Source organism: Vigna radiata, chromosome 3 (assembly GCF_000741045.1).
Source record: "Vigna radiata var. radiata cultivar VC1973A chromosome 3, Vradiata_ver6, whole genome shotgun sequence".
Taxonomy (NCBI): Eukaryota; Viridiplantae; Streptophyta; class Magnoliopsida; order Fabales; family Fabaceae; genus Vigna; species Vigna radiata.
Genome location: NC_028353.1, coordinates 2,782,622 through 2,854,216, shown reverse-complemented (window position 1 = coordinate 2,854,216; position 71,595 = coordinate 2,782,622). Strand labels below are relative to the sequence as shown.

Below are 71,595 nucleotides of genomic sequence, written 5' to 3'. Positions count from 1 at the left end.
TATTCCTCTAATTCTTCTTAAGTTCTTCTGGTTCTACGATCACAATCTTTTTGATGTGTGATATTTTGGGCCAAAACTCTCCAACATTGGGTTCATATTTTTTATGTAAGTTAGCACAACCTTCAATCCTCAAACTTTCAAGTGCAGTATGGTGATGAATGTTATCTGCCAGAGATACCAGATTTGGACAATTTATTAAACCAAGTGCTTTGAGATCAGTCAGAGTTGTTAACCAATCCGGAAGTGTTTCAATATTGTCACAATTTAAAACATACAAGCGCTGCAAGGATTTGACAGCTTCCTGAAGCCAGTTAGGCAAGGCCACCATCTGTGATAAACCGAAAAATAATACAAGTTTTAGCTTCAGCTTAGGGCTTTCTTCTTCATGGTGGCCCTTACACAGTTCCAAGTCCAAATTACCGCAGTCCTTAACAAGCAATGTTTCTAATTCGGGAAAATTTTGACCATCCAGAGACAATGACTTTAGTCTCTGACAATCCCCAACGCATAATGTTTTAAGAGAAGGGAATTTCACCCCTCCAAAGATGGACTCCACATTATGGCACGATTCAATGTACAAGTATTCAAGCGACCCCAATTGGGCGATCTCATTCACAGGCAAAATAGTTTGCTTTGTGCTAAACTCCAAAGAACGGAGACTGATTAGTTTTCTTAATCCTTTGGGCAATATTTCCAGCTTCTTGCATGTCTTAAGTGACAACACTTGCAAACTTTGGAGCTTGCAAATAGAGTCCGGGAGTCTCTTAATGTTGAGATTTTCGCTAATGTCCAAATATCTCAAATGTTTCATCTTAGTAATGGCACGGGGCAAAGTCTTGCATGTCGAACCACGTAAATCCAAAACTCGCAAGTATTTGAACTTTGACAGGAACATATTTAGTAAAGCTTCATCGATGGCAGCTGCTGCACCGTTTGGAAACAGTACGGATCTCACAACTGTTGATTTTTTGGTTACTAAATTTCCGAACAAACTGCTTTCAGTAAAAGACAGATGTCGAACATTATCTGGAATATTTTGAATTTTGAAACTCACATGCAGACACTCATCGGTCGCAACAAATAGGGCGAGATCATGCACCAAATCATGTATTCTAAACCTAAACTTATTGCCAAAGTTTTCAAAATCTTGGAGAAAGGATCTTGACAGGAGTTCATGCAAATATTGATTGGCCACATCTTCAAGTGTCCTATTTGTTTTTGGTAGTGCAATGAGTCCAAGTGATCCCCAAATCGCAGCTATTTCAAAACTAGGGAATAAATAATCCTTTGGGTAAAGGGAAAACAATGCAAAACATTGCTTCAAGTAGGATGGCAAGAGATCATAACTCAGTTTAAGGGCAGGTAAAATGTCATCTTTTTTTTGAGGCAAATTCCAGATTTCACTGTCCCTCACATATTCCCATTCACTGTCCTCAAATTTGGAGAATAGTAAACTACCTAATGTTCTCACTGCCAATGGAACCCCTCTGCATTTTTTCACAATTTCTCTGCCAATATTTACTAAGTGAGGATGTTTTTCCTCCTCTCCTTCTTTAAATGCCCACTTCACAAACAGAGACAAAGAATCATGTTCAGAAAGACCTTCTAAAATGTGAGAGGGAACTGTGCCCATCATGGAAGCAATTGAATGACTACGTGTAGTCACTACAACTTTACTTCCTGCTGCACTTACTTGGATTAAATTCCTCAACTCAACCCATTTAACACGGTCTTCGTTCCATACATCGTCCAATACGAGTAAGAACTTTTGACCGAAAAGTTTTCTTTTCAATTGCTTTTGCAGTTGTTCCAGATCCAACATGTTCAAATTCTGTTGGTGAGGAGAAACATCTTCATCATTGGCAGAATTGATGATTTTGATAATCAATTGCTTAATGTCAAAGTCATCAGAAACACACACCCACATCTTCAATGGGAAGCATTCTTGGATCCTGTTGTCATTGAACACAAACTTTGCAAGTGTAGTCTTTCCCAAGCCTCCAATCCCTACAATGGGGATAACAAATAGACTTGTATCATCATCATTAGGATTCTGCTGCATCAAAAGCTCTATGATCTTTTCTTTGTCGTTTTTTCTTCCTATCACATCTAAATCACTGACACGGGAGTGTGTCATATCTCTCCGATAAACAACACGTGTGTCAACATCAATTATTTGAAGACTAAACTTATGCCTATGCGCTGCAACCTTGTCTAGTCTGTTGTTGATATATTTAATTTGTTGTGTCATCTTGTAGCGAAAAAGAAGTGGATTAGAATTGGAGAAGAAGCGACTTACCTTATCTTTGGTGTTACCATGAGCTTTGACCACTTTGTTTTGCAGTGTTTGACACTCAAATTCATCCAAAAGATCTTCGGCTTCGGAGAAGACAGTTTTAAGGTGAGTGAGCCATTCGCGGAGTTGATGGTTGTGATCTTGCTTTTGCTGAGCATCTAACAGAACAGCCTTGATGAAAGAGAGAGTCTTTCCAAGGTCTCGAAGATCGTCGTATAAACCCACCACTCGAGAAGCTTCTTGAAAAGCATGAGAAGCAAGCTTTGTTATGAGTGACTCTGCAATGCTGAAGAGAAATAATTCGGCCATAGTTGTTTGAAATAGAAATGGCAGAGATGAGATTCCAGAACGACTCGACAACTAATGCCATTTGTTGCATTATTTTCAGCAGCGGTTAAAAAGAAATAAGAGGGCAAATGATAAATATCTTGATATTAGTCTGTGCTTTGTGCAGTTGTGTCCACAAATTTTTATAATATACACTAGTACAAAAAGAATAATTAAATCACAATTAGAATCACCATTATTGAGAAGTTCATATTCAATATCTAAATAAAAACAATATATATTAAAGTATGAGAGGTGAGAAATGTTTTTTCGTATTGTGTTTTCGGAGAAATAATGTATAAATTCATAAAATTAATTTTGTAATAAAATTGATGAGTGTGTTTTCCGGAAATGATATTCTGAAAATATGTTCCAAAATGTTTAATTGTGGAAAATATTTCGAAAAGTTTTATCTAATATTATTTTCTATTTCCAATTCCGGAATATGAATTTTATGCCTACACGTCTTCCATTCCTGATTTTCATTCGGTGGTTTTCTTGTAACTCATTTAGAAAGGAAAAAAGGAAAAAGTCTTACCTACGTGTTGTCAACACAATGCACTGCTGCAAGTCACAGTGAAGAAAAGACAACTGTGCATAGAGGGTGGAATTGGTGCAGCTCCAAAGTGAAGAAGAATGGAGATAAAAAATTAGGCATAAATTAAATAACCCATAAGATTAACTTTAATAACTCACATAATTGATGGTGAAGGAAGACATTTGAGGGGTGCAAGAAGTAACTGATCTTCTTCCATAATTCAAACAAGCCCAAATAAATAGTCCATTAACCAAGACATTGGGCTGATGTAATGTACCAAAACACCAATTAAATAATAGAACATTAAATATAGGAACAAAATTTTTTCCAACTTGTAAGAATGTGTACAAGAAGTTTTTTTCTTTCTTTTTTTTTTAAAAAAACCAACAAAAACAAAGGTACAAAGATTTTTAATTATTTATTTATATATACTCTTTTTTTTTAATTTTGATTTCTATATTTTTTTATTCATATTGTCCCTCTTCTTTTAAAGAAATTAAATTGAGTCTTTATTAAAAAAAAATCAATATGACAGCACAGATAAAGCAGGACGCACCCTCCCGGGAAGGGGAAAAGGATTAGGACGGTGGCATTGGCGGGGGATTCCGAGATGGAACCGAAGAGGCAGTTATCATCGGTGACCACTGTAGCTAAACTCGCCTCATTGAGAAGGCATGGCAGCAAAGATGAAGCAGGTTGAGGAAGTCCAGATTGCAGAACTTTGGAACGATGAAGTGATTCTTAGGGTTTAGCGTTTTGATTTGGGGCAAAAGTTTTTTAAGTTTTGATTTGTGAGTAGTTTTAAAGAGTGTGAAATCATGGAGGGAAACGAAAAATATTGAAAAAAAAAAGATAAAGGTAAAAAGAATAAATAATTATAGTTTATGTAAAATATAAACTTCTTTTAAAAAGAATTTAAACCCTCTCTATTGTTGGCACTTAAACAATTCAATAAAATCCTTTCAAATCATGTTAGATTGTGGGAGTTTTTTAAAACATAACCTCCATTATATAATAGTTTTTTTTAAGTGTGATCATTGACATTAACTTTATTTAAATTCATTATGTATCAAAATGTAAATTTATTATGTGTCAAAAACTTAATTACATTTTATTTAAAAAATATTACATGTGAAAATCAAAATAATTTCAAAATAAAAAATAATTTAAATTTTGACATATTATGTTACGATATTTTTAAATTGTAATAAAGTCAATTTAATAAAATAAATGATATTTAAATTTTTACAAAATTAGGATACAAAGACAGCTGCATATGACGAAATTATTAATTATGCATGTACATGATATGATATGGGCGAGAAAAACGTAACAAAGCAAGGTGGAGCATGTCTTGACTTTATTTAGTATCCACATGGTTTCACAGCCGCAGCCCATGCTGCTTTTATAGCTCTTATGCTCATGTTATCCTGCCAATAAAACACAAATAATCAAATCGCAAATAAGAAAAAGAAAATTTTAAAATAATTTTTCTGGTAAATAGATAGTTAAATACTTTTGTTTCGGAGTTTTGTGATATTGTCATATACATGAGAAGGTTGGGTTGAAAACTGAACGAGTTCAGCTATTTTTCGGATTTTTTTTGTTTTGCTGTTCGATTTCTACATCGTTTAAAGTATGTTTGGATAGTATATATAGAAGATATTGTAATGTTAAAGTTTGTAAATGACTCTTTAGTTAGTAATCACTATTATGATACATATTATGTGCATGTTATGTTAAAATCAAATCTTAAAATTTTATATTTAGTAGTTGTGATTGACTTTTACTTTTTTATCAACCTAAAGTCAAACCTAATAATACTTTAATTTGTAATAAGAGGTTGATTCATCATTACTATTGTTAATCTGACCATGTTGTAATCGGTCGTTCATGTTGTTTGGTCAAGATGATCGGTTACTCGTCATTACCATTATTAATCTAACCATGTCGTAATCAATTAGGGGCATGTTGTTTGGTTAGGGTGGTTGATCACTCGTTGTTACCATTGTTAACAACCATTTTATAACCGATCGGTCCAAAGTGGATGACTCATATGAGTTAGCCAAAGGAGCTCTGTGTGGGAGTTCGACCTAGAGGAGCTCGGTCTTGAAGCTCGGTTTGGAGGAACTCGGTTAGGAGGAGCTTGGCCTAGAGGAGCTCAATTTTGAGGAGCTTAACCTAGAGGAGCTCGGCCTAGAGTGGCCGGTCCAAAGGAGCTCGGCCAAACAGACATACAATACATAGGTCCCCAAGCCCAAGCATTAAATAATGTACAAAGGGGTTTGGATTAGACCGTTCCATACATTACATTCATGTTTGGATTATTGTAGCCAAAATTAGGCTAAGATATTGACATCGAATAAGGCTAAGATACATTGACCAAGACCGTGCAGGAGAGGCCGATGGTCAATCATGTTGAAGCCGAAAGAGACTGAGAAGAAGCCAAAAGAGGCTATGATATTGAGGTTGACCAAGACCTTGTAGGAGATGTCAAATGGCCAACATGTTGAAGCCGAAAGAAGTTGAGAACAAGAAGACAAAAGAGGTTATGATATTGAGGTTAACCGATACCTTGTAAGAAAAGTCGAGTAGTCCATCACGTTGAAGTCGAAGATGGTCGAACTGTTGAGATCGAACAAAGCCAAGAGCTTAAGGCCTGAGGTAGTTTTGCAGTTTAGGCTGAACAAAGCCAAGAGGTTAGTGCTAAACGATTGGGTGGTTGACTTCTTCCACTATACCCCTTATTTGTGCTACAATGAGAGTAATGAGAGATGCTTGTTCGGTCGCAGGCGCCAAAATTTTTTGGTAGGTCCTTGATCGGGCTTGTGGTTGTCGTAGACCATACTAATTGTGTTGTAGAGTGAATAAGTGGAGCCACTCCTTGGGTTGCTTTTGTTCCGCTGCTCGGTTTCCATGTCATCCAAAGTCCACTCAGATGATACCTGAAGAAGGTACTCTAATGCTAAAGTTAGTAAATGATTGTTCGATTAGCTATCAATATTATGATGTATATTATGTGCATGTTATGTTAATGTCATACCTTAGACCTTTATATATAGTAGTTGTGGTGGACTTTTACCTTTTTGTCGGCCTAATCACAACCCAATCATACCTAAATCTCTATTGAGAGGTTGATTCGCCATTACCATTATTAATCTAGCCACACTATAACTGGTCAACCATGTTGTTTGGTTAAGTTGATCGGCCACTCTTCATTACCCTTGTTAGTCTGATCATGCTGTAATCGGTCAATCATGTTGTTTGGTCAAGATGGTCTGCCACTCGTTCTTACTATTGTTAACGGCCATTTTGCCACTGCTCATTACCATTGTTAACAACCATTCTATAATCGGTCTAGAGTGGATGGTCAGGATGGCCAAAAAAACTATGTCTAGGAATGATTGGTCTTGGAATTTAATCTGAAGAAGTTGAATTTAAAAAAGCTTTGTTTGGAGAAACTCAAACTATAAAAACTCAACCATTGAAGCTCAAGCCGAAGGAGCTCGACCTAATAAAACTCGATCCATAAAGAACTCCACGTTGAAGAATTCAATATGAAAAAACTTGACGAAACTTTATTTTTTACTCATTAAAGAGGAAATAGTGTACAGAGGTACTATTATACATGTGATAATTTAGTGTTTTATTTTATACATTGTTTTACGTTAAAACCTTGGACAAAACCATTCATTCATAAAAACTGCTTGGTCTGAATAGACTTAGTCTGTTCAAAGCAAGCTCTAAGTTTAAATTTTACAAATAAAAAATATATAATTAAGAAGAAATGTTCCATTAAAAGTAATCAATAAAACTTTTCAGTCTTTAATTATAAGCAAAGTTAATAAATGTTTTTCACCAATATAATTATCAAATTATGATGTTTAGTAACATAACTTAGGTTTATGGATAGTCAGGAGGCGGTAAGGATAAAGTAAAAATTTATGTTAATTGCTTCTTATTTTTAAGACTTACTCCTTTGATGTTTTGCTTGAAAAGTTTTTGTTTATTTTTGTTTTAGAGTTTTAATTTTTGAAAAATTGACTTAATTAGATATTTTTGTTAGTATTTTATAGACGATATGTTAAAAATATATTATGTATTAATTTGTGTTCTTTTTTAATTTTTTAATTTTTAATTTTTTTTTACGTATTAGGTCTCGTGACACACGATACAGTGAGAAGATAGTGTCATGTTATTAGTTTGTATTCTATTCAATTCTCACATATATCTTTTTGACTAAATTCAATCAAATTTTATTTTTTAAATTGAACAATGTTATTCCTTTTTACTTTTCATTAAATTAATTTTGTTTATAACAATATTAATAATGATTAAAATTTAATTAATAGATATTAATTATTTAAATTGTTATATATTTTTTTATTTTTTAATTATATAGTATTAATTTTTTTAAATTTTAAAAATTTTAAGATAAATATATTTTATTTTATTTTAAGTCAAACATTATTTATCATATAAACATTATTATATTTATTAAATAAATTAAAGTTTTATTTAAAAATGATTAAGTATTTAAAACTATAACATTATTAATTTATATTTTTATAAAATTAAAAGTAATTAATTTAAATAAAATTTAATACAAAAATGTTACTTTGACGTGTTTAAGTGAATAAATTATTCTTATAAATTGTCTGAAATTTTACAAATCGAATATTTAGTTCGTATTATTTTGTATCTTCAAACATTTTGATAAGTACAAATTATAAAACTATAAATTAACATGACAGTACATTAGTATATATATATATATCTCTTAGTTTTAGGAATATCATGTATTTGCAATGAAATTTATATTATGTTTCCCTTTCTAACTATATATTTTTTTACTTTAACTAGAACTCAAAACTTATCCAGTACTTTGCATGTTTATTTTTAAGTATTGGATTATTTTAGAAATTCTGTTTGTATTTATTTACGATTATAAAATGGAAATCTTAATTACATTCTTATATATTTTATAATTTTTAAATAATTCAATTTTGTAGGTGAAGAGAGAAAAATAATATGTAATTATTTTATTATAATTAACAAAAAAATAAAATTTATTATATATTTAACTTCCAAGAAAAGCAATCTAAAAAAAACAGATTAAATAGAACAATGAGTATATATAACTTTAGTTTCAGTTAAATAAGTAACGTATAAAATATCTCATTTATAATTTCTTATGAAGGCGATATTCTAGTAGAGTTGGTTAATGAAATGCTACAAATGCTGCAGTTTGTGCAACAAAACATTTAACATGTGTAAGAATTACTTAGGGAGCATAACCAACCACGTCAAGCAACATTCTAAAATTTAAAGAGTAGATACAATTATAGTAATTAATTAAATCGAAAATGTTATAAGTTTAATTTTTAAAAACTAAACCATAAAATAATATACTTAACTTTTAGTAAAAATGGATCAGTTTTTTAGTATAATATAGTATAATTAACTATAGTACAATATATATCAATTATTTTTACTCAACCCTAGTAATACGAGTTCGTTGAGAGCTAGAACACAATATTTGAAGTTTGTTATTTGGGAGAAGGTACTAGTGTAAAAAAATTTTAACCATAGTTACGTTGTAAGTAATAAATTTTAACGTTAAAAATGTTCAATGACATTTTTTGTAAATATTTTAATAAAATTGAAATCAGTTCTACTCATAACAAACATCGATTTCGTTTTTAACATTGGTCTTAGGATCAACATTAAAAACCAAATTGACGTCTCTTGTGAATAGATCCAACTTCAATTTTTTTTTTTTAAATTTCATAAACAGCGTGCAAAACCTTTCATCAAAGTATAGCGACAACGCTAAACTCGTAAGAACAAGCTCTTTAGTCCATTTCACTTCATCTTATTATTGTGGTGCTCGTTTGGGTTGAAACTTTCATTCTTCCCGATTGCATTTCTCGTTAAAGTTGATTTTTCAATCTCTAGCGATTATTGTGTGCCTTAAAGGTTGTGGTTTTTAAATTAACCTTGAGATATTAAACTTCAAACTGTTATAACTTTTGGTATAGACTATAAATGGAGATGCTCCAAAAATAAAATTTATTGGAAATGACGTAATCAACGTTCTAATTGTAGTTTAAGATATTTTTATCTTCTTAAATGTTCTGGAACTTTTAAAAATTCATAGTTTAAGGCATTTTTTTTTTAAATTTTATTAGTATTTTTTCCCATTTTTTTCACACTTTACAATTTTATTTTAGATACCCATGTTACTTCTAAAATGCTAATAAATTTGGTGGTGTATTTTTGTATCATATATTAATTTTTCATTGTTTTAGTAGAGAAAAATATAAAAAAAATTAACAAAAAAAAAAAAAAACAAATCCACAATTTGGTTATTCATGCAAAATACATTAATTGACGTATGTTGAAATATAATAAACGTATGATGAGGTCTCTCGCTATAATGTCTGACCTTTAATTAAGGTCTAAAATCTAAAATAACACATCTTAAAAGTCTTTTTGTGTTAGTGAAGAGACATAATTTTGTTTCAAAACAAATTGGGTTAGGGTTCAAACGAGTTAGTGGTTGGGGATTTTGGAAAGAAATTTGAAGAGAAACGCTCTGCATTTGTGTCTGATGTAGTAAAGTGAGTAGGGTTCTGTTTCGTGCACAGGGAAGAAGTGGAACTGCTGTGGATTTTCAATTTGGGATTGAAATGGCGAGGGTTTGTTTCTGTACTGTGTAGAAGGATAAGCGCACTACATGTGGTGTTTGGGTCATCGATGCAATCTATATTTTTTACTTTGTTGTCTTTCCATGGGTTGAGGTTGGTGCTGTTATGTTGTTGGTGTCAACGACAAAGAATACAAACCAGAGCTTGACATTGTTTTCAACGCTATTAAGTTTATGGATTGCAAGGGATAGAAACATCTATTAAATTACATAAAAAGTAAAACATGTGAAATCTCCCCTTATTGATCTAGCTGTATTATACACAGAATAATATGATAAGATAAGACATTTTCACGTTGGCGTGTGTTAAAACCTACTAACAAGTTGTCTCTCACTCTTATATGCGCAATTATGCTGCACTGTTTTTATTCATAAATCCAGTTTATGTTGTAAAAAAACAATTTTGAATATTTGTCTTTTGGTATCTATCTGTTAACTAGAATTTTAGTTTAGAACTTTTTTTTAATAATTGTGCAAATCCAGTAATAATGCTTGTTTTCTAAATTTATATATCACTGTTATATACGTCAACATTTTTATTTAGTTATTAAGTTTGAGTATAAGCTAATGATTTCTAAAAATTTGAATTTAAATAAGGAACAATCGATTTTTTTTTTTTAAATATGAAAGACCTTGTTTGCAACATATAAAAATGCATGAATAGAATAACTTAGTTTCGGGAAACTTGTCTGCTTTACAAAAATCAATAAACTCCATCATTTTGTTGTTAATATATGTTTTATGGGGATGTAGAAAAAACAAATACTTGTAATCAAATTGCATTGTTAGTCGTCTTTGGTATATATTACTTGAAAGAGGTTCAAATTGAAATTACGATTTTTTTTTATTCACTAAATTTCATTTGTTAAAGTTACTTATTTGAGATGTTAAATTGTTTACCAAAGTCAACTTGGGCATTCGTGTAAGGCAAAGTATTTGGCATGTAGAATAGACCTATTAATGGATGGATAAAAGTTATGTATAGAATTAATTTCTTTTGTATGACTATTATTCATTTATGTGAAAGTTAAAATGAATAAGACACTATTATGGGAATTGTGCAGTAGGTGGTTAGAGAGGGGAGGAAGATTTCAAATTAGGTTTGTTTTTATTTCATTTACAAAGTTATATGTTTGCTTAGGTTTGAGGGTTAGGATTGATGGAGAAATGTTTGAGTTGTTTATAGAAGATGTCGATTGTTATATTAGGAGATTATTTGATAAAACCGATGTTAGTATAAAGAATGTTTATAAAAAAACTTGAAAAGTGTTTGAAAGATACTAAAGTGGTTTATGTTTGTAGATTATACATACGGTTAGGATTGAGTTAGTTTTTGTTGCCAAATAGATTTGGAAAAGTTCATGTTATGTTATTTGAACTATTAGTGATTTATCATGTATTATGAATATTTGGTTTCTAGTTTGTTTAATATTGCATTGTGTCTAAGGAAGAAACAAAATAGATTACATTGTCATGTAGGTTGTGTGTTTTTATACTCCAGGTAAATTTGTATGTTTTTTAGAAAATTGAATATGGTATAATTTTGTTTGTGTTAGTTATTTTACATTTTTTTTATTGTATGTAAAATAGATTTAGACAATGAAACATGTTTTATTTGGTCACGAGAAGTTGTCAAAAAGAAAAATTAGTTTTCCTACAATTCCTTATTAGATTGATGTTAAAATTGGTGAAGTAGGAGTTGAAAAATCTTTTCTTGTTAATGAAGTAAGATAATTGTTCTTCTGATTAATACCTTTTATGGATTGTTTGTTGATTTGAAAATGATGTTTGTGTTTATTTTGTATTGATATGTTTGTATTAAATGAAGAGATGTATGTCTACTGAGATTGTTAAAAAAACCTTCCATGACACTTTCAGTACAACTCATAAATTTTCCAATTCACTTAACTTAGGTTCCTTTGTACTCATAAATTTTCCAATTCACTTAACTTAGGTTCTTTTTATCCCTCATAATAAATGTTATTTTTATTATAAAAATGTAACCTATCAATTTATTATGACAATTGGAGTCATCCATTATAATAAATCTTCCTTTATTTATCTTTTTTTTATCACTAAAGAAAGCAAAATGATGTCTTGACATTATTTGACATTTACATTAATCAATATTTATATATCATACTTATTATTATACTACTAAGTAAAATATATAATATATAATTTAATACAGTTATTGATTATAATCTATTTATTAATTTTATCAATTTCTTAGAAAAAAAACTTATAGCATATAATAAAATAGTATGTAATACATTATGATAAAGTCTCAAACACAATATAAGAAACATGCCATCTAACCAAAAATGTGAAAATATTACATTAATTCTAATAAAAATCACACTAAAGTTTTTTTTATAATATATATATATATATATATATATATATATATATATTATTAATGAAAAATAAATAATTGGTAGAATTTAAATATAAATTTAAGTCATACATTAAAAAAAATAAACAACATATAATAAAAAAATCCATAAACTTATTATTCATAAATTGATTATTTAAAACTTTTAAATATTTAGTTGTCTTATTTAATCTCCATTCATATTTAGATAAGTTTTTTTTCTAACAAAATTAAATGATTATCTTATTTATTTTTAAAATATGTTTAGGTAGTCAATGATTTCAACATGCTACATTGCTATGTAATTTTCATATATATAAGCAATCAAATTTATTAAAATGTATTACAAAATTTATGTTAATCTGATTAAAATGTTTGTGTATAATTATTCGATAAATTAAAAACACTTATATCTATGATAGATTGGAAATTAATTTATTTTTTTTATTCAAAAATGAATATTTATTTTTCTAAAAAAAAAAAGACTCGTGAACTAATTTTGACTCATAATACTTTTGTGAATATTTTGATTTTATGAACTTTTTTAATGAAAAAACTTTTTGGTCTTGTAAGTTATTTTAATTTTGATCCGTGTAAATTAAAACAAAAATAATTGAGGGGGTTAAATTGATAAGTCTAATTATATTTATAGCTAATTAATATAGAAAATTTGGATGAAAATAAGTACAAGTGCATACAATAGTGAAATGAATGGGTTAATTTGTGAACGGCGGCCATCCCGTTGAGTTCTGTAAAAGAAATTGGACAAGAAAGTGCAGCTAATATTTAATGGGAGTTTGTTGGAAAAACGTGTTTGTGTTTTGGAAGGTTTTTGTGAATTAGCATGTAACGTTTTCCTTGTCTTTTGGGAGAGGTGAATGATGATAGCTACTTTGAAAGCGATTTTAGGTTTAGCCAAAACCAAAACTCATGTCATGTTTCATCATTAATTATCCACCCACTTTCTCACCACTTTATGCGCTCTTCCACTACACTCTACAGACATGCTTCAACACTTTGACTAAACAATCTTTCTTAAGGAATCTTTCAAATCAACTATTAAACAAAATCTCTAATTTCTTATAATTCAAAATATCTTATTTCACATTATTTCAATTTTTTATTTTATTCATTGGTTGATAGTGCATTGACATTCTTCATAAAATGTTTTGGATCATTCAAAATGCTAAAGACATAATAAAGTTGCACAATTTGTAAAATATATGTTGAGTTATTGTTATATAATGAGAAAACAATAAAAAGTTGAGATATTTTGCCTTTGCTCCACCTCCACCAATCTTTGGTTATTTAAATTTAAGTGCCCTATTGACTATCAGCAAAATCCTGGAATCAAAAGCGTATATATCCACCTGAAATAGTGTTTTTACAACTTCTAAAAAGTAATAAACTATTATTAAGCAGTCAACATCATTGAAATGTTTTCGCAAAATTAAAGTGAATAAAGTAAAAAGAGCCCTACACTCCAAATGAAAAGTGGAAAGTTTATTAGAATAATACCACTGAAAGTAAATTTATGTGTATCTTTGGATCATTTGGGTGGCTTTAAGACCAACTATTATGATTTATTATATAAACATGTAATGCTATAATTGTCGTTTTTCTTATCAACGAATAACAATTGGAATTATTTATTAATTTTATCCTCCAAAATACGCTGCTCATTTTAGATGATTTGGATTCAGCCAGCATAATAGTGAATTTCAGCTATTTTTTTAGATAAACCAGTGACGGAGTCACTTGATCCCAAAACAGAGAAATGTTAATTTCAGCTAATGTTTAATTTTACAGTGACTAAACTATATGAAATTGAACTTGGAATCTGCTACGATTTATGGAATAAAATACATGGTTAGCTTATGGTTTCGTATTTCTCAGTACTTATCTTTTGGGATAAATATTCCCATATTCCAAATAATATTCTTATATGCCTAACTCTAATTGCAAAGTTAACAGAGTTTGGCTGCTATGCTAGCACAAAATCTAACCTGCGTATAATACAAGGCACTGTAATTCTGGACTGTAGTGAAATGTTAACTATAAATATATAACATGACTGTCATGAGACAATAGTTATATGGTAGAAAAATGGTAGCACCATATCTCGAAAACTCTCTTTTGAATACACTTTTTTATGTGATATGACATTTTTGAGTAACAAGAGGTGAGAGAATAATGGTGGAATAAAAGTGTCTTTCGGAAAGAGATGAATCAATCTACAGAAGTGAAAGAGCAAATGAGTTTGGGTTGCTTTCTTTGTGGGTCAACTGATATAAAAGATGAAAGAAATTGGTCACGCATGCTCACACTGATCGAGAATTTGTTCATTTGACTCATTCTGCCGACTTAATTCAAGAAGAAATTGAATTGTTCTCTGTCTGTGCTTTCAGACAAAGAAAAAAAGGACTAATTAAACTTTGGTCAAGTGAAGGGAAATTAATTAAAGGAATTCCTCTCCCTGTCATATAATATGCACCAGCGTCTAATAACAACAAAGCAAGATAAAGTTTCTTTACAAAACCTTAAAGTGTACAAGGAGGCTTTAGTTGTTACCAATACTTATACACACCACAGCTTTTCCACTATCAGAAATTTGTGGATAATATGTTTATAGAAAACGTTTTGTGGAAAAGTGACAGCTCTCCGTTACAAAATATGATATAACAGTTAACATACATAACGAAGTATTTAAGCTGTAAATTTAAGTTATTTATAAAACCAATAATAATTTTTTTTATTACTGATAGATTATTATTGATGACAACGAATTAGTTGATAAACTTAAATTTATTGACAAATTTTTCTCACGAATTTTACAATTTAATTTATCTATAGTATTAGTATTAGTCCTATCAATAAAATCTATTAGAAAGGTACATCAATAAATTACGATTTGTACTATTAATAAATATTTTCGTCAATAATTTATTTTTATAATAATCGACGGTGTCTTTTTCATTAAATCCATCAAAACTTGGGTGACAAAATTTTTTCTAGAATGATTAAGTATTTTGTATTTAAGAGAAGATAAGTGAAAAGAAGAAGAGAATGAGAAGAAGAGAGAAGGAGGAGTATGAGGTGGAGAAGGAGGAAAAAGGGGTGGCATGACGGTGGCTCGATAGTGACACGGAGGCACGCTGGTGACGTAAGAAACATTGATGATGTGAAAGAACGTTGGTGACAAGAAGGTAGATAGCGATTGCAAGAGTTAGAAAAGGTAGAGAAAGAGGATGAGAATGAATTGGAGGTGACGATGGTGGCGTCAACAACGATGGCTTTACGAGGAGGATAGGAGGAAGAAGATAAAAAAAGAAAAGAAAAAAGATGAAGAGGAGGAAGAAGGAGATTCAATCACATTTTTTACAATGAACGTTATTGACGATCAGAATCTATCGATAATTACTAACGGATGCACTAATAAATAAATAGTTTTTTAACTCGCACATTACGCTTTAGTTTCAAAAAAACCGAAACGTGTTAAAATACGGTGGTAATTTCGTAGTTTTTGTGAAACTATATGCCTCGGTTCAATTAGAATCGATGTCTAAGGGGTATGCTGCCTCAGTTCAGTGAGCAACCAAGGCATAAAACCCTGCTTCTCCTATGCAAATCAGACTTTTCACTTGACAACTTTTTCGAAATAGTCATACTGCCTTAGTTCTCTGACCAACTGAGCCAAAAAAACCTGACAGCTTTTTCGAAATAGGGCTACTGTCGTGGTTCTCTAACCAACTGAGGTAAAAAACCCTGACATTTTTTTCGAAATAGGCTCACTATCTCGGTTCTGACTAACCGAGGCAAAATGTTCTGCAGAAGCTGACAACATTTGTATCTAAACGTTCCAAATCCATTTTGTCAACCTCTACTGCCTCGGTTCCTTTATGCCTTGGTTTAACCGCGAACCAATGCCTATAGTTAAAAATATATTCAAACTTTCCATTTAAAATTTTATTTTGATTTTTTTCTAAAAGGTTTATGCAGCGATTGTCTTTAGAACCGAGGTAATAGCCTCTTCGATAGTTAAAATTCAGAAACATAAAATAGTTACCACTCTTCCATAGTTAGAAAGTAAGAAAGTTTGAGGAAGAATAGAATGAGAGAATTGACGAATGGGACGACAAGCGCCGCAAGGCGCAAGATCAGCTCTACAAGCTCCTTTGGGATACCGCCTTGCTCTAGGGGGGCGATGTTTGACTTACGGTGGTCGTGCGGGACGGCCTGAGGGTGTTGATGGAGGTTCAAAAGAGCATTTTGGCCGAGAAGAGTCGGTTCTTCGCAAATAAGCTTTGCTGCGACGGTGCGGTGTCGCACTCGATGGAGATCAGGGACTACGACAATGTGGAAGTGTATGTGGAAGTTGTGGTTTTGATGTATTGCGAGGATCTCAAGGCCAAGTTGCATTCCATGGGCGATGGGGTTCGTAAAGTTTTGAGCTTGCTCAAGGTTCCTAAAGTTTTGAGCTTGCTCGGGTTGACGTTTATTGTTTTGTACATTTTTTTTGTTCTTGTTTCTTGACTGCAATTGGTTTCTTATGTTCTTACTTTTACTTGCGTTATTTTGTAGGTATCGGAAACAATCATGTTTGATCTTGGGGTTGTGTCATGCCTAGAATATTTGGAATCTATTCCATGAGGTGAGGATGAACATGAGGAAGTGATATCCTAGCTAGAAAATCTTCAGATTCATTCTGCAGCTGAAGTTCTTCTAAGATTATCATCGGATTCATGTATTGCTGATAAGGTTGATGACATCTTCTTGAACCTAATAAAAAAAATTATATTAAATACCTTCTATCGCCTCAGATGCATTTGAGCAAATGTAAAAGCCTACCATTTTTTGCCTCTCCTGTATATACCTCTGTTTGTCAACCACTCCATATAAGCGAAAATAACTGATGTCGTTTCCCTTTACTACACCAGTGATGTTAATTGATCGGTAGTTACCGACAAATTTGAAATCATCAGTAATTATTGTTAAATTTGTAATTGTCAGTAATTACCGACAAATTTCTCTATCCGTTAGTAAAATTTATTGACTACCAATTTACCGATAAATTTTTTGTTGTCAATAATTTACCAGTAAACAAGATTTACTAACAAATGTTTGTTAATACCAACAAATTGTACTTATTAGTAATATGTGATTTTCTTGTAATTTGACATTCATATTATATCCGGACAATTAATTCTAGGTCTTTGGCATGATTAAGATTTTTGGTTTGCTTTATATAAAATATGACATGTATGAAATGTTAATATATATATATATATATATATATATATATATATATATATTATTGGTTTTGTATCACTAGCTTAGCATGTTTGTTTGTTCTTGGTTTGGGTATTTTTGTGCTTTGTTTTCTTAACGATGATTATCTGGTGGATTTGAGTAGGGGTGATAATATTTCTATAGATCAAGCTTTGGATGGAAGTGTAATAGACGTTTAGTTTCCTTTAGATCAACTACGATGCATATAGTTTTGTCTTGTTGGCTTGTATATAAAGTTAAATTGTGGTTATGTTTTGTACAACTATAATGCAACTTTTTATTCCTCGTCTTGTAAACTGTTTTATTTTATTGAATATGTGATAGCTCCTCTATGATATTTATACTATGTATTTGAGATGTTACAATTACAAAAAAAAAATATAATGTAAATTAAATAAAATATAAATTTAATTTAATCTAATAAAACGTAAATTAAATTTTAATTTAATTTTTTTTATCGATAATGGATAACTACGAATATAGGTAGTACCATACATGCACTCAACGACTTTTAAGCGGGTATTAAGTTATTCATTACTTATTACCTACAAATATTCGTTTAAAGTATCTACTTATTACTTATAGTGGATTTTATCCATGGATACTCACGATCACAAGATTTTTGTCATCCCTAATACACATGCTAGTATTTTATATTCAATTTAGTCTCCATATTTATTTATTTTAACTCAATTCAGTCCAATTTTTTAAAATGGAACAATGTTGTTCTTGCCCAAAATATAGAACTTGTTCAATTTGTTCAAGTTAGCTTGGTACTAACTTCTTTAAAAATTAGTTAACTCCAGTCTACTTACTATAAAAATAAATAAGTTACAAAACTTATTCTATTTTATGAAAATTTGTAAAAAAAAAATTTATTTTACAAAATTAATTTATATAAACAAATTAAGTTAAAAGATGTAAAATATATTAATAATTTATTTTAAATTTTATGTGAATATTAATTTTTTTATTAGAGGCATTAAATTTATAAATAAGATGATAAAGGAAAGTATTTTTTTTTTAATTTTTTTTAAATATTAAAATTTAAAATTTACAATAATAACTTTACATTTACATTTTTAATATTTTGTTTTTGTTTTCCTTTTTAAAGGGTGAGTTTGTTCTTTTAATCAATAGTCAACTTGATTGCGAGATAAGATAAATATTTTGATCAAAATTTAAAAAAAAAAAGTTTAAAATAGGTATTTTCTAAAATGTAAGTTATAAAAATAAAATTAATTTTAATATTTAGGTAAAGTGATTTGATGTATAAATTCTAAAATATTATTATAATATGGGCATATAAATTATAATTTGTTAACGGAGGGAGCTAACCTAAGTAGGAAAATATTTTTTGATCCTCCAAATATGGTTAAATTATTTTTTATTATGTTTAAATGTTCCTACTGAAATTAACTAATTTGTAAATGTGTTAAAATGCATGTATGATAGGAACTAGATTTTTAATTGGTTGTTAAATCTCTTAATATGTATGTTAGGAAAGGCTAACTTTCTATTTTAGTCAATGACGTTAATTATATAATCGATTAAAACTACTATTAATGTGTTTCTATATATAAATGAGTTTGGTTTCGTTTTCAAAGTACAAAATACATTGTTAGAGCATTCATTTGTGGAAAAAGAACATCCTTTGAACATTTTTGTAGAGCAAGAACATTAATTAGGTGAAATCATGACTACAAACATATAATAAGAAGTGGAAAGAGCTATGGAGTGATTGTTTCTAGTTTTCCATGTAAAATATGCATTAGAGGTGGATATGTTTCTTTTACTTTTTTTATAAATTCTTATTAACATTGTATCCTTACTGTGTAGGCAAGGTTCTTTGGGGGAGTGTGTGTAGTCTCACTATAAGAAGTTGCTCTTGTTTAATTGGAGATTTAGATTACATAGAAGATCTTCTAATAATGTAATATCAACTTTCTTATAGTGAATTTCCTTCCAACTCAAATTGTTTGAAAGAATACTAGATCTAAATTCCTTAGACTTGAACCAATATAAAATCTTGTGTGTCTTGATTTACTTTCTTTACGTGCTATTTGATAAAATCTTTAAAAGGTTGAAAAGTTCAATTTAAAGAGATTGAATACACCAAAAATTTTTAAGAAGGGTAAAATCAATTTTTAACCAATTCACATCTCCTTTTGGTTGAGATTTATTGGTCCTTACATTTTAGCATAATTAGGCTTAATTAATAATTTGATTTGATTTGATTTGATTTTGGACAGGGATTACATTGTTCGATCTTAAACAAAATTGAAAATATAAGAACAAAATTAATACAAAATACTAACACAGAACTCTGACACGGTCTTATAGTACTAATACTAACATGTGACACAAACATTAATATGTGATAGTGGTTTTCACATGTGACATTGACATTAATATAACGTTTCACTTGCACGTAACTAATACTAACACGTAAAAAGAATATTAAAAAAATTGAAAAAAGAATACTACAAACTAACATGTGACACTTATAAAGGTTGTATTAACATCAATTTAAAAAAAAAAGATAAAATTAACTCTATTTATAATAAAGAAAATAGAAATTCAATTAAACAAAATAAGAAAATATAATGACTCAATTAAATTATATATATATATATATATATATATATATATATATATATATATATATATTAAGCTTTATGATATTAAATATTTATGATATTTACTTATTTTGAAATTTATAATATTTAAATATATTTATGTTTTACATTATTGCAAAATTTTAACATTTTTCTCTACTTATATCACAAAACTCATCAATTATAACACCCTTATCATTAATATAATAAGACGTTTTAAAATTAATAAAACAAAATCGATTTGTCTCAAATTTATAATATTAATATAGTTATTTAAAAGAAATAATTATAATAATAAATATATTTAAAATAACTAAAGATAATCATAAGATGATCAAAAAAGACAACTTCTCTACATCATCGTCTCTTACTAGAGATGTTTCAGTATTTAACCCTTATTTACTCACACCAATAAGATGATCATTGCAAAATAAACAACACAGACACATAAACCACCAAAGAAACAACAGGTTAAACTAATGTTCAAAAGAATTTGGCTTAATAGCCTCTTTTGTCCCCATTTGTGCTTGGTTGTGTCAATTTAGTCCTTGGTTTTAAAAAAGTGTGTAATTGGTCCTTACTTAATAAATTTTGTGTCAACATTGTCCCTTCCGTTAAAAAGAAACAAACGAAGTTAATAGTATGATGATATGACAATTCCTTTTCAATTTTTTTTAATCTATAAGCCATTTATTCCCTCCTACCACATCAGCTTTCCTTCCCCAAACAGTAGAAACCCTAATTCCTCCGCCGTCAGCAAAGAACCTGTGAACACCACCTACACCGTCAATGTCGCAAAGAACCTGCAACCACCACATCGTCTTTCACCATCAATGTCGCAACCACCCACACCTTGAAACCCATCCACCACCATGAACCATGTCGCGCCGTCACTACCATGCTGGAAAACGCACAACCAAGTTTGAACCTACCCTTCATCATCAATCTCGTGCAACCCAAATCACCACCAACAACATCATCTTCTTCCTCGCGATTAAGACGCAAAAAAACCCAGAAAAATCCCAATTTTCGAACTCCAAATTTGCGCAAATCAGACAACCCTCACACCATCCCAATTCGCATTGCCACCATTGCAATACCCAGAAGCTTTTCCTAGCGCCACCATGACCTCGCAACACACCATCATGCCATAAATCCATTTAAACAAACAGATATGAATCGAGCTCAACGTTTAACCACTGGAAAAGTAACAGATCTGAAAAAAAAAAAAAAAAACAATACCTTGCTCTTAGTGACAAAGTCATTGACATTAATAGTAGGGAACATAAGAATCCCATTGGCATGCATCTGATACAACCTCTTCACACCAATGGTAGTCTCCTTAGAAACCCCAACAATACGCTCCCTCATCTTGCAGTACCTAGTAGGGTCGGTCGTCAACCCATCTCTGATGATGGTAAGCACGATCTGGAACTCAGCGTTGTCAGTGGAAGCGGGGTTAGGGAGCGGGTCAGTTTTCTCATAGAGCTCCTCAACCTTGACACCCTCATGGATGAGGAGGATGGAGTCACTATCGTCTTCGATGATAAGGCCAGGACCGTCGTTGGGCCTATTCAAGGGCGCCCTCAGTGCACCACCAGTACTCTTGGAGGGTATCTCCCTTCCAGGCGAAAGAATTTTTATAAAACAAACACAAAATATATTATCATACATCACTCATTCATAAAAACAATCATATCACATTTGACTACTATATAGATTCAATTATCTAAGTATGTGTCATTGAGTTTAGACTAGTGGAGCCATGCACTTGTGGTGATTAAATACTGCTCTACCGAGCTAACACATACAAGGTTAATCTTTGTCACAATCGTAAGAATGCTAGGGCCGTCCTTATGACATGACCTCCTACCATTCTCACATGTAATCACCATTCTAAAATTAGTGGTAGAGTTCAAGATGACTACACAAAAATGAAACAATCCTTACCTCAAGGCACACCTCAGTGAAACACACATTTCACATTATTCCCTCATTGGAAATTACTACCTCATCATTACTTCAATACTATAGTACTTGTAAACATACATAAAGTACATTGCAAATTCTATCTCAAATAGACATGGAATAAGAAATTTCAAACATGCATACTAGCACTCAGAAGTGGCACCTAGAGCTACGCTTCTTGCAAAAAGTGGAACCCAACTGCAATTTTGACGCTCAATGTCAAACCTTTCTTAAAAAGTGGCATTCGACGACATTTCTAGCTCTCAGTGCCATTCTTCTTGTAAAAAGTCACGCCCAATGACACCCTTCTGTCGTTTAGTGTCCATGAACAAAATGCTCTAGACCTACCATAAAAGATGGCGTTCAGTGATGCCCTTCTACTGCTAAATGCCAAAACATTCGCATTTTACTGCACTTAATGGTAGAAAACTAACGCTTAACGATATGGAGATAAATTGCTCCTAGACCTACACAATAAATGGCAACCTATCACCGTTCAACGCAATATCAAATGTCAAAAATAAATTTCTATGATTTGAAAAAAAAAAAACATGTTTAAATTATTAAATTGGTATTCCTTTCTTAGTACTTTAGTTAAAAATAACTTATAATGTCAAGACACATACCAACTTACTCAAATGATAGAATTCTAAGTTCCTAAATTAACACAATATCAATTAAATAATTTTTAAAAATATTATACTTTAAAATAATATTATAGTTTATAGAAAAAAACAATTTTTATTAAAATATTTTAATATTAAAATAATTGAATTTCGGTATTCTTAAATCACATCTTTGTAAAATGTATTTTTATCTTTACATTAATTATTTATCATTATTTTCTAAAAGGTGAATTATATATTATATTTTTTTAATGTTAGATCTAGTTCAAGTAACTTGTACTTTACTCCATGTGGCTGGATTTGAAATATTGTGAGTTACGGTTTCTTAATGTTGAAAATCTTGTCAGCAGAAATTTTCATAAATAATAAATCATCTATATTATACCTTTGCTATCACTTGTCAATAACGTGCCATATCCCTAAGTTTTTTTTTTGCCAGTTAAAAAATTTATTTAACTTTATTGATATTGTTTCGTACACGAATATATTTTTGTACACTAGATAGAAAATAAATACCTATTTTTAAAAATGTTAATTTTGTATTTTTTATATTTGTTACTTATTTTAAAAAAATATATTCGGTAAAATTTTATTATTATTGTTATTTTCTTTTCTTCCACTCATAAGTTTGGAATTTATTAGTTTGTTTTTATATAAGATTAAAATTTATTTTTATTTTTTTATCTCATAAGATATTAATAGTGGTATATAATAAATGATTTTCTGACATTTTTATATGTTTATTTTGACAGTCATACTGTTTTATATTATATTATTATTAGACTTTTATATTTTGATGTTAATAGATAATTCATTTTTTTTACCCATTACATAAATTATATGGTGAAAAACTACATGTTTATTTAAAAGTGCGATATATTTATTTTACTGTAAATTTGTCTAAAATATTTTAAGATTTAGTTTAAGACGAATAATATAATATAATATAAAAAATAAAATTAAAAAGATAATTTAAATAATGGATAGTTAACTAAAAGTTTAAAAAAAAGTTATAATTAATTAAAACTATTAAATACATCAAAAAAGTCTTTTTATTGATAAAAATTACATAAAACAAAGATTTTTTTTACATGTTTATTTTTATCCGTTTATATTTAACAATTATTTTCATAAATAAATTTATTAATCATTCGTAATTTAATAAGTAAGCTTAAAACTTTTTAGTTACTTAAATTAGGTTATCAATCGAATACGGAAGAAATGTAAAAATCATGCTTCTATTATAGGATTGAACTTTGAATCCTATAGAATTTAATTAGAACTAAACTAATAAAGTAAACTTAAATGCAATTAAATTGTTATATGAATGATATTGCGTATGAGATGGAGCATTTAAAAACTTGGCCATCACGATTGACCACGACTTTTTAGATAATAAAGAAATAATGAACCTATTAGAGATATGTGGCAACAGAAAAAAAAAAATGAATGAATTTTGAGATTATGAGAAATACAAATATGAACTCATTAATTATAAGCTTCTAATTAATTTTATTTTTTTAAAAAAATCACAAAATTTTGTTGTGTGTGCTATAATAACCTTTATCATACTGTTTAAAATTATGATTAAATTAATATGTTTAATGACATCTAAAATTACAAGGTTTATTTAATTGAATTTTACAATTTTTTTCTTATGGCACTTTAAGTACATCTATTCTTTCGAAACATATTTTTGACTTAAAATATCATCAAAATGTTTGAGAATGTAATATTATGTTCAACTATATTATATTTATAATAACATACAACTGCTAATTTAAGAAAATATATATAATTGTCATTACTAAAATAATATATAATAGTTATATATATATATATATATATATATATATATATATATATATATATATATATATATATATATTGTCCTACACTATAAAAAAAATATATTGTACCAAATCAAAAGAGTAAGTTAAAGTACCAAAAAAACATACATATATTTTAAAACAGTAATATCACGTTTATAATATAAATCAAACAATACATAAGTAATCCCATCAACCTTAAACTCCAACCATCCAGATATATGTATTGATGTCAGACTCAAAAGGGACTCGTCCCGCATGTGGTGAAACAATTTTCCCAAACCATAATATCATACCATCAGACTAAGGACCTCCTCCTACTTTCTGCAACATAACCATCCATCTCTACTTGAGATTGAGAGTTATTGAGAGTGTCAATCCCGGAACCCTTACTTCAATACATTACACAACAGAACAACCAAAAGGATTTCTCCACAGAATCCTTTTACCTCATACTTGAATCCATACAAAATGCTTACATCATGTTTAGTATTCATTAAACAAAACAATCCTCTAATTCAATATACATTAAGATCATTTAAACCACTTAAAATAAGTATAAATCATGTTATAAACAAATCCTACTTTCATCATTCACACAATCACAATCATTGAACACATCACAAGAGATATAGCAAAACTTAGTTAAAATTCTCACATCATCACCTAGCTACCAAATTTGCTCGCTTAACGAGAAAACCACTAGAACCTAAGTTTTAAAATCTCTCAAAAGTCACCTAGCGAGTATATTTTCGCCCAGCGACCATTAAGTCAATGAACTCTTTAATTTTTTTTTCGTCCAACAAGATTTTGTTTGCCCAACGATCACCAAATCAATAGTTCTCTGTCTTTGAATTCGCCTAGAGAGTACATGCTCGCTTAACGAGTCTACATAATCCTGCAGAAATAGGATTCAACAAATTTATCTCATATCATCCCTATAAGACCAATCTACCATTAACTTTAAATACGAGAACAAAAGTTCATTACATAAAGCACGAATCAATGACTCAATTCACATAAGATTTAATACTCATTTGTTCAAATGACCAATAATTCAATACATTTAAATCAAATCACTACCAAAAACTAATACAATAGATTTCACATATTATAAACCAGATTTTAGGGAACTAAGTAGCTAACTAAGTCCTAATTGCCTCAAAATAAACACCAAATGATAGCTTTTCTCATAAGACCCTTCCTCCAAGATTTCACCAGTTGAACCCCTATTTTTTTTTTTTTTGGCTAAAACTAATTCATATACCGTTCTATTGACAAACTAAAACTCTAAAAGGTCATATATCAAATTCTATACAATTTACATCATACTTTGTTGAACTAAAAAGCTAAAGAAGTCTTAAATGGCCTAAAAACCAACTCTAAACATTAGGTTTCTCTCCAAAACCACTCCTCAAGAAAATCACCTATTAAAACTTCAAATTAGACCAAAGACTAGCCAAAACTTTCACTTTCCACTACTTTAAGCTTAAACAACAGTTCTTAACTAATTACCACCTCGATTACAACATTCAAGTGACCAAAACAGACAAGCATTCATCGTAATCATCTCTCAATATCAAAGATCACACATAATGGTCAAGTCTAAGCAATTCCATCACAACACAACAAAATCTTTACAAGTTAAATCTCTTTAATGAAACTCTAATATCGAATTCAAATTATCAAAGCATTAACATACTAGAAAAAAAGTATTTAGCTTTCTTTCCCTGTTAAACTACCGAACTTGTTTCCTCAATTCAGAGAACTCTATCTATATCTATAAACTACGAAATTATGATCAAGGTATACAGTTAGAACCATTTATCATCAAAATGAGGGTTTAATCCATTTCACAATTATTTTTCCGACTCCTTTCTTGCTTCTGTTAGAAAAAAAAGTTTTATAAAAAAAAAGTAATATAATCTTTCATTTCAAGTTTCTTATCAATCAGGCGACACCCGAATTTGAACTGGGGAAAAAGGATTTGCAGGTTTTCAATTTTTTTTCTTTAACCGGTTCAAATTATTGTTTTCAAGTTTCTTTCATTTTTCTTTGTATTTGTTTCTCGTTTACTGAATCTTACTCGTTATTTCAATTCTTTTTCACATTTGTTTTCCATCCAATTCTTGCTTTAGCAGTTAAATCTGGTGTATAAGTCTTGAATACTATGTGCAATCTTTTCTTTTATGTGATGTTGTTTTTTATAACATCTGAATATGAATCTGAATTTCAAACTAAAATTATATATATATATATATATATATATATATAACAAAATAAAACAAAATTTGTATAGATAATTTTTATACATAAAATATGAATTTAAGAAATATACAATACTTTAAACAATGTCAAAAGTTAACTTCTAAAAAAATAAACTACATTATCAGTATACATATTATTAAAATAAATTTTCTAAAAACTGAATTTAATATTAATATATTATTTCCATAAATGTTTTAGAAACAGATTTTGATAATAACAGTAACCGATTTTGTTATATTTTATTTTTAAAATTTTTTGTTAGATTATTTATATATTTATTGCAATATACTTAATTAAACTTATCTATTATAATAAAATAAATTTTATCACATATTTAATTACTAAGATATACTTTATTTAAGTAGTAAATTCAATAAATTGTAGCTAAACATTCAACCATAATCGTATCACAAATAATATAATCTAAAATAGCCCTACAAAAATGTAAATAAGAAAAATCAATATAATCAATTAAAACTAAGGCATTAATTATGAATATAACTTACCCTTTTAAAATTCAAAAGGTGACATATGCAAGAAAAAGTCCTTCCTTATTTTAGTACTAAACAAATCTCATGCCAACTAACAAGTTGCATAGTCTAGTTCCAAGATATTTTCTATGGCGTTTCAAAATTTATCCTTTTTTTTTCAATTTTAATTTTGTTACAGCAGTTTTAATGACAACAGAAGTACTTTGGCTTGATTGTTGGTTCCAACCAACCTACAAAAATTCAATCAATAAATTAATATATTGAATTCTATATAATTTTAAAATATTAGATGCTTCCTTTTAATCTTTTAAAAGATTTCAGTTAAATACCTTCAAATTTTGTTATCACAAAAAGACATTTTTAACTAATATTTTCATTATAATATTTACGGAATTAATTTAATATATTATTTATTTATTTTTTATTTATTTTTAATGTAATACTTATTTCATTTAAAAATTTAATATGGTTCCATATTTTAAATTTGTGTTAATACTGTACAAAAGTGATCACATATCAATTTTTTTTTTGTTTTCTTTACAATTAAACTTTTCGGTTTTTAGATGGTGGTGAAAAAAAAAATGATAAAACAATGGATGAGATGTATGTGAAGAAGAGAGGTACAATAAGGTGAAGAAAGAAGAAAACAAAAATAACCAAAAATAAAACTAAAATAATAAAAGCAGCAGTAATATTTTATCATTCTCTAACTGTTATTTATATCAATTTAATCCAAGACCATTGAATGTTTTCAAATAAAATAAAAACTAAACGGAAAACAAAAAATTTAAAAAATTACATTAAATTAACTTTACAGATATTGAGATTAAAATATTAGTTAAATTTTAAAAAAAATCTATTATAAAATACATAATTTTTAATATTTGCAAATTAATACCACAAAACATTTTTGTAATTCTATAAAAATATCATGAGTGTCAATTACATAACTCCATAGATATAATTATAATCATAATCTTACTTTTGTAATGGAAGATCATTATAATGGAAGATCATTATTGCTCTATCTCTAAATTGGGTCATCTTATTTTAAGGGAGTGAAATTCAATTACTTAAAGATACATTTTTAGTTCACTGGAAATCTCAAATTAGAAAATGATGTTTTTCAGGCTTTATATATATTTGGAAAGATAGCATTTATTGAGTAATACTTTTTTGGTAAAGTTTCCTTCATTCCAATTTAAAATAATTTTTTTACTGTAAAAATCCCATACTTCTATTAAACTATTAGTGTGAAATTTTATGTAAATATTTTGTAGAAATATATTTTATCGATAAAATAAAATATAATCATTTTAAAAATCACAATTTCCAAATTTATAAAGTAAATGGGCGATTCGGTCGAATAATTACATGTTTTGTTTTTAGTATATAAAAATATTATAATATTCATATAAAAATATTAATTTCGTTAATTTTAATTAAATTCAGTGAATAGTTGAGACAGTAACTACATAACTAATAAGTACTGAATCATAGGGATTGCTAACATGATTTAAATAAAAGTAACATAATTAAATTTGTTTATATAAATAATATAATATTTTTAGTATACTAAAAGTAAAATATATTAATGCTTATTTATTAAACTGATTATACACCTTAGTTTATATTCTAAAATTACAATTTCCACCTATGAAGAGAATTGTCATATAATCTTCTGTGGTTAGGGTTACTGAACATGTTATCGACGGAAATTCCAAAACTTAAATTAAATGAATATTTGGAGTGAGATTAACTGACAAATTTGGGTAACATTATTTTCAGAAGAAATGGGATTTTTGATTTTTTTTTTCACAAAAAATAAATAAAAGAGTGAGAAATCTCCAAAATGAATAAAAAAAAAATAAGAAGGAAGGTTCTCATAAGCACACCGCAAAAGAAAACGAAAAGAGGTCTTTCTCCCTCCTTCTCTCATAATCCAAACCTGCCCCTTTTCTTTTTTGTTTTCTGCCTACAAATATGAATCCTCTCTCACATTTTCTTCCACCTCTACCTTCCTTCTTCTCTCGGTTTTGCTCCTTTCTTCCTCTGTTTCTTTTCTTTTCCTCACAACAACTCTTTTGCTCTCAGCACGCACCCTTTACAAGGTTGTTAATTGCTTCCCCTGCAACTCCTTCTTGTTCCCCTTTTCTCAGGTTTATTTAAGGTTGTCGGTGTCAAACTCTTCCAGATTTCAGATTTTGTCGCATTGCGATCTGGGTTTTGTTCTTTTTATCCTCTTTTTCTCATAGCGTGGTCTTTGCTTCATCTCCTTCTCTTGGGTCTTATAAATATCTGTTTTTTATTTGTTTGACCCTGCCGGGGTTCTTGATGGTTTTTGGCTTTAAAAAATAAATTAAAAATCGTGTTCTAGTTCTTCATGGTGCGGCATCAGACAGATAAATTGAGAAGAGAAAAGAAGTTTGGTGAATTTGTGTCACGTATTTATATAGTTTTTGTTTCTCTGGAAGAGGATGAAATCCGGGTTTTTTTTATGTATTTTTTTTTTGTTGGGGTGTTTTGGCAGTTGATTTTTTTTTTTTTTTTGTTACAACTTGTAATGGAGCTTCTGGACTGTAATTTCTTCACAATGGAAGTTTGCACATATTGTTTGATCCTTTGGTTATTTATATGGTATTAATCACTATTTATATTTTTGGTTCAGGGTTTAAGCTTAAACCAGGATTGTAGGCACAGATTTCTCTATGGTGAGGGTCCTTTTTTTTTTCCTGCTATTTCATCAAGGATTGGAATTTTTTGTTTTTTTCAAATGTGGATCGAGGTGGTTTTGCTTTAATATGTCTAATCTCTTTGGTTGTGATCGCTAGGGAGAAGCACCAGCATTGCTTGTTGATGACCTGCAGGATGGGGCTCACAATGGCTTTGAATTGAAAACCGGAATTTGCAAAGCAACTGCTACCGTTGGTGATAAGACGGTGAGTTTATGCAATATGCTAATTTGAAGATAATTTGTATGTATGTTGTTGCTCATGATTAGATTAGTGTCTAGCCAAATCTTCTTCTGCCTAAAGCAAAAAGTGGGCCTCCATTTTTTTGACAGTATGTCATTGGTGGAGCTGATGATGGAACTTTGTCCATTGAAGTTCAAATTTTTGACCGTAATCTTGGAGAATGGTCAGTTTAAGGTTTCTCCGCTTCATAACTGTTGCTCACATGCATTTGTTGCTGATATCTATTTGAAATTTCAGGGTTCGTCCAACTGTGAGGGGCACCAAACCCGTATCGTGCAAAGGCCTTTCAGCAGTGGCTTTGGAAGACAAAATACTGATTCTTAAGAAGGGTTCTAAGCCAGATGATCAAATATGGTTCCTGGAGGTTGGTGTTTCCCGTACACAATCCTTGGCATATTCGTATTTTAACAAAATATTACCGATGCATGGAAACACCAACCATAGTAGATTTCTTATTATTTCCCAATATAAGTTAAATGTCTCAATATACTATTGGCAGGTTGACACCCAATATGTTAGGCAGCAGCAAGAATATTTGGGGACTGAGGTGGTTGCATGGAGTAAAGGTGTGGTAGGAAATGCTGAGAAGCCTGTTGTAATTAGTGGTCCTTCTGGAGTAGGCAAAGGAACATTGATAGCAATGCTTATGAAGGAGTTTCCATCTATGTTTGGTTTTTCTGTGAGCCACACTACCCGTGCTCCGAGAGGTATGGAGAAGGATGGGGTCCATTATCATTTTACTGAGAAGAGTATAATGGAGAAAGAAATCAAAGAGGGAAAGTTTCTTGAGTTTGCTTCTGTCCATGGTAATCTGTATGGAACAAGTGTTGAGGCGGTGGAAGTGGTGGCAGATGCAGGGAAAGTAAGTTGCCTGTGCTTAACCATTATTATGACTCATTTATTTGGAACCTTTGTTATTGTATTATTATTATTTCAATGTTGTAAGATTGTTGTCTAGTTATTATTTTTAAATTCTCATTATCTGAGATAATGATTTTGTTTTAAATTGTTTCAGAGATGTATTCTTGATATTGATGTTCAAGGTGCAAGATCTGTGAGGGCTAGTTCTCTTGAAGCCATATTCATCTTTGTATGTCCCCCGTCAATGGAGGAGCTGGAGAAGCGCCTTCGTGACCGGTGAGTTGTTGTAACATGGTGATGATTTTTTAGTTTTCAACGAACCATGATTTTGTGCTAAATTCAATGCTTTGAAATCAGAGGGACAGAGACTGAGGAACAGATCCTGAAGCGACTAAGGAATGCCGAGGCTGAGATTGAGCAAGGCAAATCTTCTCACATATTTGATTTCATCCTGTACAATGACAAACTTGTCGAGTCTTACGACAAACTTAAGGTAATTGTTTCTAAAACGAATACCTCCTTAATCTCCGAGATGTTTTATGACCATTAATTTTCCTCACTATTCACTGGTGCAGAAACTATTGGGACTTGATGATTTTGTCACTACTACTAAATCAGGTAAGATTTATCCTAGTAAAACACGGCATGTGGTTTCTCAATTTTAAAGCCACGAAGATTATTTGATGTGTTTAATCTTGTCAATGGAGCAGGCCATGGAGAGATTGATCTACCAATTGACCATTCAGTGTCAAAAATTGATAACAAAATCATCATAAATCGCATCTCCTCAGGAGAGAAGGAATCAAAAAATTTGTAAGCCTTTTGAACAAAAGTAACTCATTTCGCACTAGAAGGTACCAAACTGACTTTTGCTGTGTTAACAGGATCATATTAGATGTTTCCTCGCTAAAAGGAGGTGCACCTGGACGGACCAGAGGCCTAAATTTCCAAGCAATTGGCTCGTTCTCCAATGGCTTGACTGAGATAGAAGGACTTAGCTAACATTCAATGGACTTGGCCAACTAACTTGGTGTTGAGAAAATGGGGCACGTGATAAGGCTTTAGATTCACGTCTTAAAACATTTTTTTTTTACCCTTTAGATTCACGTCTTAAAACATTTTTTTTTTACCCTTGTTGCGTTCTTTGATTGTTATGACTATTGAATTGATTTTAGAGTTGTGGATCACTCAATTATTATTCTCTGCATAGGCAATGAGATTATTTGTGTTTTGGCGTGTCAAAGAAAAGCAAAATGTGGTATAAATTTCTGTATCCCCCCACCCTACCTGTAGATTAGGTCTTAGACTACCCATGGATGTTCATTTCTAGCCATATTTTTTACCCCTTCAATTTGTTGGAGACACTTGTATGTCATGAATATCTTCAGTAAATTCAAACAGTTGTATTGCGCTAGTCATGCAAACATCCATTTACATTTTTGGTAACGACACATTCACTTAGTCTTCCAACCTCAAAAGGGCTTTACCCCCATTTAACTTTTAGCCCCTATATGTAGTTCGTTATTCCGAATCATCTCATATCTTTCAGCTTTTAGTGATGAAGAACTCCAGCCTTTTCAACTTCACCTACCATCCGGTGGTCCTGAATCAATTTTAAGTCTCCAACTGCTGCAGGCTATTTTCAACTGATAGAGACATGCATTGTTGGTAAATTTGGAGTAGGTTTAAATGATGATAAGAATTACTGTGATATAAAATGACTAGATATTTTTTTTTGTGAATTGAGCTCTAGGAAGAAAGTAGTCAATCAAATTGCTCCAGGAAGAAAGTAGTCGATCAAATTTTGTACAAAATAGTTAAATCATGCAGGATGGGTGAGTATTTTCAACCATGATATTACGCCAATGTGGCACGCTTATAAAGAATGATCACACGAGATTGTAATGTGGTTAACTCATGGAGTGTCTGACATATACCTTTTAAAAGAACAAGAAAAACGTTTCCTTCCTGTTACACTTTCTCCGATTACGTGGACAAAAGTTGCAAATTATATTCCAGAACTTCTGTCGATATAGCTTTGAAATTTGAACACTTGTTAAGAAGAACACGACAATGCTCCAACCAAACTATACTATAAACGTATTACACGAAACCAAGTTTCCATGGATCTTCAAAGTCTACTTGAACTACCTGTTGTCAATGACAAGTGACAGTTTGGTCCAGAGCAAAGTTTTCAAGATTATATAAAAGGTCTGTTATTGAATACAAATACAAATTGTACACGTATCACTAAAGTAACTACAAGTTACTTTTCACTCATACACGTCATTTCACTTTTCACTTAAAATAAAATCAAAAGACTATTGAGAAGGTTTAAAGTTCTAGAACATCAAAACAAGATTTAATTTCTTTACTTTTCGTCCAAAATATAGGAATTTGAAGAGAGGAGAAAAGGGGTAATTTTGATTTTAGAAGTTGGGGGACAGAGTGAAGAGAATAATTGGAAAAGGTGGTTAATGCAGTTTTCAGTTGAGAGTTGTGGAGCAACAATACAAAGTGGAGTGATACCGACATAAGAGAGAAGAGAAGATGGGTTATGTCGTACGAGGTGATGTGTCGCTTAAGTGTTTGGTTAAGATGGCTGTCACAGGTCGATCAGTTGGGCGAAGGCATTGCAAGTTGTATAGAAGTGTTTGGAATTGCAAGGTCAATATTTTTCCACATATTATTGTGATAATTATTATGGGAACAAGTGTAGGTTTTTATTTTGGGGTTGGGTTGAAGTTTGAAGGGGGAAGGTTGGTAGGGTAGAATAGAAGTAGAGGAGATGGCCCCACAGTTGTCTGGTGGTGCAAGTTGGTACCTTTTAGGATTTGTGTGGCATGGAAGGAGCTTCACGGAACCTAGTTCACACGCGTCGCAATTCTCCTTTTCTTTCTCGTACCAACAGCAAAAGCAAAAACAGAGACAAACACTTGGGCTATGGTGCAGGGTGGGGTTACTTCTTAAACAACCCCCACTTAGTGCCTTTTTCCTGCACCCCATCTTTTTGCTGTAGTTCCCATTTTATCCTTACAAAATTATATTAAATAATAAATAATTATCATATGTGTTACATGAGATGTATAAAATTTGGGACACACCTGAAATTCAGGACTACATTACAAAATTCGGATAACAAACACCAAAATTTGTATAAGGAGATTACAAAATTTGATAAATAAAAGATTGATATTTCAAAATTCAATGGGTAAAAAATTACATTTAACCGTATTTTAAAATGAATGAAAAAAAAATTGACATTTAACCTGATTTTAAAATCTGATAAAACAATTCACATATAACTAAATTTGAAAATCTAATAAAATAAAATTTACTCTTAATCAAATTTTTAAATTTAATGAAAAAAGTCGCACATAATTGAATTTTTAAATCTGATAAAAAAATATTCATTTGATCTTGTAATTAATGTTTTTTTTCTTTGATACTAGACATTTTCCGTTTTGTCTCAAGTTTATAGTTTGGTTGTTTGCATATTGAAAAGACTTAGAGAAAAGGATGATGGTATGAAAATTTAAATTCAAAATGATGTTATTATTTTAATATAATATTACAAAAGTTGTGCCATCAAAAGGAAGTTTTCTCTGGAGCTTGGACTTCCAACTGTTACTTTTTTCCAAGTGTCTTGTGGTAGTCCTAATGTCACTTACGTCGTTCATCACCCAGTACCTTGCTTCCAAGTTTAGATGAATTATGGTAAAACAGTGAACAATATTATTGCATATATATTTATCCTCTTCTTTGTATATTCATATAATACACAGAAGTTGTTTTCCCTTTCCTTTGTTTTCCATCTTCTGTATTCTGCTTATACTTGCTGCTCTCTGTTTCTTCATTATGTACAAAATACATGCATGTTTGTAGGTTTACTTGTGAATGCAATGCAACAGCCACCTCCAATGCAACTTTTCTATGAGTTATTGTCATAAAATAAATAGTAATTGAAAATATATATTTGCTACTTCTTGTAGGAATTTGACATGTTTGATTTTCAGATGCAATAGTCCAAACTTCACTCAAACTCAAAACTTGTATGTTGGTTAATAGAATTGACCTAAGTTTTGAATTGTTTCAATTCAAAACTATTAAATCAAAATTAACAAGTATCATGTGTGCACTATTTCACTTTTTGGTTAGATATTCCATCACAAAGCAATCCATCTTTGGATTCTCATTTTGCTGCTGCACATGCCGTACTTTTATTTCCATTTTCTGTTCTTTTTTCAGCACTGTCAAAGGTATAAGGATGACAATGATAATGATAGGCAACATTTTAATTTACCACTCAGGTTTATTCTTTCTAACAGATCTGCAACTTTAATCATATAAAGTAAACTGGACGCTTCTGAGTTCATGCACAACCGCATAAAGAACATATATACCTATCTATAATAAGACAGATTTACACTTCCTATAACATGCATTGTTTCTGCATTATCTGTGGAGTGTGTTATTGCAAGTTTGGCACCAACTTCACAAAATCCAAATGTACCTTTATTACCATATTTTTACTTCACTGAAATTAAATGTTTCTATGTTAATTGAGGTTGATGTTGAGCTAGTAATGCTTCATTTAAACAATGTGGCTGGTTTCTACAGAGTGCCTTTTATCAGTGTTGTAGAGATGACAAAAAGAAGCATGAAAAGAGGCATAGAAGGACCAGATGAAGGAATATTCAAAATCAAAAGCATTCACTTCCACATTCAAAAGTTGCTTTTTTTTCCTCCGCTTTCTTTATATATAGCGTGGAGATAGCACTAGCAAAAGAAAAGTAATATTATTAGACTGGTTTAACTTTAGAAAGATATCATATACATGGACACATATTCACCGAGCAAAGTATCTTTTAATCAGTCTACTCATTATAATAATACAAATTTCACTGATGAAGCCAAAGACAATCAAATTCTCCATCAAATGGTTTATGTGATACAAATTCAAACTGAATGCCCTTCAGGAATTCCATACCCTTGGAAAGGTAGAGACAAATTTAGATAACTGATAAATCAATTTCACACAGAAAGAGCTTCAAGTCTTAGAAATTTTGATTTGTTGCACCACACACTAGCCAGAAAAACTAAAGCCAAAACCAGAAAAAGGTACGTAAATACAAAAAGTCATGCCTAAGTAAGAACAATCAGAGTACGTAAGTGCACACTGCAAAACAGTCTCAAACTTTGTCTCTTCCAAGGATCAGCTATTTTGACAGTCAGCAACTGAACTGAACTTCATACTTTCTTGGAACTAGATTGAAGCTTCAAGCTGAAACATTTCTGAGTGCAGAAAAGAAGAACAACTCTATATCCGGTGAAGCAAAAAATGCTACTGGAGATCTATTTGATGAGCAATTGGGTATTACCAGTGACCTTCTCTTCTTTGGAGCAGGTGGGCATGTTAACACCTCTGGTATTCTGAACCTTTTAGCCTTTGGTGTAGCACAGCCACTTGAACAAACACCTTCACTACCATCTTCCTCAACATTCGTAAAACCTTGTTCTTGGGAGCTAGAAGAAGCAGTAGCATGCTCACGTGGCCTTGTCATTGATCTTTGCTGCTTCGTTTCCTCAAGCTTCTGCCACTTGATTTGAGTTCTTGTGATAGAGGTTGATACCATCTTTAAGGGGTGCAAGCTAAAACACTAGCACAATTTTTCTGTGTGTGGAAAAGCTCAGTTTGCATATCTAGAGTGGACACAGAATAAGACTCTTAATTTCTTTGGTTTCAGCCAAAACCATGGATTGATCACTCAGCTGAAAATACATAGTCTCAGTATGAGAAACATGTGAAGGAATTTTCAAAGAATAAAACTATTTGAGAGGTTGAAAAGTTTCTTGGCCTGCCATAAAATATAATACATAATCAAATATATAAATATGAAATCCTGAACTGCTACCACTGGAAAATTTATATTAACTTTTATTCAAAGTGTTCAAACAAATGTTGATAAGATGGAAAACTCTGGAAGAACCTCTATGAACAGGAATGACACCTTTTTGCTCGAGGTTATATATAGGGTATAACCCTCATTTAGTACTGCAAATTACGGGCGTAATTACGTTAACAAAGTGTGTTAAAAGATACTTAATCAAATGATACAACTTTTAATGGAAAAGTTAACATTTCAACCAAAAGTTACAGAAGCCGCAGCCAAGAAAAGATAAAGCTTTTAAAAAACAATCATTTTTCTCTTCCTTTTGAGTAGAGGATTAAAGAGATTTTTTTTAATAAAGTTTTAAAAGTGATTTTAAGATTTTATTCTATCAAAAATTACTTTAAATGATAATCCTTAGCTAGATGGTTGCATAATTTTGTTTATATTGTCAGTATATTCGCATTCAGGTGATGTTTAAGTTTATTTAATTTTATATAAGAAAGAATTATATATTTTTGAAATTTTCTTTAATCAGATTTATTGAAGATGATGTTGGCATTTCAATCCCCTTGAATATACTTTTGAAATAATTAAATCATGATTTAATTAGGTAAAACTTGTTTATATTTCGATTTGCTGAATTTGAACATTTTTTTAATTTATATTTGAGTTTAAAAACATATGTTTATAACCCATGGGCTGAAAATCTTAAAAGTGTTTGGTTTTTGTTTCCTGCCAAAATCAAACTTATTTTATTGTAAAGTATTAATGTTTAACAAATTAAAGATTTGAGAAAAACTATATATAATCAGTAATTTATATATCTAGAAAACTATAAACATGATTGGAAATGGATTCATAATTTTCAAATATTGTGGATAAAAAAATTGTCCAATACCAAACATGTCTAAGTTTGTTCCAATATATGATCTTCGTTTATTTTATTAACTTCAGTTTAACCAAATTTAATTATACATGTTATATTGCAAAGATATTTTCAGTTATTTTAGGTTCACTATTAAATTCCAAATGAAAACTAAGGTAAAAGGATAATTTATGCGCTAAATTTGTGGAAAAACATATGTATTAATTATAATTAAACATTTAAAAACCCATTTTCAATTAAATTTTTAAAAAGAAAAGTCATTTGTGAATTATATCTAAAATTATACCAAGTAAATAGATAAATGAATTAAATACCCATGAAATCTTGTTAGAAAAACACAAACTGTCTCCTTTGATGACTATATGTTCTTTAGAATCATAAAAAACTTTAACTTTCCAAGTTCATAATCAGAGAAAGAAAATATAAATCCCCTGTCAATTCATATTTGGGGACAATTGCAATGAACTCATAAATTGCTTTCTGCGCCCGTCAATTTCTACCTACACTCCATTATCTTTTAAAATTCCATTTTTACCCTTGTAAACGTAATATATATTTCCGGAAAATTAAATTAAAAGTACGAACCCTCTAATTAAGTTTCTATGGTTTATAGCGCAATGAGTAGTTAGCTTTTAATGTGACAAAAAATATCTTTTCCTCGAACAAAAATAAGATTAAAAAGAAAAGTTGAGTTTTAACTTTATTTTTAAATCCATGTAAAACCAAAGAGAATATAGACATAACAAATCTTTTTCGTAATTTATTATTGTATATTACTCTTCTTTAATCTTTGACATACTAAAATTGTATCATACAACCAGGTACATGTAAATATTCTGAAGCCGCATCTGACACAATCGTCTTTTGGGCTATAGAATAATGCCAGTAAATGTTTTTTTTGTTTGTTGTTACAAATCTCATAACCATAAGATTCCAATGCTCACATAAGAAAAATGGAAATTTAAATTCCTTTGGATGTTGTAATAAAAATTAAACCTATTATATACAAAATTAAAATGTAATTTTTTCTATGCTGTACACGCCTTCCATGATACGGGAGTATATATAAATTTACTAACTTACTTATGTAATCTTTAGTGTATATTAAATTTTAGTTGACAAAATATTTCTATTTATAAAAAAAAATTTAAAATACATAAATATTTTAATAATTTTAATTTTTAATTTAAAATAAAAAGTAAAAAAATTAGAAATTATTTAAATATTTTTAATTTTAAAATTAAAAATTCATAATATATGAAAATATTTTTGTCAATTAAAATATGATATATTTTAAAAAGGTTAAATAAGTTAGTAATCTTTTATATATAATTTTATATATGATTTTATATTGATTAAACTCTTTTTTTTCTTCTTGAAGTGTTATATGTTTCTGGACCAACTTGTCTAGTGAGACAGACTTTAATCAATTTTATTAGCACTCGAGCTACTTGATATTGTCAAACAGACATTAAAGGAGATGTCAGATCCGATACATAATCCTTATTAGAGCAGCTAAACATAGCTATGCCCTACACTTTAGATGAACACACAACACACAATATGCTGAAACTAAAATCCCTATATCATTAACTATATAACCACTCTATATCTCAGGCCAAAGCATTAAGACGAGCAAGAAAAAAACTCAGATCACAGATATCGACAGAGGTCAACGTTGGCAGAGGAGCATCATAAAAACTTGCCGGCCATGACAATTTAAACTTGCGACTTGGCTGGCATGTCATTGATGTTCCAACCTCAATCAAAACTTACGGATATACTATGACAATGGTATGGAGAAGTCAACTGAGTAATCAGAAGCGCCATCAAAACTGCTACTTCTCACATTCACGCATCTTATCTATGTCTTTATATTTGAAGGTTGCCATACCCTGGAACATCTACAAAAGTGCAAATTAGGTTGTCATATAGCACACTAGGTTTTGTAAATGAAACAATTGATAGTCTCAAGAATGGTATTCAAATTGCTTTTGGAGTTCTTCGTGGGGTATGAGTACAGCACTATATAGGCTTCCCTTTTCCCTCCCATCACGTTATATGCAACGGCAAAAAGACAAATAAATGTCGAAAAGATTCAAAATTACCACGATCTATATGCGGCGAGATAGCAAAAGACAAGTTGAGAGTTGATGCTACTCTGTTCCTCCTCTACCACTGAAAATGATTTGATTTGTTCAGTGACTCTCATGTCATTCATCACCTTGCCATCATCACCAATAATCTCCGCATGTGCATTTTCCCTCCTCAAATCGATGGAACCGGTTATTATCCCTCACAATGATTACCCTTCCGGTACATTTGCTAATAAACTTGATGGCAGTGTGGCAATCACCACAAACACGCAAGTTCTTCATCACTCTGATAGGTCGCTCCTGAGGAAAAGTAATAAGTCCAAACGCTATGGCCAACCTTTCACTGTGATACCTTATAGTTTGACTCTTCTCATCTCCGTCCACTTCTTTTAACACGAAAGACGTGTCTGCAACATACCCAGCTTTCGCAATTTTCTCTCCCAGCTCCTCCAACTTCTCATAAATTTCCTTGGTCTTCCCATGAGACCTATCCCCAGCAGCAAATGTATGAACCCTGTTACCCTCCTCCACCCAACTCAAACCAGTTTCTTTCTTTATTCCCTGATCCCTCAGCATTTTTCTCGCTCTCGCCGCCTCCTCCCATCTCCCAGCAGCAGCATAAGCATTAGAAAGCAAGACATTAATCCCAGAACTTACAGCACCCATCTCAAAAATCCTATCAGCCACAAATGAAGCCCATTCAGTGTTCCCATGAAGCCTGCACCCAGTCAACAAAGCCCCCCAAACAGATTCCGTTGGCTCCATAGGCATGCCCTCAATCACCCGAAACGCTTCATCCAACTTCCCAGCACGACCAAGCAAATCGACCATGGTTGCATAATGCTGCGATCCGGGTTCAATCCCATGCTCCTTCATCAACCCAAAGTAATGCTTCCCCCTCTCCACCAACCCCGCATGGCTGCACGCATAAAGCAGACACAAGAACGTGATGAAATTCGGCTTCACCCCGACACTCCCCATCTCTTCAAACAGCTCAAAAGTTTTCCCCGTGTGAGCATGCTGAGCACACGCAATCAACATCGCATTCCACATGCCAAGGTTCCTAACCTTCACCTCCTCAAAAACTTTGTAACCCCCTTCCACAACTCCACACTTGGAGTACAACGAGATCAATGAACTAGCCACAAAGCAGGACGAATCAAAACTCGTCTTAAAGCACAATCCATGCACTTGCTTGCCCAACTCAAACAAAGTGGAAGCACTACAAACCCTCAAAACACTAGACAATGTAAAATCATTAACTCGAATATCATAATCCTGCTGCAAAGCACATTTAAAGAGGTTCAAAGCCTCCTCATCGAGACCCAATTGGGAGTATCCATATATCAGGCCGCTCCAGGAAACAACGTTTTTATGAGGCATTTCGTCGAACACCTTGCGCGCGTTGTTTATTTCGCCGCATTTAGCGTACATATCGACGAGGGAGCTTCCAACGAACACGTCGAAGTGGTTGGCGCTTTTTAGGGCGAGCGCGTGGAGGGAGTTGGCGGTGGGGAGGGACGAGAGGGCGGCGCAGGACTTTGTGGCGGTGGGGAGGGTGTGGTCGTCGGGAAGGAGGCCGTGGCGGAGCATGCGACGGAAGAAGCGGAGGGCGAGGTGGGGGAGGTCGTTCTGGGCGAAGGCGGAAATGACGGAGCTCCATGTGGTGGCGGACTTGTGGGGAAAGGAATCGAAGAGTTTGTGCGAGGAGTGAGGAAGGTTAGTTTTGGAGTAGAAGTTGATCAAATGATGGCACACCAATGGAAGAGCTTCAAACCCTAATTTGATGACGTATGCATGGAGTTGAAGACCCTTGGGGAGTAACCTTGAATGTGTTAGACACACCAGCACCTTGCAAATGTCTCTGCAGTCACTCTGCGGAGGGAGCATTACAGACAGCAGTGAAACGGAACCAACACGCTGCGTCACATCTTATTTTCCTTTTGGGCCTACATTAGGCCCAAATATGAAAACAATAAACAAAAACTGACATGACATTCAATTCATTGACGTCGTCTGGTTCAGTTGAATAAGTGTAAACTTGACACCAAGGTAGTAGGCATAGAGAAGAATGGAGGGAGAAGAAGAGTTGCTGTGGAAATCGGAGCCACAACGCGAGTCCATCGTCTCCATCACGCTCGCACGTGCCATCACTTCTCTTCTCACTTCCCGTCCAAAGAAGCTTCACGACTCTATTTCTCACCTCTCCTCACATTCTTCGCGCTCGCACACTTCACTCGTTTCCCTCGAAGACTCTCTCTGGTTTTTCCACAGCTACGTTGCCGACGCTGCGACCAATAATTCTTCCCTCGACCAAGTCCTTCTTCCAATCATCGACAGCGTATGCATTTTCTCCTCCTCAATTTGTTTATTTCGGATTCTGCTTTCTCTTCGTTACGATGTGTTTTTCGTGTTTCCAGGTGTTAAAGTCCAAGCACGGTAACCAAGCTATGATTCTGTTGAACTGGCTCTTCCAGGACGAGCTTCTTTTCCAACCCGTTGCCGAGGCTCTCGCTGGCGTCGTTGCCAGAAAGCACGTGCACGATCGCTACTTGTTGCTTGGTTGGTGCCTCCTTCTTCGGAATCTAGTTGAATTTGAAAATTCCGCTCATCAATCCATGTTTAGTGGTGAGTTTCTAGTTTTCACTCTCTCTATTTCAACTCAAGTATTGACAGAGAACATATTTGGAAATAGGAAACCTTTTTATTTTCAATTCTTTTGGATTAATTAATTAACTTGTGTTTGTTAGGGATACGGGAGAGGTATGGAGATTTGTTGAAGATACTCTCCTCTTGTCTTCCGGATTTGGCCAGTATTGTTAATAAAGGAAGGTATTGTTGTTTCTCATGCATCTCTTGTTTCAAAGTGTAATGTAAACGGCTGTTCATGTTGTTTAGTGGTAGATTTTTCCCGTGTGCATTCAGCATTGGACTAGTGTAGTTATCAAAATAATTGTCTTTTATATTATTGTCTGTTATGTAAACGTATATATATGTCTTACATTGTATATTCAAACATTCATCTAAATACCCCGCTCTTTTTATAGGCATGAGTCCTGATACGGTCAGGAGCTACCATTGTTGGCTAGAGGCGTTTGATTGATTATAAATGTGTTCGATGATAAGTCTCACTTGTGCACAGCTGCTCCTCTTCATAAATTCACCTTTTCATGTTTCTTGTTGTAGCATTTTACCCATTTATTTTACCAATAATGCCAACTCCGTATCTCTCCCATTTGCTCTTTTTTTGGGTGGTATCATTATAATGCTCTTTTATTAATTCGGTGATTATTCCTCAAATTTTCATTATCTGAACACTGGCTTTTCAGCACTTTGCAGGATGGTTTTGAGTTGCCATCTCGCCTTGGAGTGTCTGCGGCTGATTGTTTTTTGTCCCTTTCGGGAGCATTAACAAAAATGGCAGACAATAAAAAGTTGAAATTAAATGCTAGAGCAAAAGATCAGGCAATTACTTTTGTCCATTCTCCTACTACTGACAAGAAGGAGAAATTGGATTCAAAATTTTTGATGTCAATGATCGAAAGAGACTTTACTCTGTGGCATCATTTAGATGACATTATTTGTTTGGTTCGAAGACTCCTTTCTGTAAGTTATGCAGTCTTTGTTCTTAATTCTTTGATTGATATATTCATAACATGCAACTGTGATATACTATAAGGAAAATCATATTGAATAAGCAAACATTAGAAAGTGATGGCATTATTTAACTACAGTGTGAATAAGACTTTTAGATGGTCAGCTACGGCAACATTTCCTGTTACATTGAATTTGGTAAACAAAACCTGTCCTGATTTTAGGTTCATGATTAACCCTTTTTCAATGTTCCTTTTCAGAGGGGCAACTAATGTAAAAACTATCTTCAATTTATTGATGGGAACTCATTTGCTTCTGCAGAAAGTATAATCAGCCACAAACTTGTAACTGAATTCTAACTGGCATACAAAATTACTGATATGAGCATGCATATGTAACAAGAATGTAAAAAGATGGCCCAAGCTGTAACTTCTTCCTGTTGCTTTCTGTTGAACTTTGCACTGAACTTATTCAGTTGTTTAATGTTCAACTCTACATTACAGTGGAGCAGGAAAAGTCGTTTTTTACATGCCAAAGGCTTGGAGCAAGTTCTTAAATGGCTGCAGGAGATAAAGAATCACCATGGATCCTTTCAACTAGAGGCAGGTTCTGGAATCAATGCGTTTTTTTTTTTTTTTTTTTTTTTTTTGTCTATTTGATATTCAATTCAATCAGTTACTAGTTTTCTATGGACCATAATTTTTCTTTTTGTCTGCAGCATTGAAGACTGATTCTAATGCTCTCAAGACTGGAGATTTACTGCTCTGTTCTTGCTGGAAGCATTATAGCGTGCTACTGCACCTGGAAGATAAGAAATTCTCGCAGCATTACAAGGAACTGTTGGACCAGTATATGTCTGGCATCCAGGTTATATACAGTACAGAGTAGCTATAAATTTATAATGATGTCTTGAAGTAATTTGAGCAACTACCTTATGTCCCAGTTGATATGGATGGCAAGGTGTCTCTATTTGATGTTGCGGAGGGTGATAAATTGTTCTTGTTTTAGCACTTGTGCTAAGAAAAATATATGCTGACTGACCTCATCATATTGTATAGATGTTTAGGCTTTAATTTATTTACGACATATATAAAAGGGAATTTGCCTTTGATATAGTGTCTCGTGTGCAATTTTTGGCAGTCTTGTGGTAAGTAAGAGTGTTTGTGGCATACGGTTTATTTAGCACTTTGTGAAGCGACAGTCTCATGTTACCTCTGTAAAATATACTCAACGATATCTCTATTCACCACCAGATTTGTGGTGCGTTTTACTTAGATTTGAGCATATCTGATGGTGAGTTTGTAACTGTTACTGACTAGAGATACATCAATTCAAATTAATCAGAAATAGGTTAGTAGGTGATAATATATTTGATATGATGACATGATAACTCAATTATTTCTGGTTTCATATGATTTTGCATGCTGAAATTGTTTTTCTGATTTCCATGCAAATTGCAGTATTATATGGACAACCACACAGGTGGTGGCTATATTGACAACAATGATGGTGGGTTGGAGACCAGAAAGTTCTTTTTGAATTGTTTATGCCTGCTTTTGGGACGGCTGGATATCAAGAGATTTGAAAGCACAGTGTCGGAGTTTGGGATGAATATCTCACGCATTCTAGTACCACAGGTACCTCTAATTGAGGTCTTCTTGGGGAAATATATTGCAGACATATTTTTAAACAAAAGTGTTACACGCCATTTAATCATGCAAATGAATGTGTTATATTCGTTGTCCTTCAAAATCAATTTTTTTTCCCTTGCATGGATCAGGTTTAACACTCAATTTTATGATTAGAAAGTGAACAAGGATACCATCTATTAGTATTTTTATTATAGCCCTTTCTTAGTTCTGAACTTGAATGACATGTTGATGTGGTTTTTGCACTGCCTTGAATGCAGTAATAATGTCCTTTCATCTGATAGAAAGATCAATGCTGTTATTTTCAGCAGTAACTGTCAGTTGAATCTGACATTTGTTTTTCTAACCGTTCCATAGTTAATTAACATTGTTTGTTTACCTATGATGCACTGTCAAGGCAGAGTACTGTTTTTAATTTTACAAACTGAGTCCAGATGTACTTGATATTTTACAACTTTAAGTTCACATATTTGATACAAACATTGCCATCTGTTATGTGTAACCTTGCTTATGCTGCATATTGTCATAGAACTATAGTTTGTGCATTGCTTATTAGCGACATATTCTTTAGCTATGATGTATTTAGAAGTCAATGATTAATTAAACTGATTTGGTAATTTGTGTCTAGATTTCCTTTCCAGTTTGAAAATTGAGCTTTTATACCTTTCCTTTTTTTTCTTTTTTTTTCTGTAGCTTAATTGCACTGATGAGGATGTGATAGCTGGAGTTGTTTCAATATTCAAGGCTATCATTCTGAGGCCAGATTACTCACAAGAAGATGCACCTCCTGACAGTAGGAAGGCAAATAGTGTGATTCCTTTTTTGCTACACCTTTTAGATGAGCGGGATGGTACAGCTAGAGCTGTTGTTATGTTGATAGGAGAATACTGCTCAATGTAGTCATTTTATTCTTTCTCTTATGATACTGACTAAAAACACTTTTTAAGTATAAAATCTCTTCTTTTAAAGTTAGAACTTATATATATAAGGATTCTCCAGGAGGAAAGATGATCACTGTCTTATGGAAGTTCTGAAGCGCCTTTCTTCTGGAAACATTTCCCAGAGAAGAAATGCTATGGATGTTATATCAGAAGTCCTACATATATCATCGGAATCACAAAGTTTAATGTCTTGTTCTGCTAGGTATGACTGCTTATGTTGTTTTCCGGATTTTAATTGTTATATATTTATTTGTTGAAATGTGTATTTTAGGCAAGATATAGCTAACAAATTGCTAGAGCGGCTTGGAGATGAAGAAATTATGATTCGTGAACAGGCATCCAAATTACTTCCAATGATAGGTTAGCATTAAAACGGAAATGTAAAGTGTAACTTTTTTTTACAGATTCTTATATAAATTGGCATGTATTAGCGGGTCTTGTATTGGCTGGAGTCTTATGGATGATTGGCTCTTGATGTGGTGCTGAACCTTCTTTTCCCAATTGTTAAGCACCACCTTTTTGGTTTTTAATTTTAATTTAAAGCAAAAACTATTGGTGGCTATGTTTTATTCTCACATAAAGTCTATAGAGTTTAATATCAGGAGGTTACAAGGTGTGTTTAAGATGTGTGATTAAAGCAATTTATAAGCTTGCATCTAATAGCTTAAACATATAGGTGGCTTCTTTGTATTTCCTATACTTTTTTTCTCTTTGAAATGATTCCTTCATTGTCTTTATTTGTTGTGCTCCTCTCCTTTAATGAGTTACGTATTTTTTTAAGCCATAATGTTTTCACAGTATTTCCATATGCGTTACAGTGATCTAGAAAATATCTTGTCACAAAAAGTTTACAAATGCGTGTGACAATTTTTATTGGTGAATTACTTTTGCAGACCCTTCATTGTACTTGCCTGCACTGGTTGGTCTTGTCTACTCTTCAGATGAGAGACAATCAATTGCTAGTGATTCCATCATTGAGGTCCTCAAACATCACAACCAGAGAATTGAAGTCATATTCTTGTTTCTTGACTGTCTTAGGTAGGTTTCCTTTTCTTTGCGCCTTCTACTCGGCCTCTAAGTTTTGGAGCTCAACTTATAGAAACTGTTTCTAGAGTTGGAGTTCAAAATCTAAGAATTTTTTATAGGTGAAGATATCACTAATGGCTAAAATTTTGCCTTCTTATCCTTGTAGCAATACCAGTATAAGCCTAGACCTTCCACAGTCCAATGGAGATGAAGGTACTATTTTGCCCTACTTCCATCACTGTTTGAAATTTCATTGCATAGTTCTGTATTTTATATCAACCTTTATCCAATATAGGATGAGCATTTATTGGCTCATGTGTAATACTATTAGTGGACTAGTTTTAAGTTGTTTAACAACTTCTCAAGTGGCATTTCTCATGAAAGTTTCCTGAAAGTTTGATAACATAGAATTGTGGATAATTTTGTTGGTAAAATTCCGTACCAATTTCAATCAGCTATTTCACATCCATATCTCCTAAAACTAAAGTTCATCATGTTTTCTAACACAGTTTAATATGGAAAGTAATGGCCGCTTCCTTTGAAATTGTTCAAGATCATGCACTATCCAGACACTGTAAATATGAAAATCACATTCTGCTGTTGAAACAATAGTGTAAGATCACCAAATTCTTAATAGTGCTAGCTGATTTTCACTGGCATATAATATAAGGATGCATAATTCTAATATGCATAACTACATATCACTTTAATGTGTTATATTTTCAAGATGCACATCAAAGTACATGTACATAACTACATTATAGGGTCCACTTCAAATTGTGATAATTTCTTATACTTTTCCTTGTTCACCACTGACTGTAAATATTGAACAGTTTGTAATATCTGTTTCTTGTTTATCCACATCCGTTTTACCATAAAAATACTGCATTTATTATGTTCTCATTTTTTTTTTTATCTGGTGTCAGGGTCAAAGTTGGATACTGACCGACTACTCAAACTGGTTCCAATATGGTCTAAAAGTGTAAGATGGTAGATTGAGCAATTATGTATGGCTGTAGGATTTGGTTCACTCTAAAGTTCAGAGTAAATGCATTGAGTTATAACTGTTGATAGGAAAATTAACCACTGATATTTTAACTACATCATTTGTCATGCATATGTATTCTATCACAATTACAACCATTGACTTTCCAATCAATGACTGCAACTATATACCTTTGTAGAGTGCATGTCCTGCATTCCGATAAACAATTATAACTTACGGCCATTACCTATTTTGCTTTCTCTCCCCTTTTGTTTTTTTTTTTTTTCAATGTGGAAATTGCTTTTTTTTTCAATGTAGAAATATGATCAAGAAAATGGAAATAAATGACTGATGTAATTTTTACGTAGGTCAAGTTCGTTAATGGGATGGTAACTGTAGACTTTTTAAGACTTAATATTTGTGATAAATAGTAATAGATTATTTCAACATTTAAAGACTGCTAATTTCTGAATTGATGTGCTACTGGAACCCAAATAATCCTAAAAGCAATGTCTGTATTCCTAAGAGTGATTGTTTATCTCTAATCTTCTCCCTTATGTGGAAACCCCCTGTTCTCAATGATGGACAATGACATAGTACTAGCCCTCATGACCTGGTTAAAGTTAAATTCTATGATGATTTGGGGAGGCTACAACGAAACTCTTACTATTTGGTAGAAGTTGCTCTTGCCCGTGTTAAGAACCAAAGCAAGCCAAAGTTTAAGTTATTGGGTACAGGGCTACCATTGTCTTTCTTACTCTAACTAAGCTCAGTTCTTGAAGAGTTGAGGTTTGGCCGTTTTTTTTTTTAATTGACGATGACTGCTTACTTCCTTTGGTATATCTGTTTCCCTTCACATGTTCACCTGTGGCTTAACCATGTACACTTACATTTTATGTAAATATGTTGGTTTACTGTTATCAATTAAAAAATATACCCCAATAAATGTATTTTCAGTACAGGAATCAACACTAACAAAAGTATTCTAATTTGTTATTTCCAATATTATCAGGTTCAAGACTGGAACTTTTTAATTGGACCACTGGTTGACAAGATGTTTGCAAATCCATCAAATGCAACTATTGTCAAATTCTTGAGTTATATAAGCGAAAATTTGGCAACTGTTGCTGATCTTGTATTGCATCATGTTATGTTGCATGTTAGAGACCAGAAGCAGTGAGTATATGAAGTACAATGTTTTAAATATCAAATGTTATCTTTGATCCTTAAACCAAATATTATAGCTGTTATGTTTTCCCCTTTTTTATAATTTTGATCTCAAGAGCTTTAACTGTAGAACCAAAGACCCGTGTGCTTGTGACAAATACTGGATACAATGAAAATTCATATCATAAGAACTTTTAAATCCAATGGATGATAACCTGATGCATTCCACATTAATTGAGAGTTCAAAGAAGATATTTGAATTGTGCTCTACTTTATTGAGCTGAAAGGCATGGTCTCAGTGGGGAATGTTGCTTGGTTGGCTGGTGTGTTATAGAAGTCGAAGACTCAAGGAATCCATTATTTTTTCTGATCTTATTAGCCAAGCTGTTAATGCATGAAAAGATAATGAAGAATTATGCTCTTATTTTATGGTTGGTTTTGATTTATCATAATGGTTTTTCTTTGGTAAATTTGGACGCATTAGTAATTCTTTCCATCTCTCTTCAAACACAATTTATGTAATTACAGCACCGGACTTTACAGTGGCTTGACATTACTTTGTTGTTTGGAATGTCTACATTTGTTCTATTGTAATTCAAGGAAAAACAGTGTTTTAAATCTATGAAATTCATAGTTCTGGCAATTATGATTTTCGAAACATAAATGAAATTGAGGTTACTTCTAACTTTTGAGAAACGGTCCTTTCTACTGATATATTTGTCCTGGTTGTATTGCATTTTTTTTTTGTTTGTTTTGGGATATCTGTCAAGTTTATGATGACTAATAATTTATGGTTGGTTTTCTTTTCTCATACGAATGTTGCCCCTTGGCTTTTCTATTCGTCACTTATCCGTATGAAGTGCACAATATATGCATTATTCTTGGCCAAGTGATCAAAGTTTTATTTCTGCTTCAGTTTCTTTCTAATATGATTGTAGTGTGTAATGGTTATACGAGATTTTTCATGGTCATATACAATATTTCCAGTGTGTAAAAAGTGTTTATTTGAGTCAAATGGGACATGCTAATCTCATTCATAATATCATACCGTGTCTTCATTTGGATTATTATAATATTAAAATCTTTTTGTCCTTATATTCTGTCATCACAGTGAATCTGTCTATATAATTGTCTCAAAAGTGGGAAAATTCTAGTGTAGACTAAATGCATTGACAATGGATGTGTAATCACTAAATGTAATGTGGCACAAAGACTTGTGCAATTATTTAATTTGTTGGTGATAATTTCTTTCGTGATACATTTTCAATTCTGCTGCAGGATTGGTGAAAGTTTCATATCAAGATGGGAGCAAAGAACCTACACAAGTGAAGAGTTTGAAGAAATGCAGCGATCTCTTTTTGATCGTCTTTGCCCTTTGCTCATAATTAAAGTTCTTCCCTTGAAAACTTTCAACGACCTCAATTCATCAATTATGTATGGGCATCTCAGTAAAAACATTATCCAGGGTATATATTTCTGCCTTGTATCTGCCTGCCTGATTATCTTGATGGCTATATTGATTCTACCGTTGCCCAATTATTGTTCGCATGTCAAGGATTTATAGAGTCTGCGACCTTTTTTTATTCCACATGCAGATCTTCTCTTTTAGTGGTTTACTTTTTCATTATTTTTTCTTTTGTTAACTGTTACCCAGTCTGTTTACCTGGTATTAAAACCTGTTTATCTAATCTTCTGATGGGCAAATTTAAAGCTCATGGAATCAGGTTTTGTTCCTGTTTCTATTTGTTCAAGACTAAGGCACATCTAGAATTTGGTTGCCGAGCCCATTGAATTGAGATTACTGTGGTTTTTTAATGTTTCCAAAAGTTGGATGCAAAACTTAACTACTATGTGATTCCTTCTTATATATGGACTCTGCTTTTACATTAACTACTATGTTTGTCAGACCAGACATTGTATCATTTTTCATTTAATTCATTGAGTTTTTCTTCTAAGTTATTACAAACTGTGTATATTTCTTCCTTGCGAGGTAGATACAGCAAACAGGAACACTGATATTGATTGTGATTGTATCGCTGGTTTCCTTCTAAACAGGTTGGTCCTTGAAGAACATAGCCTTTGTCTCCTTCAACTAAACATTACAGGAGCCTGATGCGTATGTCATTTATTCATTTCTTTCAGGGCTTTTTGTGAGTTTGAATTTGAAGATGTTCGGAAGCTCTCTGCTGAGTTGTGTGGACGCATTCATCCACAAGTAATGTTCTCTTCCCAATCCCCCTCTACCCTGGAATTTTACAGGAAAGACATCCACGAGAACAACCTTGGTTTCATTTACATTTCAGTTTGAGTTTTTCTTTATATTGTGTTGTATACTACATTATTTGGGTGTAAGCCGGTTGCACCTAACCTGTAAACCTTTCTAACCCAATCCAATTCCATTTTTGTGGGTTGGGTTGGATTTGGACGCTTTTGTGCACCCAATTAGAATTGGTTGAGTTGGGTAAGGGGTTCGAATTCCAAACCTGATAAACCCGACCTAATCCAACTACATAAATATGTAATAAAAATATTATTTGTCCTATTAATTTACTACAAAAATGATTTTATAATATGAATATTATTTATAAATTTGTTATAAATATTGTTTATGCCTTATAAATATTAAGAAACATTGAAAATATTTATGTTGTGATATTTCTTAAAAGTTGATAATTTTTTTAAATCATTCAACCAATGACCTGAACTGACCCAATTATAGTCGAATTGAGATGTTAAATAAAAAGAGCAAACCCAACCCAATTAAATTTAACTGAGTTGGTTGAAAATTAGATTAAACTCGACCTAACTTGAACTACTTACACCTGTTCTACTTTACAACATGATTGAGTTTTAGATGCAATTCTTCAATACTATTATCATTTTTGTTTTGATGGAGTTCTTAGCTCTGCCAGTTTACAATAATCGAATACAGATTCTTATAATAATCCTTGTTTCTCTTTATGACTGACATCCAATCTGAATCTGGCACCACAGTAAACCTTATTAGTTGTTACCTATTGGCAGTTTATATTTATTAAAGTGTCACTTCAACCTTTCTATGCTTTCTGATTTTTTAGGTTCTGCTCCCATTTGTTAGCTCCCTATTAGACGGAGCTGTTGCCTCTAAGAATATACTGAAGATAAAGGCCTGTTTATTTTCAATCTGCACATCACTTGTGGTAAATATTTCCCCCCATCATTATTTAGATTGTTTGGTACTTTTTACTAGTTTGTTTCAGTTTCTGGCATTTTCTGCATCAATTTGGTTGGCAATAAGGTGCCTTTTTTGGATTTACAGGTCAGAGGATGGGAGACACTTTCTCATCGTTCAATGTATGCAATTAGAGAGATGATTGAAACTGTATTGTTATGGCCTTGTCTGAACGCTGATTCAGGTTTGTAAGAATTTTATTTCTAAGTTTCTTTCAATTTTATTTGAACCAAATCTAATTGTGATGAGCATTACGTTTTCTCTCAGTTTCTAAAGCACAACACGGATGCATTGATTGTCTGGCACTAATGATATGTGCTGAACTACAAGCTAAGGAATCAATCACTTCCATGCCTGGCAAAATTAGGGCCATTGGAAAAGAAGGTATTATTGATGTGTTTTAGTGAATTTTAAGCTTTATGCTTCAGGTTAGTTGAATGTGACTTCATCTCAGTTCTTTTGAGTCTTCTGCTGCAGGGAAGTCTGTTGTCAGCTATGTGATCAATCAGTTCTTTAACTACAAGAATGAACGAACTTCAACTCCTGAGTTTGGGGATGAAAACTCAGAATTTGTTCCTGCTTCAGTTTCTCTCTCTTTTCGTTTGTGTATGGGTAATGTTCTCATTAGCACTTGCCAGAAGATACCTGAATCTTGCAAGAAGCCCTTTGCAGCACAAGTTATTCCTTTTCTCCTTCAATCTCTTGAGGTAACAGTGCATATTAAGATCACAATTGCCTGATAATACTCGTTTACTAGAGTTTTAGTTTTTGAAACTTCAACAATCTTGATTAGTTATGAAACTAACTATATTTGGCTAACAGTTTGAAACGAAGTCAGAGATTAGAGCAGCATGCACCCAGGTTCTATTTTCAGCGGTCTATCATCTAAGATCTGCAATTCTTCCCTATGCATCTGACCTTCTCAGAATTGCCCTAAAAGCCCTAAGGAAGGAGTCAGACAAGGTAAATTACCTTTGTCATTCACCATTAATAATGCTCCATATGTTCTTTTGATAATCAATGTTATCATATATGTAAATTTATCAGAATAAATAGTTTTACACAAGTTCTTATCTATCTACTTCCTGCATCTTGGGTTTGGTGTATTGACCATATTGTTGGTGTATTGACCATATTGAAACTAATTACTAGGTCATTTAGAAAGAATTTTATCGACTTTGGTACCATAACATTTGACAATAAAAATTTATGGTTGTGTTTTTTTTTGTGGGCGTTTTGAATGTTGTCAAATATTTATAGCAAGCTTCACAGGTAAATTGTATCACCCACTCACCATTGTAATTTTATTAGACTGTCATACCTGTAAGCATATAGCTGAAATAATGAAACATATTAGAATCAATATTTTAGGATTAAATATGTTTTTTTTTTCTAAACTTTGACATGAAATTAGAATTCATCATTTTAAACTTTGATACAATTTGGTTCCCAAATTATAAAAATTAATATAGATATAGTCCTCTTAATCCAATTTCGTAAAATTTTTTTTGTGTGAAACACAGTTTTAGTATGGTGTTTGAGTTGTTTAGATTATCAATTACGAATAGATTCCCTATTTTTATCTCATGATTTGTCCTTGTTTAATTTAGGTTACGGTTTAGTCTTTATGTAAGTAAGGGTTTCAGCTTTATTTCTTATGATTGAATTGGAAGACACATTATTGAATAAAGTCATGAATTCAAAGACCACTCTCTCTTTTGTCCTTTGCCCTCACTACTTTATGAAACCCCATAATTTCAACAGTATCCTCTTTGAATTGACGCAAAATAAAGTCGCATTAAATTTCAATCTGAAGTTTATTTTAATTTTGTTTCTATGCATGTAGTGCAATAGTGTAAAACACAGACTATTTATTTATTTTTATTAGTGTGGAAAATATTTATTGAAATTAAAAGGAAGGTAACCAATAGAATTATGGCAATCAAAATGTTGGTAGAAAGGCAATGGATGACAGCTTGGTATAAAGTGGACAAGTATAAAGCCGATATGGCTTTCTTTCGAATTTGAGTGTAGCCGTATTATTTCTCATAAAGTGTGAGAAAATGTCGTATTATGTTTATGCATTTTTAATGTTCAACAGGAAAGGATAGCAGGTGCGAAGCTCATAGCATCACTTATGGCCAGCGAAGATGTGATTTTGGAAAACATATCTGTTGGACTATTAGAAGCCAAGTCTGTACTCTCAACCATATCTTCGTCAGATCCTTCTCTTGAGTTACAACAGCTTTGCCGCAAGTTGCTAGCATGCATATCTTCTCCTTGAGTTGCAACAAACTCTATTGTAGGCTTGTAGTGGTATATCACTTTTTCCCCCCTTTTATTTATTCAGTGTACATAGTTCACTTTTGTATGAGACAAGAAGAATACATTCCCATGATCATGTTGTATACAACATCTGTTAATACCCGTTAACGTCAAATTCAGGGACATGCATGCAGACTTCCATATCTTTTTTTTTTTCAGGCAATTGGCATCCATCTATTTCGTCCATATCGTGTATTTTTCTGCCCTTTTGAAAATGAAACGTTTAAGATGAGGTAAAAAGCTAAATCAAAGCTGTATGGAGTTCAACTTGGCAATAGTTTTCTTATTGAAAAACAAGGTTTATTGAAGAGTGTGGTATGGAAGAAAAAAGGCAAGAAATTGTACCAGATAGTATTTTTCTGGGGATTGACAAGGTACAGGGTATACTAAGTGAGAAAGACAATTTTATACGAGTACATGTGAAATTAATTTGGGCATATGAATATGCAGATGATCGGATTAAAAAAATTTCAAGTCGCATATTCATTAAAAATATTAATTGACTTTAAGAAATTCACTTCTATCGTGTATTTTTATTTCAATCTTTCACAATAACATGTAAGGATAATAAATGTTAATGATATAACTATATTTTGATGGAGTTGTGTTTTTTTTTTCTTCATTTGTGAAAATGTTTTATGTTCTTTATTTGTATAAATTAACTTTAAAAAGAGATTTTGTGTTGTGACTAAACAGAGCATATTTGCGACATTTCTATAAATGAGATTTAAAGAAAAACAAAATTGACACCCATACATCCGTTCCATTCCAACATTTTGGATATTAAATGTTAAACCTCTTTTGTCACTTCAAATACTGATCAACAAATAGTACAGAAAAATGAAAAATGTAAGTACTATCTAATAATAAATTAGAAGTTTTCATTCGAAAAGGCTTTTATATTTCTTGTCTGACTATGTTTGTATCATGATTATTATGAAATATAATTGAAAGTTTGAAAACAATACAGAAAAATAAGAAGTTTTGGAGTGTCATAAAAGTGATTACTCTGTAAAATTCATCGTGTCATTACTCCTTCATTCCGAGGTTGAATGAGAGAATGGTGAGCATCTGATTTAAGTGCGGGTCCCTGTAATAAATTATTTAACAATCATGGACCGATCGTAGAAAAAAAATATCTGAGCGTTGATTACTACATATTTTGCATTAATTTAAAAATATATTTACCGTTATAGAATATTTTCATGTTTTGCCCTTGAGAGTTCTCAATATAGCTTCATTTTCATTTCTATTCGTTTAACTTAATATTAAGCATGCATTCAACACAGAAAATTAATTGAAGGCCAAATTGTTCTTTGGAGATTAAGATTAATAATATTTTTTAAAGAGTCAATACGTCTCGCGAGATATTTTTCAGGAGTAACTAGCTAGCTAGCAGGTGCCTACGCCTAAGTTATTTTAACAATCTAAAGTATCTTTTTTATATAAAAATAATATAATCCTATTCTAGCAGCTACATATTTATTCTTCTTCTATTTTTTTTTCTCAGTCAATAGTCTTAGCATTTCACTAAATTTATTCCAATACAATTCTACCTCGCAATGCAAATTGTTTAATAATTGCCCAATCAAATTCTAAATTTTCTTTACTGAAATGTAAAGTGTTTCGGATTGTGGGGATTCCGATCAAATCAGTTTACAATAATGATCGATTTTCATAATTAAATCTTAAATATTTAATAAATACAATCATCATTTTTTTTATCTTATTTCTATATTTATAAATTTTGATGTGAACTTTTGGTTAGAGTTGTTTTTATATTTTATAAATATGTTTTGTCTTTTTAACAATATGAAGTTTGTGTTGGTGTCTTTAATATATTTTGAGTTTCTGTTGATATATTTAATATATAAGGAACCGAACAGTTATTCATAGAAATAACCACAATCCATCCATATTATTTTTTAGATTTGTAGAAGATAAAGTGGTTACAGTTGATTCATCAATCACTTCTGAGAATGTCTTTTACCGGACTATTTATATGGTAAATAAAGTGTTTTAGTATTCTTTATTCCTCCAAAAGTTAATTTTCAAAAACATAATAACAGAAATCAATATATGTTTGGTTTGATAACAGTTCCGGAACGACTTTGTGAAGAATGTATGTGCGAAGTGAGTATAAATACAATCTTAACCACCTTTTACTCATTCATAATAATCCCACATCGAAAGTGGCTCTCACACCAAAGAAAAGAAAAGGAAAAATAAAATAAAAATGCTCCAACTGGTGTTCGCCGTGGCGTTCTCCGCTGTGCCTCTGACTCTGTACATTCCGCCCATACGGTGCTTCAATCTCTTCGTCCACGCCCTTCAGAGCTTTCTACAAGATTCCTCTCTCTTCTCCTTTCGCGCCTTTTTCCGCATCAGACTCACTTTCTCCCGCATCTTCAACTCCTTCGTCCACGTTGCCTGGTAGTTCCTCTCTCTCACTCTCTCTCTCTCAAGAACTTCAAAAGTTAGGGTACCTATGTATTACGTCACGTGTTTCTGCTTCTTCCTGCCATGCCATCACATAATTCATTCATCCATCCATCAATAAACAACGACAACGATAATAAAAACAACTTTTACTTGTATAATCTTCTCTCATCTGGCTTTCTTAATCTTCCCTTTCCACAATTCCCCCCTCTTTTCTTATTGCTCATCAATTTTTATGTTCGATTGTTGCGACTTCAACCTTACAAATTTTTGCCTTACTTTTACTCTCTTAAATACTGTATTTCTGCTATTTTGGTTTGATGTATTTTAATCTCGCACAAATTGGATCTCGGATATCATGATCATGCAAGCTTAATCTCTCTAGTATTTTCTACGTTACGTCAGTATTGTGATCGTCTTACGGGATCTTAATTGTATTTGGAAGGGAGTGAAGGAAGAATTAAACTGCATTATCATTCATGTTAGATGAGATCAGGCAACAGTAAATTGCACAAATTTTATTATGAAATTTAATAAAAAAAAAATACTATCCTGTGATGATAATTGTATAATAAACATTAACTATATAAACTATTTATATCCCAAATATTTGATCGAGGTTAGAAGACAGGTAAGTCATGCATTAGTATTCAATTATAAGTCATTATATTTGACAAATTTATCGTTTTATATGGTTATTTTGTGCTTGAAGAATGGGGTTTTTAGTTTATAGATTGAAATAGGAATAGGACAAGAAAGGGCAAGTTGAGAAAAGATGTCATTTTCTATGGAGGGGTTGGTTGCATGGTTCCTTTGACGATTTGGTTTGATTTGTGGTTGGCCTTTTTTACATGATTTTTCTCGTGTCTGACGGTGGCAGTTGCAGAAGCCTTGATGCATGTCGACCAGGGCAACATTTAAAAACTTTTGCGTTTACTTTCCCAACTTCCCTCTCATTAAATCACATCAATTAATAGTCAAAATTCTAACTTTCAGATCAAAACTTTGTACAAAACACAATTTCACTTTAGTTAACTAAAATTAATTATATGAAATTTAAATTATTTTTCATATTTTAATTAATAGTATATATATTAAATGCTAATATTTTAGATTAGTATATAATTTGTTACTATTATTAAATGTCTATTGTGGAATATTTTTAAATATGAAGAATTTAGAATGGAGGGGGAGTATGGGAATAGTGTTTTGTCAGGATAATGACTCTGACTTATCTTAGATAGAGTTTTCTGATTTAGAAAACATTTATTTTGTATTTAGTCACTTTTAAATAATATCTTAATCATGGTTGGCACTGTGTCCTAGTGCCATATAAGTGCAAAATTGGGTGATGAGAACTAAGATATTGTTGGAAATAAGTGCAAAATTGTTGATGTCATTAGATAACAGGTGGCGTTATTTCCCTCATTTTACGGATTTAGATTAAGAAGTGAGAACTTAATGGTGTTCTTTCTTCCCACCAAATTATTTATAATAATAGATTATTCTCAGAAAATGAATTATGAGAAGCAAAAACGTTATCTATGCTCCCTGAGTTTGCTTGAATAAAATAAATTGTTCATTAAGATTGATGAAGTCATAAATATTTAAAAGTAATATTTTTTTTTTCATCTTCAAAAGTCCCTTTTATTTTACTCCCTCGTATCTTTTTAATTGATGTTTTAAAACTCTCCATTTATTATTTTAAAATACTCTTAAATATTTGACCCTTAGCTTCTAAAATATCTTTATTATTAACATCTATCTCAATATTTTTATCAGTCCACGTATAAGTAATCGGTGTATTGATATTATGAATAACCTACTACCACATATCTCTCTTTGTCTTATATTTAAAAAGCATAAGACTATAAGAGTCTTTTTCAAGAACTAACATAATCGGTTTAGGGCCTACCACCACATAGTCTCCTTAGCCTTAGCTGGAAAGACCTAAAAGAGTCTTTTTCAAAAATTAATATAATCAATATTGGGTTTACCAACACATATCTTCCTTAGTCTTAATTTAGAAGAGCTTAAGGTTATAAAAGTTGTCTCTTTATCCCTTTCTTATCATATGTTTTTTACCTTGTTTAATACTGTAAAACATTTTTATGGACTCTTTGATAGCTTGTCTAACTGATCAATCAACCTTTTTCATATCCACATTTCAAAAATGGGTTGATTTCATGAATATTGGACAACCGCATAAATAAAGAAAACAAAATAGAATAAAAATTATAATAGTCTATTTAAAAATAAATCAAGTGATATATATAAGTGATATATATATATATATATATATATATATATATATATATATATATATATATATTACATTTTTCATTATAAAAAATTAAGATTTGAAAAGAAAAGTATACTGCCTCTCTGGCTTTTTCTCCATGTTTCCACCCGTTCCTATTTTCATAGAAGCTTTTATGCAGAAGAAGAATCTTCCAAATTGTAAGTACCATTATTTATGTCCCACGTACAATTTCCAATGTGCCTTAGGAAGTAATTTCCCTATATATAATTTTTTAATTATGTGCTTTTCTTTACCAAGAATAAAAAATATTTATGCTGTTCGTATCAATTAAATTTGTTTATATTTATATATGGAGAATTTCATTCATCAAATTAATAGTTTGATTAATATTAATAATTCATAGTAAGATAATGGTGTGATTTATATTTTAATAGAAATAGATGTATGTAATTACAAACAACAAAAAGTTGTATTAAGAATATAAGTAGATTTTTATTTAACAGTGAGAAGTACAAATAACAAAATGAATTTTACTCCATGAGTTAATCTAAGTATTATGTATTCTAGTCGAATTGAGATGGAAAAGGTTTAGATATGAATTAAAATGAATTTGACTCGTTTAACCTGTGTTAAATGGATTTGAGTTTTATTGAATAATGTAGATTAACTCGTAATTTACCACTAATAAATTTTTATTAACTTTTTATCATTTTTGAAATTTTTTTATTATAATTGTTTACTATTTTTAAAAATTTTATCTTTTAAAATATTATAATGTTATTTAATAAAATTGGAATAATTTAAATATTTAATTTATTTGTTTGTAAAATTATGTAAGATAATCCATCAATTTGTAGTGAATCCAGAAATATTAACTCACTTGGATACTCATGGTAAGTTATAAAATATTAATTACAAAAAAAATATTAAAGTATTAAAATGAATCTATATCTTTATTGAAAGCATTATGAGAAATAAAAATTAATTGAGAATTGTTTGTTATAATTTGTATTTCTTTTAATTACAAAAGAGATTTCTTAAATCTTAGTATCTTTTTTTTAACTTTATTTGTACGTGAAATATCATTTTACCATAACACAAGATTAATTTATATAAAAAATTTAATTCGCCGTCTTAATAAATTTTTCCTTTTCAACAACTATTTTATTATTTATAAAATATTATCAGAACTATTATTAAAATTATTTAAGTTTAATTCACTTTATGTAATTTTGTAAAAAAGGATATTTAATTACATTTAGATGACATGTTGGTCATGAATGTATTTGTTATACACCTTAATCTCGCTAATGAATGGGTACATAAAAAAGTGATATAACTTATAAATATGAATTTACAATCTTCAAGTTATTTTTAAAGAAAAATGTTACGAAAACATTGTACTTGACATAAAAAATTCTAAGTTAACATTTCAAAATTTCACGACGATGTAGTGATAAAGTTGAAATAGTAGAAGAAATTCTGAATTTGACTTTTCCAATAAAAGAAAACTAACAATTAACACTTATCCATAAAATGAAAAAACAAATTCTAAGAATTATGTGTTTACAAAAATAAATGCATAAAAGAAAGAAGAAGGAAAAAATTACAAACTACTGCAACCAATGATGCGTAACATCATATGTAACAATCAATACTATAAATAGACGACCAACCAAACCAAAATTAACTAGTAACATTTATTTTCCTTTCTTAGCACATTAGAAACATGAAAATTAATATCTCTCCACACACAAAGACAATAATACCATATTCCTCAAATAGATCAATAAACAATAAATGAAATTTAAAAATAGCAATTATGAAAGAAGAATATCATTCAAGTCAAAGTAAACCCCATCTAGCCATTTGTCTATACCATTATATAAATTGATGTACAGATTTCGTTTTCTAATTTTATCCTTAATAATTAATTTTTAAAAATATTAAACTAATTATTTTACAAATTAAAGATGGAAAACCACTAATAAATTTCGCAACACTTGTCTAAAGATCCCACCAGCAAAGCAGCACATGCAATATAATTGATGATGCATTTCTGCTAGGAACTTTCCAAATGATAGAAATCTGTATATAAGAGATCTTCTTTTTTGCATGGTCGTATATGTTAATGTATTTAAAAATAGTGAGTTCATCCACACTATAAGCCATATCGACTTTATAAATATTTCCAATCAAACCACTTCTACCTATCACCATCGATAAAGCTGAAGAAAAAAGAGCACCAAATATTGATGAAAACAACCTTCATTACGGCTACCATTTATGGTCTACAGTTATTGTTAAGAAAAGTTAGCAGAACAGAGAAGGAATGACAATGATACACCTTATGAGGTGAAAATTGAATCCATTTCAATATGAGTTATATTCTAACACTCAGTGTAGGTTTAAAGTTGTCTTCTTATGGTTGGAATGTACAAAAATATCTAATATTAACTCTGATTATATATGATAACATTGTAATACAAACAACATATCAAGTCACTATCAATCTTAAAAAATAATTAGTCTCTATTTTCTCTTTTCCCTCAATCTATACCTAACACTCCATAATTTCAACAGTGTGCCAATTGTCATAATGCCTCAACGTACAGATTTAAGGGATAAAGGTGGAAAGTAGATGATACTGTTATGGTTGTGGAGCAGATATCAAGTGATAGGGATGGTTATCACAATAAAACCATTGAGCATGCAGCCAAAAAGCATGATTTCTCGAGCTCTTAGTGCAGATTTGATGATGATTTCTCAGCAGGTACAAAGCAGACAGGAACAATCTGTGTGTGATGATGGAGTTCAATTTCATTTTGCCTGTTGATGGTTCATATAAGGTACCTCTACTCAAATTAATGCAGAGAGGTACTCTTTATGTCCATACTATACATATTCTCAAGTTAATCCAGAATATATTGAAGCTAAAAAGAGGCTTCTTTGTCCACAAAGAACTAAATTTCTTCATTTTAACGACATAGGACACGAAAATACATAAAGTGACTTTCTAAAGTTCAAAGAAAAGAACATAGTCTTCCAGTAAAGAGCAATATGAGTATGTTCTTGCCTAAAACAAGGGAAATACTCAATTACCAGAAGACAATAAAGAATATCATGTTGGTGAGCATGGAAAACATTCACTTCACAACAAGTGAGTCACTAGCTCTTACTTCATGTGTCGATTCATCCTTCCAAGAAGATATAATGTAAATAATGGAATAGTTGAAGTGTTAGGGGAGAAGAATGGAAACGGCTAAGCTTGAAGCTCAACTAGCAGAAGAGTTGAAGAAAAGTCATACCACTATAACTTTTCAAATGAAAAAGCAAATGTTCTTCGGGTTTATCAAAGCCATAGAGAATATATATAGAAAGAAACACTAGAAGAATAATATACTGTTTTTCAAATAGATGATCCTGCTTGTGCACACAATACAGAGCAGGAAGAAATTTTTAAATAAAAACATGAAAATTCTGTTATATCAATCTATGCCTATAGATCTAGAAGCAACAACAGTAACTTCCTAATTTCTTTACTTTTTCACTGTGATTACTGAATAAGGTTTCAGAATTTTATTTTCTTGCACAACTCTATAGGAGAAAATTGAAATTATTGATTATTTTTTATGCAATTCCTAAAGATGAGCTTGTTTCATATTTTCTTGGTATAGTTATGCCATTGTTATGATAATTACCGTTTAAGTACTGACATTGGCATGGATATTTATTTTGACTTGCAAAAACCCTAACCTATCCCTCAAACAGGACAAAATGCTATTTCTAACACGACTGTGTAGGAAGAGTTTTGAGGGTACTAATTTCATGTTTCATCACATTTTACTGATGTGACTTTAGAAGCAGCTAACTGCATGCGTTATGTTTCTATGTCAACATTGTTTAACAAAATTGGTTTTCCATAGCTTCCATAACTCTTCAATTTTAGTTTATATACACAAGTTTTCAACCGATTGCAAGATTTCACTCACTAAGAGGTAGAGCAGAACTCTGATTTTGGCGACCCACAATTTCCTATAAAGCAAAATTTGATATTTGGTTCTTGTGTTTGAGAAGGATAATATATGAACACATCAAAATTGACAAGCAAAACTTCATCTTGGTAATTGTTATATTGTACAATAAAGACACCACATCTAATTCAAAATATTGGATTTATGAAAATTTGTATGTAGTATTTAACTTTATCATTTTTATCTGATATAACACTTGATTATTCCGGTTGTATTATTCCTGTTGGATAAATTATATTATATATACTCAAATCCCAGATTTTTAGAGGGCACTTATTCAATTTGTGAACAGTTCAAAGATCTGTTGAAATCCAAAATAATATCTTGCAGTCTCTTGCTTATAGGGATTGCATTTTTCTGGCCTTTCCTCAAAAGAATTTTCTACATAATATTCATGAGTGTAAGCTTATATTATGAGATTCCTCCAAGTCCTTTGTGTATGCCAGCTGTTGTCTCTGCCACAAGGATAACAATGTCATAAATGTTATATTGAAAGCATATAGACGTTATCATTTATCATTCACATGAATATTTCCAGAATTGGCATGCTTATTTATCACTCATCAGCATGATATCATTAGGTATGATATGTGGAGATTTTGGGGACATGAGAGATAATTGACGATGAGATGCACATAGAGAGGAAGCATGGGATAAAGGTGAGCAAAGTCTCGAGAATCAGGCTGTGTATGGCAGGACAACATGTGAAATGTAGTTCGTGAATTGCAAATTGTTGAGGTGGATCTTATTTAAAATCCTTCTCCTCAAGGACAGATTCAACACTATTATGTAGTTTATAGAAATAGAATCCAAAGAAGAGTGTCAGAGTTCATTCAACACAATCACTGTATCAGTTGGAAAAAGTCTTGCAAATATTCTAGTCGCCACCTCAACAACATTCAATACCCCTTTTTTCTCTCTTTCGTAATCGATTTCATCACTATCTTGAACCTATATTATATATATATAAAAGAAGGTTATTGTGGTCTCAAATAGGAGCTTTGTTGTGTAACAATCATGACAACTGGGTAGGTACGGAGCTACCAAACCCTTGGACGTATAGCATTGTCATTTTATAGTTCAAGGACATTCTCCTGCGTAAGGCATGTCAACGTCGACGCGTATCACTCCAAACATCTTCTATATATATATATATATATATATACACACATATATATATACTTCATCCCACAAACCATTCAATTCAAAATCCTTGGATTTCAGCATTTCCCTTGTGGAGTTTTAATTATCTTTCGTTTTCTAAAACAACAGAAAGGTGTCGTGTTTGTGCAGTAAACAAAGTTATAATTACTAGCACCACGTGTTAATATACCATGCATGGCTACATACACATCAACCTGTGGTGGCAGTGCCAAGGATGTAAGAGAGAAACATAAAAACCTAAAAGATTATCGTAAAAAAAAAGAAAGAAAAAGGGATTTGAAACAATCACTGAGTACACAGTCAATAACGGTCACATGGGTTTTGCTACTTCTCCAAACGTGAAGACATTTATACCAACCTACACTCCTTGCTCCTACATATCCCGCGCCTTGCATGCAGTTCCAAGTATCACCAAGCAGTGATACTCAAAGCACCACTTTCCAGTGATCTAAGTTATTCAAGTATCACAATATTTTAAGCATGGATACTTGCAAGAAGTCACCCCTGAAGCCATGGAAGAAAGGGCCAACTAGGGGGAAAGGAGGTCCACAAAATGCCTCGTGCGAGTACCGAGGTGTTAGGCAGAGAACTTGGGGCAAATGGGTTGCTGAGATAAGAGAGCCGAAGAAGAGAACCAGACTCTGGCTTGGTTCTTTTTCCACAGCTGAAGAAGCTGCCATGGCTTATGATGAGGCTGCAAGGAGACTCTATGGACCAGATGCATACCTTAATCTTCCCCACCTGCAGCCCAGGTCCACTTCACTTACACCAGGAAAGTTCAAATGGTTCCCTTCCAAGAACTTCATTTCGATGTTCCCTTCCTGTGGATTACTCAATGTAAGTGCTCAACCCAGTGTTCATTTTATCCATCAGAGGCTACAAGAGCTAAAGCAGAATTCAGTAGAGAGGCAATCCCCAAATAGTTCATCCAATGATCCGGTGGCAGAAATTCAGAATGTAGTAGACAACACTAATCATGCAGAAAGTCCTCCAAAAGACTCTCAAACATCATCAGAGGAGGTTCCAGGAGATTTTCAAGAGAAACCCCAGATAGACCTACATGAGTTTCTTCAACAGCTGGGAATACTTAAAGATGAAAAACAGTCAGCTGATAGCACAGAAAGTTCAACAGTTCCTGAAGCTGTGTTGAGATATGAAAATGATGAATTGGGAGTGTTTTCTGACTCGAGTGTTAACTGGGAGGCTTTGATTGAGATGCATGGAATTGCTGGTATTCAGGAATTAGAATCCACCCAGCTTGAAGCATATGGCACAAATGATGACCTTACTTTCTCAACTTCCATCTGGAACTTCTAAGTAACTTGTTTTTTTCTGTTCAAGAAATGAGAGTAGGTTAGATATGGGTACTTGGAATATCAGATTAAGCACTTTAATCCTGTTTATGTCTGCAGAATTTGAATCTGCTGGCAGCATGTAAGAGTAGGAAAGTAGCTAGATTAGTAGAAAAGAACTTTCATCATCATTCTGCAAGATGAGAAAGTAAGGATTTGTATTGCAGTTGCAGATGCAATAATCCGTAGCATCTTGTGCGAGTGTTATGGACTGCAGAATTAAAAAAAGAAGCTAATCCCTAGCCAACAATCTGAGACATCAAATTTGGAATGTCACGGATTTCTTTGAGAGAAGCTGTTAGGAATATTAGGCAGGTTCAAGATCTAATCTATTTTGTTCGAATTAATAAAATTGTGTTTTATCATATCATTTGTTTGAGAAAAATAGTTAATGTCATAAGGTCCTTAATTAAAATTAGAGACTTGTTTTATAGAGATAATGAGGAAGAAAAAAGTCTTTTATAATTTTATTTAAATTGTTTTTTATCCTAAGATCAATGAGAAGAAGACATTAGTTATATGGATAGATAAAATATATGTGTGATTCTCTTTATTGGATGAAGACTAATAGATGTTGTCTATTAAAGTATGAATAATCACCAACAACTCTCTAATTGTTAAATCATGGACAAGGTGCAACTCTCAACTTCTAATAAAACATACCAAGCCAATGTTGTGATTTTAAAATATATGGGTCAAGGAAGCAATTTTAAAATATTAATAACCCTAATTAGAGGTTCAAATACATTGTGGTTGTCATGGGTTAACTAGCCAATTGAACCACCCTAAGTTTGATTTAAAAAGTACTTAATAAATTAAGATATTGGTTTCCTCGTCTAGATTTTTTTTTACCTTCACTAATGAAAAATTACATTTAATTAGACATAATATATTACGGTTTTAAAAAAACATAATGTGGTGAAATTTTTGTAATTTTTGAAAGATATAGACTAATGTTTAGTTAAAATAGTGGTTTATACTTTGACTACCAAAATATAGGTTACAATTCACAATAGTCTATACTCTGTTAATCGGAATATAAGTTACAGTCCCTTTAAAGAATTGTTAATCAGAATATAACATACAGTCCCATTAAAGAATTGTAACTAATTCTTTGGTAGGTTGAGGTTTTATAAAGTATAGGATATGTATTTTATACTCTGAGTATAAGCTACAATTTTAATAGAGCCGTGGTCTAAACATTTTCAAAAATTATAAAAATGTTATCGATTTTTTTTTTTGTGTGTGATTACATTTTTTTTTAAATCATAACATATTATACAATAGTTAAATACAATTTTTACACTAATGTTTCCACATTAAACTAACTAGAAATTATTAAAAATAGAAATGTGAAAAAGAAAATATTTCGGTGCAGAAAATAATGGCAAGAATTAAATTAGTCGGACCTAAATAATTACAATTATCTATGATGAGTTAGCAGAAAATGAGAATTTAAGAACACGACTTCATTCTTTTGGATCCCAATCTTTCAAAAGAACACTTTATATTTTTCTCTTTTATATTTGTCCCGTAGTGAGTGACGAGATGGTGGAGCCTAAAAATTGGAGTTTTCCAACACTGGTTTTTATATTATGTTTCCATTGTGTCATGTTAAAGATTTCTATGTAAGAACATCCATAATATAATTTTTCATTTTGTGTCAAAATGGAATGTACCGGTAAAAGTTACATTCCAAAATATGATCCAGAATTATTTCAAATTATATTATCCAAAAAATGTACTAAAAATCAATTGTATAATTTAGAAGGATTTTTCTATTACATTCTAAAAAACATAATTTGAAAATGCATTATAGAGTTAAATCTGAAAATACATTCTGAAAAACTTAATCCAAAATCCATTCCAGGAAACCATATCTAGATTATTGTCACAAACATTAAACAGACATTGGAAAACTCAATCTAAAGTTCTTTATAGATTCCTTCATCCCGAACCTTCGATGTAAGTTTTAAACTTTCATACTGTTTGATTAACAGTGTATTTCTGAATGACATTTGATTGTATATATAATTCCTGTTAATCAAAATATTGACCTTGCAAAACAAACTAATTGTCTTACCCCTCCTGCCCAAAGATCAAGGGCATGTCTCATTTATATAATACAATACAACAAGAATAACAGGAATTGTAGTAACAAATATAAATAATAAGACTGAAAATAACAATATTAATAATAATGATCTAGTTATTATTCTTGTTATTATTGGGTTTAGTAAAAGACCAAATTAGATTGATATCCCATTTTATAACTTCTAATATATTTCATGATCTCTCCTTCCAATCTTCTTTGTGAGGCTAAAAACCATGCGATCTATTCTCCGGACATTAAGATTTTAGTAAAGTTTCTTTAAATTAAAAATATGAAAGGGTTATAAGGATAGACGAAGCTCAAACCTATACTCGCATATTTTAAAAGAAATAATGCAGTTTCTTAATAGAAAAGAGTAATAACATTAATCCATTCCAAGAGTTTTTTTCTCCTAGATGAAATGGTTCCTTAACATAAACTATAAACGGCTTTCACCAAAATAAGCACGAGTGCAACCATTGATGTCTTAATCTTGAGAGTCTGGTCTACTCATTCTGGTACTCAGATGCACTCAGATATTCACCATGCTCCTCAAAATACTCAATCAATCGCTTTAGAAATCCATCACCACTGACTGTCTCTGTGTCACAGACAAGACAGCACTGCCTTCTAGACCGCGTCACGGCTACATTCATTCGCCGGCGATCACTTAGAAAGCCGACCTGAAAGATATACTTCAAGTCTCTCTTATTCTTCATTTCATCTACCAAAATCTGTCACACAGAACCTATATGAAGAAAATGAAACTAGCAGACTTGTTAGAAATACCTCTTTTTTTGAATTTGATCGAACCATTGATATAATAATGGCTTCCTTCTCCCTTCCTTGGAAACCATCAACTGTTGAGATTTCAACATCCTTCAACCGGTCCTCCTTGTTTTTCAATATCTTGAGCAAAACAACCTGTCAAACTAGTTACGGAGAGTTAGGAAATTTCATCCTCGTAAAAGTACTTGAATATGAAGCCTGTTGCAGAACATTTACAGCAAAGGTTTACATTGAAGGATTTGACTCCTTTAAAGTGAGAAGGTGAACTTTAGAGAATAAAGTACACTCACTCACAATTGTTCATTAGAAAATCAATGGTTGAGAAATCAAATATATGAAAAAATATTAAATAAATTACAATCTGAACCATTCATTTTCTAATAAACGGTTATTATTGTAGAGTGCATTCTTCAATTTAGAAGACTCAAATTCCACATAGAACAAGGTCATACCTGGGCAGCATATGGGGTAATAATTCCTATATCAGAAGGAAGCACCCCACTTTGCACTAGTCTCTTCGCATGAGCCACAGTAACTTCAGCTTCACCTTCATTAAAGGTGCTATCTTCTTCATCTTTCTTTTCTTCCATATCACATCTGAATCTCATCAATATAAGCAGTTCGATGACATTCTGTTCGAAAACTAACTCCTATGGATATTAAACAATCTACATTTGCTTCATACAAAATATAATGACTTCTTCCTCTCAGGCCTCTCCTAACAGGTTGGTCGAATGTTAATTTCTTGATTAGATAGAAAAAACCAGTATACTAATTACTGAATGCAGATTATCAAAACACAACCACTATAAACAAAACGATGGTATATAAATTTTCATAAGAGAAAGCCATGACTTCATTCCACATGTCCCTCCTAATCAAGCAGTTATGAGAAGATAGAATTTCAACAAGGACATAATCCACATACCCAGCTGTGTCTACAAGAAGAAGTGTCGGTTCAGTTGAAGATGTCCGCTTCACACCGTCAAGATCATATAACATATGTGCACTAACACTTGCATGAGCCTTGATCTGTTAACACGTAATGCCATGCAGGATGATCAAATAAATTGTTTACCCCCCCTTCCACTAACATAATATTATTTCAGTTCATGATTGATAAATTATGCTATGTAGTGGCATATAAAAGATAGCTTTAAACTGATGCAATAGGAAAACAGGCTTTAAAATGTAGGAGCACCTTACTGTTGTAAAGCTCTTTAGAAGACCAATCCATGATAAGTTCATGCATACGGTACTGCACAGTAAGCATTGATGTGATTTCATCTCCATACGTTTCTGCAAGTCGTTCAAAGAGAGTTCTTCCTAAGCCTTTCTTCTCAGCTTCAACACTTTGAATGGTTGGAGGAAGTTGAAGGTGGTCCCCTGCAAGTATACATCTTGAACCCTAAAACAATGAACTCTTCATTTAATTCATTAGAATAAAAAAAAAAACATCATGTAAAGATCAGAAAGCTACATATTTTAATACAGAATCAAACCCAGGTGTAGTATCAAGCCTTTAGTTTGGCCAGTCCAGAGCAACTTCTCTTTTGTAAAAGACAGTACATTTTGGTATCCAACTACCCTTTAAAACTTTAAATTCAGTTCAATTTGATATTTGAGTCGGGTCTTTTATACACCCTGCCGTATGGAGTCCAGAACACTAGGATATTGTACGAGAAATGAAGGACTCTGTTAGAAAACACTATTTTTCTAATCATTATCCTCAAAATCAGTTCTCAGGATCATTAGCAGCCCTTGTGCAACAAAAAATTAAAATATTTAGTTTTCAAATTCTGGTTTCGGGAGATTTTATTGTATAAAAATTAACCAACAATGCTTTATTTTAATTGTTATGGAATATCACTTCTCTATTTGCCCTCCTCCCAGCAACCATAATGATGATAATATGAAGTGTTCAAAAACCAATAAAACATGGCTTGAGTATGTAATCAGAAGATAAAAAGAAGTCAGAAATCTAAATGGGTAAGTCTAGTGAATAACATTGAATTTAGTGGATATTCTCTAAACACTACCTTCAGCAGAGGTATCCAGCATGCTATCTCAAGTGCTTGAGCAGCTTCATCAATAATCACCAAATCAAATGAAGTGCTGTCTAGTTTCTTGGAGAAAGCCCCAATCAAAGTAGTTAATATTACATCTGCACTTTTAAGTACATCTGTTACTGCGAGCTGCTGCCTTTTACGTTCTTCTTTGGATAGAGTCCTAAGTTCCCTCTGTATGTCCTTTCTTGTATTTCTGTCTTTGGTTTTCAGAAGTTTTCCATTCAATGCCTGAAAAAATAGGTTATATCATGCAAAAGGTAATATTTATATCTAATTAAGCTAACATGAAGTTAATGCTCAAATCAATGATATCATCTGAAGTATCAGTCCCAGAATCATCAGCTGGATGAATTAACAATGTTCATAAATGGCAATAAAATCACAATGAAAATTAAGATGCAGATCTGTAACTTTTGTTCTAAAACTCACCTTCATTTCTTTCCGAATGTC

At 31.6% G+C, this 71,595-nt stretch overlaps 7 protein-coding genes and 1 pseudogene across 14 annotated transcripts in view; 3 read left to right on the top strand and 5 right to left on the bottom strand.

The window, feature by feature from the left end:
- LOC106757851 (putative disease resistance protein RGA1) overlaps nt 1-2,730 on the bottom strand; it is a 3,800-nt gene extending 1,070 nt beyond the window's left edge. Inside the window, exon 1 of the mRNA XM_014640682.2 lies at nt 1-2,730. This exon is cut by the window's left edge and continues 1,070 nt beyond it. Within this exon, the coding sequence (XP_014496168.1) occupies nt 8-2,605 (2,598 nt within the window). The 5' untranslated portion in view covers nt 2,606-2,730 and the 3' untranslated portion in view covers nt 1-7.
- An 18,396-nt stretch (nt 2,731-21,126) lies between these two features.
- Nucleotides 21,127-21,778, bottom strand: LOC106756891 (annotated as a pseudogene).
- Nucleotides 21,779-29,253: 7,475 nt separating this feature from the next.
- LOC106756724 (guanylate kinase 2) lies at nt 29,254-32,587 on the top strand. Of its 3 annotated transcripts, XR_002667342.1 has the most exons (12): nt 29,254-29,444; nt 30,002-30,044; nt 30,165-30,272; nt 30,398-30,471; nt 30,546-30,672; nt 30,808-31,170; nt 31,324-31,445; nt 31,527-31,662; nt 31,745-31,787; nt 31,880-31,982; nt 32,054-32,250; nt 32,287-32,587. XR_002667342.1 is itself a non-coding variant. In XM_014639270.2 (11 exons), the coding sequence occupies exons 2-11, from the start codon at nt 30,042-30,044 to the stop codon at nt 32,169-32,171; spliced, it is 1,197 nt and encodes a 398-aa protein (XP_014494756.1). In that variant the 5' UTR covers nt 29,254-29,444; nt 30,002-30,041; the 3' UTR covers nt 32,172-32,587. The 3 variants fall into 3 exon arrangements, 2 of the variants coding, with proteins under 2 accessions (XP_014494756.1, XP_022634853.1); XM_014639270.2 differs by having other exon boundaries at nt 32,054-32,587; XM_022779132.1 differs by lacking the exon at nt 29,254-29,444 and adding an exon at nt 29,483-29,503 and having other exon boundaries at nt 32,054-32,587.
- Nucleotides 32,588-36,040: 3,453 nt separating this feature from the next.
- Nucleotides 36,041-37,129, bottom strand: LOC111241367 (cyclin-dependent protein kinase inhibitor SMR9-like). The gene is made up of 2 exons (XM_022778963.1): nt 36,551-37,129; nt 36,041-36,453 (listed from the first exon to the last, which is right to left on the bottom strand). The coding sequence occupies exons 1-2, from the start codon at nt 36,803-36,805 to the stop codon at nt 36,436-36,438; spliced, it is 273 nt and encodes a 90-aa protein (XP_022634684.1). The 5' UTR covers nt 36,806-37,129; the 3' UTR covers nt 36,041-36,435.
- Nucleotides 37,130-39,355: 2,226 nt separating this feature from the next.
- On the bottom strand, nt 39,356-41,966 carry LOC106757599 (putative pentatricopeptide repeat-containing protein At5g52630). Its single transcript, XM_014640300.2, has 2 exons — nt 40,058-41,966; nt 39,356-39,853 (listed from the first exon to the last, which is right to left on the bottom strand). Exon 1 carries the CDS (start codon nt 41,933-41,935, stop codon nt 40,184-40,186), a length of 1,752 nt encoding a protein of 583 aa, XP_014495786.1. The 5' UTR covers nt 41,936-41,966; the 3' UTR covers nt 39,356-39,853; nt 40,058-40,183.
- Nucleotides 41,967-42,090: 124 nt separating this feature from the next.
- On the top strand, nt 42,091-55,424 carry LOC106757598. 4 transcript variants are annotated; one of them, XM_014640299.2, is made up of 24 exons: nt 42,091-42,386; nt 42,466-42,673; nt 42,796-42,877; nt 43,375-43,651; nt 44,143-44,245; nt 44,358-44,506; nt 45,100-45,276; nt 45,982-46,184; nt 46,288-46,431; nt 46,501-46,589; nt 47,123-47,267; nt 47,422-47,468; nt 48,182-48,237; nt 49,253-49,416; nt 50,686-50,873; nt 51,402-51,462; nt 51,550-51,622; nt 52,485-52,586; nt 52,706-52,802; nt 52,886-53,002; nt 53,096-53,325; nt 53,441-53,581; nt 54,720-54,934; nt 55,103-55,424. In XM_014640299.2, the coding sequence occupies exons 1-23, from the start codon at nt 42,117-42,119 to the stop codon at nt 54,900-54,902; spliced, it is 3,306 nt and encodes a 1,101-aa protein (XP_014495785.1). In that variant the 5' UTR covers nt 42,091-42,116; the 3' UTR covers nt 54,903-54,934; nt 55,103-55,424. The 4 variants fall into 4 exon arrangements, with proteins under 4 accessions (XP_014495785.1, XP_014495784.1, XP_022634851.1 ...); XM_014640298.2 differs by lacking the exon at nt 55,103-55,424 and having other exon boundaries at nt 54,720-55,086; XM_022779130.1 differs by lacking the exons at nt 42,091-42,386; nt 42,466-42,673; nt 55,103-55,424 and having other exon boundaries at nt 42,803-42,877; nt 43,385-43,651; nt 54,720-55,086.
- Nucleotides 55,425-64,936: 9,512 nt separating this feature from the next.
- LOC106757534 (dehydration-responsive element-binding protein 2F-like) lies at nt 64,937-66,626 on the top strand. The gene has a single exon (XM_014640204.2). It carries the CDS (start codon nt 65,324-65,326, stop codon nt 66,158-66,160), a length of 837 nt encoding a protein of 278 aa, XP_014495690.1. The 5' UTR covers nt 64,937-65,323; the 3' UTR covers nt 66,161-66,626.
- Nucleotides 66,627-68,607: 1,981 nt separating this feature from the next.
- LOC106757697 (DNA-binding protein SMUBP-2) overlaps nt 68,608-71,595 on the bottom strand; it is a 7,110-nt gene continuing 4,122 nt past the window's right edge. Inside the window, exons 9-15 of one of the 3 annotated variants that reach the window (XM_022779129.1) lie at nt 71,575-71,595; nt 71,116-71,373; nt 70,278-70,484; nt 70,005-70,108; nt 69,529-69,673; nt 69,077-69,211; nt 68,608-68,982 (exon numbers count right to left, since the gene is read on the bottom strand). The exon at nt 71,575-71,595 is cut by the window's right edge and continues 33 nt beyond it. In XM_022779129.1, the coding sequence (XP_022634850.1) occupies nt 68,794-68,982; nt 69,077-69,211; nt 69,529-69,673; nt 70,005-70,108; nt 70,278-70,484; nt 71,116-71,373; nt 71,575-71,595 (1,059 nt within the window). In that variant the 3' untranslated portion in view covers nt 68,608-68,793. Of the gene's footprint in view, nt 68,983-69,076; nt 69,220-69,528; nt 69,674-70,004; nt 70,109-70,277; nt 70,485-71,115; nt 71,374-71,574 lie in introns of all 3 variants that reach the window. The other 2 variants (XM_014640449.2, XR_002667341.1) reach the window with 2 other exon arrangements.

Excerpts from the sequence above, each read along its gene's own strand:
- LOC106757534 (XM_014640204.2), top strand. The coding sequence starts at position 65,324 with ATGGATACTTGCAAGAAGTCACCCCTGAAGCCATGGAAGAAAGGGCCA.
- LOC106757599 (XM_014640300.2), bottom strand. The coding sequence starts at position 41,935 with ATGCTCCCTCCGCAGAGTGACTGCAGAGACATTTGCAAGGTGCTGGTG.
- LOC106757598 (XM_014640299.2), top strand. The coding sequence starts at position 42,117 with ATGGAGGGAGAAGAAGAGTTGCTGTGGAAATCGGAGCCACAACGCGAG. Across the intron at positions 46,185-46,287 it reads ATAGGAGAATACTGCTCAAT|GAGGAAAGATGATCACTGTC; the intron begins GTAGTCATTTTA and ends AGGATTCTCCAG. Across the intron at positions 47,469-48,181 it reads ACAGTCCAATGGAGATGAAG|GGTCAAAGTTGGATACTGAC; the intron begins GTACTATTTTGC and ends ATCTGGTGTCAG.
- LOC106756724 (XM_014639270.2), top strand. Across the intron at positions 30,273-30,397 it reads CTACCGTTGGTGATAAGACG|TATGTCATTGGTGGAGCTGA; the intron begins GTGAGTTTATGC and ends TTTTTTTGACAG. Across the intron at positions 31,663-31,744 it reads AGTCTTACGACAAACTTAAG|AAACTATTGGGACTTGATGA; the intron begins GTAATTGTTTCT and ends TCACTGGTGCAG.
- LOC111241367 (XM_022778963.1), bottom strand. The coding sequence starts at position 36,805 with ATGGTATCAACCTCTATCACAAGAACTCAAATCAAGTGGCAGAAGCTT.